At 40.2% G+C, this 71,811-nt stretch overlaps 4 protein-coding genes and 1 long non-coding RNA gene across 12 annotated transcripts in view; 3 read left to right on the forward strand and 2 right to left on the reverse strand.

The window, feature by feature from the left end:
* The first annotated feature begins 7,517 nt into the window (after window positions 1–7,517).
* LOC137491297 (uncharacterized) lies at window positions 7,518–12,672 on the forward strand. 3 transcript variants are annotated; one of them, XR_012402297.1, is made up of 5 exons: window positions 7,518–8,008; window positions 9,001–9,081; window positions 9,437–9,500; window positions 9,778–9,904; window positions 10,863–12,672. It is a non-coding gene; the product is annotated as an uncharacterized lncRNA (long non-coding RNA). The 3 variants fall into 3 exon arrangements; XR_011011256.2 differs by having other exon boundaries at window positions 7,978–8,718; XR_012402298.1 differs by lacking the exon at window positions 7,518–8,008 and adding an exon at window positions 9,210–9,247 and having other exon boundaries at window positions 9,019–9,081.
* Window positions 12,673–16,605: 3,933 nt separating this feature from the next.
* On the reverse strand, window positions 16,606–35,075 carry LOC137491203 (uncharacterized). The gene is made up of 3 exons (XM_068220316.2): window positions 35,016–35,075; window positions 34,467–34,616; window positions 16,606–20,794 (listed from the first exon to the last, which is right to left on the reverse strand). Exons 2-3 carry the CDS (start codon window positions 34,549–34,551, stop codon window positions 19,578–19,580), a joined length of 1,302 nt encoding a protein of 433 aa, XP_068076417.1. The 5' UTR covers window positions 34,552–34,616; window positions 35,016–35,075; the 3' UTR covers window positions 16,606–19,577.
* Window positions 35,076–35,637: 562 nt separating this feature from the next.
* On the forward strand, window positions 35,638–53,555 carry LOC110439610 (uncharacterized). Of its 4 annotated transcripts, none has more exons than XM_073947846.1 (4): window positions 35,638–35,677; window positions 35,965–36,146; window positions 48,618–48,674; window positions 51,578–53,555. In XM_073947846.1, exons 2-4 carry the CDS (start codon window positions 36,062–36,064, stop codon window positions 52,483–52,485), a joined length of 1,050 nt encoding a protein of 349 aa, XP_073803947.1. In that variant the 5' UTR covers window positions 35,638–35,677; window positions 35,965–36,061; the 3' UTR covers window positions 52,486–53,555. The 4 variants fall into 4 exon arrangements, with proteins under 4 accessions (XP_073803947.1, XP_073803946.1, XP_073803949.1 ...); XM_073947845.1 differs by having other exon boundaries at window positions 35,988–36,146; XM_073947848.1 differs by lacking the exon at window positions 48,618–48,674.
* Window positions 41,132–43,560, reverse strand: LOC137491197 (uncharacterized). Of its 2 annotated transcripts, XM_068220303.2 has the most exons (6): window positions 43,121–43,560; window positions 42,564–43,034; window positions 41,999–42,168; window positions 41,658–41,912; window positions 41,338–41,577; window positions 41,132–41,258 (listed from the first exon to the last, which is right to left on the reverse strand). In XM_068220303.2, the coding sequence occupies exons 1-6, from the start codon at window positions 43,551–43,553 to the stop codon at window positions 41,160–41,162; spliced, it is 1,668 nt and encodes a 555-aa protein (XP_068076404.1). In that variant the 5' UTR covers window positions 43,554–43,560; the 3' UTR covers window positions 41,132–41,159. The 2 variants fall into 2 exon arrangements, with proteins under 2 accessions (XP_068076404.1, XP_073803631.1); XM_073947530.1 differs by having other exon boundaries at window positions 41,132–41,577.
* An 11,421-nt stretch (window positions 53,556–64,976) lies between the features above and the next one.
* The window catches only part of LOC137489470 (uncharacterized), an 11,414-nt gene continuing 4,579 nt past the window's right edge, over window positions 64,977–71,811 (forward strand). For both annotated transcript variants that reach the window (XR_012402244.1, XM_073947844.1), the window contains exons 1-2: window positions 64,977–65,032; window positions 65,472–65,621. Coding sequence is in view for 1 of the 2 variants with exons in the window: in XM_073947844.1 (XP_073803945.1) it covers window positions 65,537–65,621 (85 nt within the window). In the remaining variant the exon portion in view is untranslated. The remainder of the gene's footprint in view (window positions 65,033–65,471; window positions 65,622–71,811) is intronic.

A 71,811-nucleotide genomic window follows, 5' to 3' on the forward strand; every position in this document is an offset into this window, starting at 1 on the left:
AAGTTTTACTAAAGTAATGTGCAAAGTCTAACAAAAGATTTTGAAAAATGACTAGTAAAAAAAATGTTATTTTGTAAATACGTTATCGGATTTTCTTGAATTTTGGAATTTCATGACCCAAATTTGTTGCATTTGGCACTTACAGGACATAGCAGGGGATTACTTATTCACACAAGAACAGAAAAAGCTGAAAATAGACTAATTTTGTTGCGAAGAACCTAAGGTAAAGGATGATGTAGCTTGTTTGGCTATCTGGAGCAGCGCACAGAGCAAGTAAACAATAATTGCCCTTGTATGTTTATAAAATAAGAGTTCATACCTTATGATTTAATTAAAGACTGTTGGACAAGTGATTGTAAATTGTCGGGGAAAAAATATTCTGGTCTGCTAAATATTCAACGCGTAGCGGTGCATTTAAAGGCTGATTTATACTTCTGCTTCAAACGCCGGCGTATGCTTCGGTGCTGACGCATAGCCCTTCGCCGTGGCCGTCGGCGTCACTGACGTGCGATGTGTAGCGCAAGCTTTGTGATTGGTCGGTTTGGTAGCGTTGACGAGTTTGGGCGGGACCGAGAGCCGCGCGAATGGCGCGAGCGATTGTTTACAAGTGTGGAGTCCCGTGAAGGAGCTCCGGATGGAAAGTTTTGTTTTGTGTTTACCTCATAGTTAAAGTTGTTGCACGTCTGTCAGTTCCCGCCTCAAAATAAGCGAGTTTAAGTCACTTGTACAACCAGGAAGTGTTAAGTGACCGGCGCATGCAACGCGCGTGGCTGTGCATTTATACCTTTGCACGCTGTGTCTGTTGGTCTGCATTAACACTTCCGAAAAACTAGTTGGCAGTGAGGTGTAAATCTACCTCTGTGTCGAGTTTCTTTGCTGCAATTTTGCTTTTCCTGAACACTTCCGGGATGTACAAGTGGCTCAAACTCGCGAGGGACGTGCAGCAACTTTAAATATGAGGTAAACACAAAACAAAACTTTCCATCCGGAGCTTCTTCACGGGACTCCACACTTGTAAACAATCGCTTCATTGGGTTCACGCCATTCGCACGGCTATCGGTCCCGCCCCGACTCGTCAGTGATACCAAGCCGACCAATTACAGAACTTGCGCTACGCGTCGTTGCGACGTGTAGTTACATTTTTTGAGAGGTGCACGTAAGTGACAGCGACGGCCACGGCGAAGGGCTATGCATCAGCGCCGTAGCATACGCCGGTGTTTGACGCAGAAGTATAAATCAGCCTTTATACTTCTGCGCGCTGTCTCTGTTGGTCTGCATTAACACTTCCAAAATGCTAGTTGGCAGTGAGGTGTAAATGTTCCTCTGTGTCGAGTTTCTTCGCTGGTGCTTTGTTTTTCCTGAACACTTCCTGAATGTACAAGTGACTCAAACTCGCTCTTTTTGAAGCAGAAACCGGTGGACGTGCAACAACTTTACTATGAGGTAAACACAAAACAAAACTTTTTTCTGGAGCTCCCTCAAGGTCCCTCAACTTGTAAACAATCGCTCTATTGGGCTCGCACGGCTCTCAGTCCCGACCAGACTGGTCAGCGCCACCAAGCCGACCAATCACAGAGCTTGCGCTACGCGTCGTTGCGACATGTAGTTACATTTTTTGAGTGGTGCACGTCAGCGACATCGACGGCCACGGCGTAGGGCTATGCGTCAGCGGCGTAGCATACACGTGGGCTTGACGCAGAAGTATAAATCAGTATAAATTAGAGGGACTATATCAGAAGAAAGTCTCTTTCCTAACCCTCAACCGGAATGCAGCATAAGGTACCAACATATCAGTACAATTAACCTCACTAATGCAACAAAAAGTTGCCTTTCACAGTCTTTACCAAATGTCAACATCCCTATGTTGCACTCCAGGGGAGAGGCGGTACCAAACATCTCCCCCTTTATTTGACTAGAAAGGAGTAAACGATACTGTCTCCTGGTCTTAAGATGATTGATCCCACGTTGCCAGGGGTACTACTAAGTACTGTCTGGTGTTGGAGCGAGCAGCAGGCTTTTAAACCACCAGTAGAGCCTTCTCTTACAGCATTCGCCAACTTTGAGATGACCGTTGATTCCATTAAGCACTCAGTTCAAGTCGTCTTTCCCTGTGAGTGTGTGATCCCTGCAGCTTCGATAAATGTCCATTTCATACCCAGAAACATATCCAATATAGTATTAAAAGATAATATTGTAGATTATAGGGTTAATATCCTTAATTTCAGGTCCTTCTGTTTGCACTTCTGTCTCGTAGCACAGATAATGACCTGCTTGAAACCCTCTTTTCATTCGTGTCATTCTGATAACAAAGAACAAGAGAGGAAAAATAGAACAAGAAAATAGAAAACGACATAAGATTACTTGCATTGTATAGGAATAATTTTGCCATTTATATGTAAAAGAGTCTTAAGTGCCAAAATAAAAAACAAAATACCCTCTAACTACCTGCCTACACTATTCATTATTCCAATGGTCTGTCTACGCTTGAAAAGCAAAGAAAATAAAATACATGTCATAGACTATCTCTTTTCCACAAAACAGGAATAACATAAAAACAAGAATTACGGCACACTCAAAAACAAAAGAAAAAAATGGTTTGATACTCATCTAACCAAAGTTTGGGGTAACGTTCTCATAAACAGACCAATCTGAGGATTTTGGAAGCATATTTTTATAGCCATAGTCACTGTTGAGGTGGGCTTGCACAGTAACCATGTGTGTGGCAGCAGCACTGGCTAGCATTGATCTGATGAATGACACAACACAGCAAAAAAGTTAAGCAAAAACAAGTATGGTATCCTCCAAATACGCCAACTTTGACAACCATTGTCCCCAAGATCCAAATATGGAGGCAAACCAGTTACTCAAAATTTTGTCTTGTCCAGCATTTTCCTTGACTACTATCCACCTCTGGAGGTTAATTTTAGTAATATTAATGCAGCAGTAGTCCCCTTCAGCTTATCGGTCAGCTTTTCCCTTTTCCAGTAAGGCTGAGAAGTCGATTGTTTATAGGTCTCATTCCATTCTATTATCCGATTGTCCTTCATCTGGGGAAAGATTAACTCTTTACTCATGTTCACATATGTATGATCATTAACAGTAGCATGATTTCCTTCCATAGTAGGGTCCTCCTGTTGTTCCCCAGAGGCCAGCGATTTTACATAAACCGACAGGTCCACAGTTTCTCCTCCAACCAGTTCATGTTGTCCATGATGAAATCCAAGAGAGTCATTACTTGTTTTATGCTGCTCATGTACTTCCTGTGCTAGATTGCTAAAAAAAAAAATTTTTGACTGTTTCTTAGCTTAGGAACTCTGGTACAATGGTTTAAACGGTAGTAGGTGTTGTTGTTGTTTTGAACTTGTAATGCAGTTGATGTTGCTCTCTTTACTGTATAGTAGAGCTGGGTGATATGGCAAAAAAAAATATCAATAGTTTTTTTCATATCAGTCGATATCGATATTTATCACGATAAACGTAAAATCTTTATATCTATCAATTTTACAAGACTTTCAGTATGCCAATCGCTTTGTGCAGCTGATTTAACACATATAGTGAATTTTTTTAGCTGTCTGACAATATGAATAATAAAATAATAAACAAAAGAATAATCTTAATTCAGCATTTACTGTTCAAGTTTTCAACAACCAAAGACATTACAAGTTATTGGATATTATTGTTCAACATCAGAAAAAAAACCCTGTTTAAACAAGTAAAGGTGAGTTAATGGTCAAAGAATTTTCGGTTTTCACATTATTGTACAGTCAGGATACCTGAGTAAACATCAACAATTAAATAAATACCTCCAATATAGACTAATCAGAAAAAAACTATTATCTTTAGTGCAGATATCTTAACTAAGTAAAATAAAGTTAAATAAATAACTGCAATGTAGACTAGTGAAAGATAAACCGACTTGTCCTCTCTAAGGACATTTAGAATATTTAATTAAGTTTTAAGTTCTTCTTCAAGAACAGCATAATGTCCACATTCTCGATGAGAAGCTTAATCTCTGTGAAGACACAGATGATGCTCATTTTTGTTTAAGGTTTCATTTAGATAGGTTTCCGTTTAAATAATGAAAAAAATATACATATACTGTGTTTGTAATGTGTTTTTGCATGACATATTCACCAGTAAAATACATTGCAGTTTTGTCTGAAACTATGGTTGTAGCCGTAAAGGTTATATTTTTGCCTCCCGTTAGTGATGCGTTATGGCGGTTGTATCTGCGGGCGCTGCGGATAAACCACAGGTCGGGTAATAAAAAATACATATAATTAGCTAATTGCAGGTCGGTTGCGGGTGTATAGCGGGCAGTGTTGGGAAGGTTACTTTGAAAATGTAATAGATTACAGATTACAAATTACCCTAGTTAAAATGTAATAAGTTACTGTAATTTTCGATTACTTTATAAAAGTAAAGTAACTAATTACATTTGATTACTTTTTGATTACTTTTAAGTTTCTAATAAACATTTTCAACTAAATAATTTTCAAGCATTTATACAGAGCAGGAGTGAGCTTACAGTAGCTCTGTTTACTGTTAGAATCTCAAAAGCTTTCATCACTTAAATAAAATTAATTAAATTTATTTAAATTTAAAGTAGAGCCACCACAAAACCAGACCTTATCACAAAAACATATTTACTGTTGTTACAAAATCAAAATTTTATTTAGTTGTGCAGGTGATTTATGTGGCATTTGCAATAAAAAAATACATCTAATTTTTGCACATTTTTAAAATCGAAGCCACTTAAATCCAAATCAATCGCATCTTAGTGATCAATAAAACTGCCAATGATACATATGAGGCAGAACTGTTCATTTAAATTATTTACTGTAAATAATATGCTGTACCATACAGGAATAAATTATAGTACATAACAGCAAAAACAAAAAAATCCAATAAAACCAGGTGTTACACATTTTAAACAATATTGATCAATGATCGGTACATGTAGCTTGTGTGGACACTACTGCGCTACTTCACTAATAAAATAGCTTCGCCACTGTGAAAAGCTATTTGATTTTTTAGCGACGCTACCATCACACTACTGAGAAATGTAGTTAAGCTAGCTACACTGTTAATGTGATAACATCACTTTGGCCAGAGGAGTCTGCTGGTGCCCTGAAATTCACAAATCGATAACTTTGTAGGTCATAATATATCATGAGGAATGAAAGAGTGTGTTTTTATTTCTGTACACTCACGATAACGACAAAAACATCTGCTTTTATAAAACAAATAAACGCTAGCTTACATACCTGCAGATGCTTCCTCATGCTTTTCAATGGCAAAGAGGATTAGACATGGTGCGCCCATGACCATTAATTTGATTTAACAGTAGGACAATAAATATAAAATTTCTTATGAGCAATTTTAAAAGATTTTTTGAAGGGGACACAAATAATACAGCTGAATTGTACTTATAAAGATATGTCCCCACAGTTAAAAATGGTTTTATTGTTCATATTACAGCATTATGACTAAATTGGTTATTTTCAAAGTTTTTCTCAGGTTCAACGACAAAGCAATTTTTTCTGTAAAACTATTTATTGCATTGTTTGTTGTGTTGTTTACAGTCAACAGACTGACTCCTGAAGCAGAATAAATAAACATTACACTTGTTAAATTGAGAGATCATATTGTAAATTGGTGAGCCCGTGAGGTTCATCTGCTAAACAGCCACAACTCAGAAAACATTTTTAAAAATTGTTCACCCCTAAAAGAACTGTCATTATCCCTTCAGTAAAGCACAACACCCTTACCTGACACTGTACATCTGACTGACCCTGCTCTGCCTGATCCTCAATCAGTTCTTTCTCCTCTGCCTGTGATTGATAATGTGACATTAGTATTTTCATAAGCACTCATTCTGAAAGCCAAATTGCTTAATATGTGAACTTTTTGTACTTGTCGTTTAGGTGCACTGAAAATAATCTTATGTCCATTTTCCTTTTCTCTGTCATTTTATCATTGAGGTAAAGTTGGTTTTATTTTCACACATCCAGTCTCTCATTAATAATATAACCTCATAAGAGTATTCATTAGAAATTCTAAATAGTAAAATTATATTAGCAGCCAACAACCATCAAAGTACAGCATTTTTCACTGTCAATTAATAGTGCTAATATTATATTTGTTAACCTAAAGGTTCTATAAAGACGTTGCAATTGATACAGCAGCGAGAGATTTAATTAAATTGAAGACACGAGTACATATCACAACAGCCTTAATAGAATAAATTTTAGGATTTTTTTATTAGTTTATAAGGCACTACACAACATGACACCTTCTTACTTTTCTGACTGCTTACCAAAATATAATCCAAACCGTTTGCTACGCTCTTCTAGCGCACGACTTTTAGAATTTCACTCTTATGCTATCTGGTGGCACTTGTTTTACTCACTATGCTGCAAAATCTTGGAAATCTTCCCAAATGAAGTGAAAGAATCCCCCAGAATTTATGTTTTTAAAATGCTTGTTAAGACGCACCTTTTTAAAATTCCATGTATGTAGGAAAAGTGCTATACAAATAAAATGTATTAATATTATTAATGTTGTTTTGAAGTCATACTTACATGAGATTTCAGTTTGAATATTCAAAGTACCATGGTAAACAATGTATGGAACGGTCACTGAATGAATGTGCGAATATAAAACCACCTCAATCATTTTATCTAGTAGTCCATGTTACTGCAATGCATCATCATAAAATCATCACAACAATAAAAACAAGGACATTTTATATTTTAAATTACTTTAGTCACTTAAGAACAGAATTGAACTTGATTATACAAAAAATACAGTGGGGCTAGTTTGGACGTAGCATAGTGCTCATTTAGCAAATCCACAGCTAAACAATATGCTAATTATAGCCGTTAATTTAAAGTTAACATTATGCCAAGTCGTCACAAATGAAACAATGCATGATAAACGGCTTTGGTGTATTATTCCTAGTCAGTGCACTAACGTATGCAACAAGCTAACGTAAACAAGCATACGTTAAGTACATGAGTCATTTTAACCGCTAATACAGCAGATTAATGGACATCGGTAATCTGCATTTTTGCCGCAATTAATTTATAAATGATTCTGCATTAACTAAATTGAAGAGAATCGCTTTATTTAATGTGATTTATATACCATACTTACTCAAATTCAACATTGACCTGTAGCCACACACCTAACGTCTGTCTGTGTATGGGCTGCGTGAGAAGTAGGTGAGACTCTGCCGGCAGTGGATCAAACCACTATGAGGAAGCGGGGTTGAAGCTCTTTCTAAATGCATTTTAAATAATAAATTCAGGGGTTTTTTTCCCTACTAAGACAATTATTTTAGGTATACACACATATATTTTTCACAATAGAGAGTGCGTTTTTATATATATTTATATATTTTATTTGGTGAGGAGGACAATGAACATGTTCCCCCCGGGATTTACTTCCGTGGTTGCGCCGCAAATCAAAAGCATCAGCGCTTGAATAAATGGCCTTAGCAGAAGCCATCGTGCAATGTCAAAAACAGGCAAAGCAATAGATTAATATTATTCAACATATCACAGAGTTTTAAAGAAAAATATTATATGTAACCCCATTTGTAATCTTTAACATTTTTAAAAGTAACTGTAATTTAATTACATATTTTTCTTAGTAACTGTAACTACTGTTACTTTTATTTTGTAATTAAATTACGTAACGGTGTTACATGTAACTAGTTACTCCCCAACACTGATAGCGGGACATGGCAGTGGATCAGCGAAAAAGCAGAGAGTGGGCTTTGCAGAATGGGAAGATATAAGATGCCCAATAATGAAGGAAGTTTAAGAGTGTCACTGTTTAAAGTTTCAGCTAGAGGAGTCAGAGAAAAATCTGCCATCGTCCTGGGAGAAACAAGATCGCCTATTTTCATGACTGCAGCGCCCTGCAAGGAGAATCATTCCAACAGCACGCGGTGCAAGCGAATGCTCATTCACTGCAGTCTGCAGCTGGCCGTGTTTCGGAGGCAAGGCGGAGATCTCGTTTTTGGTGTATTTTGCCCACATGATGATGATTTTCGTTGTTTTTGCTTAACTTTCGTTTGGGTAAAATTATTTTGCTTTACTTTTGCCCACTTTGAGAAATTTAGCGAGTTTTGTTTATTTTTATTTAGATTGATGTTATTTTTTGGCTTGCTCTTTCCCGACAATATTGAGCTATCCTATATCTCAAGTTTACTCTTTTCTCAGAGTTAGGTGGATAGGGAAGATGTCAACCGACTTACATTTTGCAAACACTAAAGAAAATGTATTGTTAAAAGCTTAAGTGAAAGTTTAACAAATTTTGTTTGATACTTAGTTTGAATTTGCTACTTTATTATAATATTTTTATTAGTGTAAATGTTGTAGTGTAAATATCCTTAATGCAGCCTGTAGAGCAAGCTTCAAGTGTTCATTGGGATGTGATTGAGATTGTGTGGTCAGACATATCTTTCGTCTTTTTTCGGGGTTTTTTTCTCGTAAGGCACGGCTTTCGAAAATGATGACATGAGACTCTGCTGGGTAGTTGCCCTGGTTTTCCAGCACTTGTTTAGGTCTGTAATTTCTTAGCATCTTCATAGGTGTGGTGTTGTTGGCTGTAAACTTATATATATATATTCAGGGCTTATTAACCTAATATAACTATACCCAGCCGGCACACGACCGACCTTCAACATTGAAATATGGTTGAAATAAGGTCAGTTGTGTTTTGAACGTTGAAATAATGTTGATAGAACGTTTAATGTTGAATGGTTGAAAAACAGCCTGCACATGACAAGGCTTCAACGTTGAAATGTGGTTGAAAATATGTCAGTTGTTGCTTTAATGTTGAAACAATGTTGAATGATAAATGGTTGAAAAAAGTTACAGAAATCCTTGTACAAATCAAAGTTGACATTTTTTTATCATGATCTGTATGTTGAATTAACGTCATGGCTTCACCCAACATTCAACATGTTTGGTTACCATGGTATTGGAGGACTCCGCGCACGCGGCCACGCGCAGCGCTTCACTTCACTTAATTACGAACACCTGACCTGCAGTGCAGCAGAATTCCGAGGTAAGCGTGTTTTTAGATGCTTTAACGTTTTATTTACCCCCCGATTTTGTCAGTGTATCTTAAACGTGACTTTTGAGGTGTAGTGTTTCGAATTTTGAAGCATTTAAAACTTTCCAATTTGTTTTTAGTCTTGTTTGCGCTCCGGTGACGCGCAGCTAACCTCGAGGTAATGTCACATGTTTAACGTTAGTCTAAATGAGCGTTTTTATGGCAAATTCAAAGCGATAAACTCCAAACGCAGTTTAAAGTTACTGAGCAACGTTATAAAACAATATCCATTTTAAACGCTGTATTATTAGTGTTATTATTACAAAGTTAACTGCTGTCGTTTCACTGTTGTTGTTTTTGCTTTTAGACATGTAACTTACTCCAGAGACGCACTAACTTGCACAGCATTGAATGGAAAAGGCTTTGTCCATGTAAGTTTACTTTACCTTTAACTATCTGTTAAATCTTCTTGGTGCTTTGGTTGGTGATATTCTCTTTCTAATCTGTTTGTTTATTGATTGTTAGGCTATGTTGTGATATTATATTGTTATATTGATATTATTATTGTGAAATCATGTTGTGATGTTATATATGTGACAGTATTGGGGAACAAATATGTATTTAGTGAGAAATTAATGCTTAAATTATACTTTGTATAGTAGCAGATAAAAGGTGTAATGGGTTTTAACTTTCTGAGTTTTCTGGAAGGTCCAGTTGAGGGCATCAAGAACACGCAGATGGCCTAAACCTGTGTCAGCCTGGACAGACTGCAGTTCTGCTACTCCACGCCAAGGCTTTTGTATGGATGTCTTGACTGCTACTGTGTTCTCTAAAGGTATTACTGGAGCAAAACAACAGCACCCGTTACAGTGAAATTTGTATTCAAAAAAATAGTGATACATGTGTAGCAGGTCCAGTACATGTGATGTCATTGAGAAGTTGTTTTATTAAATGTCATTAAAACAAATAAATAAACATGCTATTTAAATAAATCTAAATATTAAAAACTTGAGGATTAAGATGACAAATGAAATGCATCATCTGTCTTGCGAAAAGGGTCTACTTAAGAATTCTGGTGTTTTCCAACTGAAAGGGATAGTTCACCCAAGAATGAAAATTTACTCACATTTTACTCCCCAAATGGTTTAAAACCATTATGAGTTTATTTTGTTGAACACAAAAGAGGCTATTCTGAAAAAAACTAAAAACCTGTAAACATTGACCTCCATAGTAGAAAAAAATACTATAGAAGTCAATGGTTAAATAGATTTGCAGCTTTCTTCAAAATATCTTCTTTTGTGTTCAACGTGGTCAGTAAATGACGACAGAATACAAATTTTTAACTATCCCTTTTATTCTCTGTCCTACATGCAGACTTTTACAGAAGTGCTACTCCTTCTAGAGTTTTTCTCAACCATGTCTAAAAAGCTTTAAACAGCTTTTACAGTACATGTAATGGTTTACAACAACTTGTAATTATTAGATGTGTTGAATGTTTCATGATTCTTTACTGCAGCCTTTGTTAAAAAAAAGAAAAAAAAAAAAATTTTTCGAGAATCTGAAATTTGAATTCTGGAAATGCTGGCACCGGTGGTGGCGAAGGGCTTCCTGACGACATCACACCTAATTCTTCACTTCTCTTAGTTAGGAATATTCAGATGTATGAGTCAAAATTATTGAGTGTGGCGATATTATAGGACAAATTTGGATTCAATAAAAATAAATATTTGAATTTCACTTTGTATAATAGCTGATACCAACTTAGTTGTAACCTCGTATTTCATTTATTGCAGGTTTTCTGGAAGCTCCATTTGAGGGCATCAAGGACATACTGATGGCCTAAACCAGTGTCAGCCTAGACAGACAGACAGACATCTATTGCAGTTCTGCTACACAAGACCAAACTCTCTGCTTTTGTATGGATGTCTGACTAGTATGGTGTTCTCTAAAGGTGTAACTGGAGCAAAACAACAGCACCCGTTACAGTGAAATTTGTGTTCATAAAAGATAGTGATATATCAGGTATAGTAACAGGTCCAGTACATTTGTCATAAAGGTTAAATCACAGTAAGTACTGTAAAAATAACTTGTTTGCCTTTGCCACAACAGGTCATGGTGTGTGCATACTACTCGTAGTAAACACACACGCTGATCTGATGGGGGAGAGATATACGCAAACACATTTGTATTTACTGTTTTGTTTTGCCTCACTAAAGTGTTGTTGGAGCTTGGTATGTTCACAGTTGAAATCACTGAAGTCACATGGAACGTTTTGACAATGTGTTTTGTGCCTTATCTTGACAATGACCATCTTGGGACCATTGCTGTCTGTAGAGGATGAGGAGCATTTAATCTAAAATATTTTAGTTTGTGTTCTGAAGATTAACAAGTCTCTGGGATGACACAAGTAATTAATAACAGAACCTATATGAACACTTAATGTGACATGTAATAGTGAAATAGTGGTCCTACATTCACAAATGTGAGCCATTATTATAAGACCCATGTGAACATGCAATTTTTATGATACTAATAATAATAATGGAATAACAAATTGCTTTTACTGTTGTGTTTGTGAGAGAGAATCAAACCATATATTCTACACATTTTCTTGATGATTTACTGAAATATTTGTCTATGTTCCACTGTCACAGGTGCTCAGTTTTGCTGCAGTAATGCTAAACACAATAGATTTACTTTATACAAAAAAAATAAATAAATAAATATTTAGCATGCAGACCTGCAAAGTGAAGCAGTAATGTCAGGTTTAGATTATAGCATGAGTTTTCACTATTGTGAAAGTGAAGCCATTCATTTACAATGAATTGGAATAGCAAACCTCATCATTGATTTTGTAGGAAACTCACCTGGTGTTTGAGAAATAAATATGTATTTAAGTGCTAGACTGATATAGATGTTTTAGTGTTTTACACTTGATTTTTTTGTCCCCAGTGCCATCTTTTACCTCAAGTGTTTCTCTCAACCTATAAAACCTCAAACAGATGTAATGTATTTCACTTGTGATTCTTAGTTGTGAGTGATGTTTTTTATTTTATTTTTTTACTGCAGCCACTTTAAAAATGGGTATTTTGTAAACTTTGTAAACAGAATTGTATTTTGGAGACTGTGATGGTTGAAGCGTAGTTTAGTTACTTAGTTTAATTTAGTTAGTATCTGTCTTTCTGAAGACGGTAACACTTTACAATAAGGTTGTATTAGTAAGTGTTAATGTATTTACTAACATGAACAAAGAGCAATGAAGCATCTTTCATATAAAGAAAGTACAGTTCATGTCAGCTCAGTGCATTAATGTTAACAAGCATACATTTTGATTTTAATAGCATCGGGACATATTTCAATTAATTAAATGATTAATAAATGCTGTACAAGTATTTGTTCTTTGTTCATGTTAGTAAACATTAACTTTAATTCATGAAACCTAATTAAAAAGTGACTATTTAATTGTATGCCTTTTTTCTGTATTTGAGTGTACAGCATGTATAGTAACCTGCATGGTTTTAATGAACTATGTATGCTGTAAATGTTGCTGTATATTTAGAATAAATGAAATGAGGTGTGTATTAAATAAATTGATACACAGACTAAGTTGTGTATTTGTGTCGTGTATTTTTTGTTAGTAAAAATTTGTTTGCTATATTTATGGACTTTGCGTTGTATGTAATTTCTATTTAACTTACGTTGAAATGTATGACGGTGAAACAACGTCACGGTATCAACGTTGATCCAATTTGCAAAATCGAAAGGTAATTCAACCTTCATTCAACGTCTACAAAACGACCACAATTCACCCATGAAGAAGGTAAGAGTGAAACAACGTTGTGATTTCAACGGTGAATCACCGGTGGTGGTCCGACGGTGAAACAACGTCACTATATAAACGTTGATCCAATTTGCAAAATCGAAAGGTAATTCAACGTTGATCCAACCATAGACCTGACGTTGATTCAACGTTGAATCACCGTTGAAATGCCGGCTGGGTAGCTTCATATAACTTTTTAGATCACTGTGGCTGGCAGATTTCCAACATTACTAGTCACTTGCCATTTTAACTAGCCACAATTTTGCTGTTTGGAAAATATATTTTAATAAATGTGACTTTGACATGCTAAAATTACTTGATTTAGATCTTTTGTTGTCCGCATGCCTCATTATTTATTTCACTGTTTGTGCATGTTGTGTATGAGCTTGCTCACTGTGCATGAGCGAATTGTGTCGCATTGCAATTGGTTTTTATTTCACATGACTTTTTGTAGGGCTCAACATTTGGGATTTGCCAAATTAATCTCTGACCACACCAAAAAATAAAAAATTAATTCTTAGCCACACATTTTAAATGTGTCAAAACAAGCAAACAGCTGTATACATGCACTTTTTAATCGACAAAACTTTTTTTTTTAAATTGACATTTAAAAAGATCTATTGTATCTAAAATATCCATATATCTGTCCTGGCTAACGGTCCAGCGGTTCCTACACATAAATGGGAAGTTAATCTCATATTAAAGCAATGTTATTGCACAGGATGATGATTAAACTATATTAACAAAATAAGCAGGTGAAGCATACCACGAGTGATAATGAAAGGATGATCACGTTCCCGAGAATAATTCAAACGAAAGCAGTGACTGCTGCTGCTTACAAAAGGTTTGATGCTTGCACGAGCATCGCTTTTTTCTAGGCTATTTCAAATAGAATCGCACCATGTGCATTCCTCTACACACGGCTGTTTCGCGCAAGTAAACGGGAGCGCTTGCGCACTTTTTAACAGTTGCGCGCATCACATCACCTGCGCGCGCGAGTAATCATCCTCTCATAAGGTATTCATCTGCTTTTGCTCGTGCAAACAGTTATTTTTGTCAGTTGTGCTGCTTCTCGGTTCTAAGATCAAATTTGCACGCATTTTGGGCCATCCTTGTTGTCGGACCCTGCTTTAAGAAACTGCAATGTAAAAATTATTTCCAACCTGCCAAAGTGGCAAGTGGAAGCGGCTGTCTATCCCGCCAAAGCTGAAATCTACCCGCATTTGGCGGGTTGGCAGGTGTTAATGTAAAGCCTTATATGTATATATATATATATATATATATATATATATATATATATATATATATATATATATATATATATATATATATATATATATATATCACATCAACAAAGATGCTCCACAAAAACAAGACAAATGGGCCATGCACAATTAAATAGTATATTTTACAATTGTTGCAATTAAAATAAAACTGAAAATTTATAAAAATTTACAATTATAGTGTTGAACTTTCTTACCAAGCACACGTTTTGTTACTATTATAAATTAAACAAATCTGAAGCATTTGGATCATTTAGTGGTGGAGGAAATGTGTGCATACATGTTCACTCTTTCTTTTCTTTTTCCTATATTGATTTTAACAATAAAAAAAAATGTAAGGGATCAACAGAAATATAAAAATAGAGACAAACATAGATATAATTACAAACCTTAAAAATATGAAAATAGAGTACTATAAAATTGTAAACAAATTTGGATGTACAATGTTAAATCATCAAATATGTCTTCTATTAAATCAATATTAATTTTACAATATCAACAGCAACAAATTAATGACAATGACTTTAATATTTAAGCAGAATAGGCCTACATACTTGTATTAGTTTCTTTATCAATTAATATACAGCTTTAAAAACAGTATGTTGCTAAATGTAAGTTTAACGTGTTCTGATTGAATTTCAAACAATCAGAACACGTTAAACTGTTACATTTAGCAACATACTGTTTAAATTCTAGCATTTTACATTATATGATATAGGTGGAATTACTAAATTGTTTTTTTGAAATTGGATTTAAAAAATGTACAAAATTGGCCTAGATAATTAATTTAAGTGGCACATTTTCCATTCAAATGGAAAAGTCAATTTCTGACCCTGGTAAAGAACACTGATCTAGACTACATGGTAAAATAATCTAAAGTTGTGAAGCTGTGTCTCATATAATGTTGTAATTAGAACCATACAGGAAAATCGAAAAGTATCTACATGACACAGAAAGGGAAACTTTCAAGAATCACTCCAGTGATGTAAGTCCAAATAAGAAAATTAAACAGACACTTACAAAGGAAAAAAGCGGCTATGTTGTAAAATATTTTGGGATGTTGTAAACTGATGTAACATAGATTGTTTTATTACATTGAATGATTTATATTGAATGATTTCTCAGCTTTTAAAAAGCAAATAATTTTTATCTACCTTTAAATTGACTATGTTTGTTTTTTCCCTGTCTTAGAATAATGCTCGTCACTCACCAAATGTAGAATCCACCCTAACAGAAACAGTCCTTGAGGTAGACCTTTTGGAATAAATTATATGAATCTATTGATATAGGCTTGTTTTGTTTTTGTTTGTTTTTCTCTCACTGAATAATGCTATCCCATCTTTTAGAATATACTGTTACAACCAGAGTTTACAAGAGAGTCACTATCCACACAAAAACAGGTAAAAATATATATTTAAATGTCTTTCAACTCTTAGTAAGAAATGTCTACTAATGATCACCACAGACTGTTCTTCTGATTTTTATGAACTGATGTATTACCTTGTTTTAGGATTTGTCACACCTCCCCAAAAGGAAAGAACAGTCACAATCACCAAACTATGATGTGAGATCACTTCCTTTAAGAACAAATCCTCAATACTTCATTCTATACGTTTTAAGTAACATTCTCACTCATACTGTATTTACATTTAGTTAATTTTATACCCTCTTTCAGTTTAATCTATCAATTATATCTATCTTATCAGTTTTAATCTAAATTCAGTTTAATCTAGGGAAGTCTATATCCAAAGAAATACAGGTAAACATGACACATTTTATATGTTATTATCTTTTAGCATATTTTAATTACTATGTTTCGCTGTTGACAACTCAATGTATATATATATATATATATATATATATATATATATATATATATATATATATATATATATATATATATACACACACACTGAAAAGTCTGGATCATTTTAGGATTACACCCCTATGTCACAGTCAACAGAGACTGCAGAAGAGGGGACTTAATCAGAAGTGAAGGTAAATAAAAAATGTACACATTTGTACAGTGGTTTTGGCTTACATTATACTATGTGCATTGTCTCTAAATGTGTAGAAATTATGAAATTATGATTTATTTTTTTTGTTACAGAGTACCAACAATGCCACTTCAGGTTCCTTTAATGATCATGTCACAGATATTAGCTAGCTGAACATCCTCGCATTTTCCCTGAAGCACAATGTAACGGGGTCTTTAATAGAGGACATTTTGAAGCTGTTAAGGTTATATAGTGGGGATGCCTCAACCATCCCACGTAGCAAGTACATGTTAGAGAAGGCATTTAAAGAGTTTGTAGACAAATCACGATACCACCATTACTGTGGTGTTTGCAGCTTTTACATTGGCCTTTGAGAGTCTAAGGACAGTGAATTAAAATATCAGATTTGCTCCACAACACAAACTGTGAGACAAAGTTTAGAGCATGGACAGTTTTTTATTTGTATACCTTTAAAGGATCAGCTTAAAGCTCTTTTTGAGGATAAACCTATAACAAATATTTACAATGAACAAAACTCAGATACTATAACAGATATCTCTGGAGGAGAGCTGTACAAACATCTAAAATCATTTAATGATTCTTTCTTTTCCCTCTCATTTAATTGTGATGGAGTGCCTGTGTTCCAGTCATCTAAATTCAGCATTTGGCTCTTACTATGTTCTGTTAATGAATTGCCCCCAGAGGAAAGAGATAAAAATATGCTACTTTGTGCATTGTGGTTTGGCTCATCTAAGCCCCTGATGACTAGCTTCCTCAAACCTTTTGTAGAGGAATGCAAAAGTCTTGGACAAACCGGACTTCAGTGGCAGGACCCAGAAAATCACTCAGTCAAAACCACAAAGGTCTATGCATTATGAGCTATTCGTGATGCTGTTGCACGTCCTTTACTGCAAAATTTCAAACAGTTTAATGGAGAGTATGGGTGTGGGTCTTCATCCGGATATTCAGGTAAGAAAAGGTAATGGGTCTGTGAGAGTGTATCCTTGTTTGGAAGAGGTGCCAGACCTTAGAGATCACAACACAACTGTGCAAATAGGTGAAATTGCCAAAACGAACACAGCATTTTAGGCATAAAAGGACCATCTCCAATTGTGGACTTGCGAAATTTTGACCTGATCAATGGCATGGTCCCTGATTACATGCACTTTGTGTTGCTAGGGGGTTTGCAGACAAATGTCTACTTTATGGTTTGATTCCAAAAGCTACTATATTGGTTTGAATACTGAAAGAGTGGATAAAAATCTTTTAGCAATTAAGCCTCTAAGCAGTTTTCCACGAATCCCACGTTCTATTGTTCAGCGACATTTTTGGAAAGCTCATGAATGGCAGAACTCATACACTGACTGTTATAGGGATGGTTGACAAACCAGAGGGCCCCTGGTTTTCCAATCTTCCAATAACAGGAATAAGTGCTAAAATGATTAAAATTAAACCTGAAGTGTGGACACTTCTAATAATCAACTAGGAATTTTTAAATTTGACAAATACCATCGGTTGTGGCCAAGCCTACACACACACAGAGACTCAGAGACACACACACACACAAACGCCAAACACACACATTATTATAGATATACTTTCATAATTATGGTTAAATAATGTGATTACTATCATGTATGACAAATATCTTCATGTTTTTTTCATTTTGAATATGAATGTCATTTATTTGAATATATTGTCATGATGATATGTTATATGATGAATACTGCCGGTTATACTGTTTTAATAAGTTGCACTGACCTTTTGATAATTTGTATTGACCGAATGAGCTGTGCATTCGAGTCAGGCTCATCAAAAGAGGTGAAAACGAACCCGGACCTGTTTAGCTACCTGCTGATTAAGAATTACAACTGAAAAATGCTGCAGAGACTGTCTTGAATTGCCCCTGAACGACCTCAACAAAGATACATCAGTGACCCCATGGACACAATATCTGACCCACTGGGTCAAATGAGGGTTAACTGTTAGAATTGAGATATTACAAATATTTTGATGTCTTTGACAATTCAAACATGAGCCGAAAACAGAGACAATTGACTCCACAACCCAGACCCACAAAGCCAGCTTCCCCTACATTTACATTTAAATCCCATGAATCTCGACTACAACCACCCCAAATCACACTATGGTCATTTCAAAGTCTAAATGTTCTAAATTAACCCAAGTGACTTTATCTATCATGTTTGATATCATTTGAAATGTTTCAGTGCGATTGGTACAATGGTCTCTTTCTCTCAGAAATAGACAATCAAAACAATAAATATATAATTTCAGGCATCTTTTGAACCACTGTGAAGGGTGTGACTTTCCCATGTTTACTTACGCTCCATGTTATGTATATTTTGAAGTCAGGTATGCATCTTTTCATCTTGGATTTATCTTTGATAATTTGATGTTTTGTATTGATCATGTTTTAATTGACTGATTGAGTTGGCATAATATATTTACCTGACTAATAAATTGTAATGTTTGACCATATTTTGCTCACTCTGTAATTATTAATTCAAGTAGATTACGCTGTATCCTTGTTTCCGCTTGTCTTGCGTCAGGTCAGTAGACGGACTAAAATCCAGTTGAGATGGAGCATTGGGCACACTAATTGTGTTTTAGGGATCCGACTGACTCTTGATATTGATTCAAGTGTACTTAGGTGGAAAGGGCGTTAACTTCCGTCTAGGACAACAAGGAGTTGCACGACTAACCTAGATGGGGTACCCGACCTTTGTTTGAAGGTAATATTATTTTAAATTAAGTTCATATGGGAAACCATGGGCTTGGTAAAAACCAAAGTTACTAATGAGTCCAGTAGTCGGGCACATTCATAATAATGCCCTAACCTCTAATTAGAAATGATGATTGTCTTAACTCAAGGGTGGACATCTAACAGTACTAACTAAAAGTACTTTAGAACGAGCGCGCTGGTAGCGGCCATCTAAAAGTATTAGTCAATTACCTCTGTTTAATATTCAAGACTGACTGGAGTGTGACTGGAGGGACGCCTTCGGCCGGGGCGATTTCTCTGAGAGACATGAGCACCCGAATGAACGGATGTGATAGTTACTAGTGAAGACAAACGGTTCAAACTTTTATCTAAATTACATATTGATATAATCTTCTTAATGTTTTATGATTGGAGTGAGATAAAACTAAAGATAAATATATTAATATTCTAAACCACCTCATACTAAAATTGGAGTCAGATATGAGTTAAATTTAAGGTAAATCAACATTGTGCACTGGAAAGACCGAACAGGCATTGAACCTTCATCCACCAGTGGACACCGGCATTGGGCCAACTGGGTGGACCTTACACATGCCATCCCATATTACTCTCTTACGTGCCTATGAATGGAAGTTTAGGGGAGAAAAGTCCAGTGTAACCCCAGCTTAAGTGCATGTGAATGGTTTCTTTCCAGTGTGGATCCTTATGTGTAGATTAAGGTGTGATGAGCTGATAAAACTCTTCCCACACTGAGTGCATACGAATGGTTTTTCTCCAGTGTGGATCCTCATGTGTTTACTAAGGTTTGATGAGCAGTTAAAACTCTTTTCACACTGAGTGCATGTGAATGGTTTCTCTCCAGTGTGGATCCTCATGTGCTGATTAAGAGATGATGATTTGCTAAAACTCTTTTCACACTGAGGGCATGTGAATGGTTTCTCTCCAGTGTGGATCCTTATGTGGTGATTAAGGTGTGATGAGCAGCTGAAACTCTTCCCACACTGAGTGCATGTGAATGGTTTCTCTCCAGTGTGGATCCTTATGTGGTGATTAAGGTGTGATGAGCAGCTGAAACTCTTCCCACACTGAGTGCATGTGAAGGGTCTATCTCCAGTGTGAATACCGATGTGGTGATTAAGGGATGATGATTTGATGAAATTCTTTCCACATTGAGTGCACGTGAATGGTTTCTCTCCAGTGTGAATCCTCATGTGGTGATTAAGGGATGATGATTGACTAAAACTCTTCCCACACTGAGTACATGTGAATGGTTTATCTCCAGTGTGGATCCTCATGTGTAGTTTAAGGGATGATGATTTGATGAAACTCTTGCCACACTGAGTGCATGTGAATGGTTTCTCTCCAGTGTGGATCCTCATGTGTAGTTTAAGGGATGATGAGCGGATAAAACTCTTCCCACACTGAGTGCATGTGAATGGTTTCTCTCCAGTGTGGATCATCATGTGTTGATTAAGGCTTGATGAGCAGCTGAAACTATTCCCACACTGAGTGCATGTAAATGGTTTCTTTCCAGTGTGGATCCTCGTGTGTTTATTAAGGTTTGATAAGCAGTTAAAACTCTTCCCACACTGAATGCATGTGAATGGTTTCTCTCCGGTGTGGATCCTCATGTGGTCATTAAGGTGTTCTGATCGGTTGAAACTCTTCCCACACTGAGTGCATGTGAATGGTTTCTCTCCAGTGTGGATCCTCATGTGATTCTCAAGAATGTATTTTCTTCCAAAACTCTTTCCACACTGAGTGCAGGTGAAACGATTCTTGTCTTTCCTTTTCAAAATTTCATCAGTCTGTAAATGAGTGTTTTCCTCAATTTTGACATGATGTTGCTCCTCTTTACTCCTCTCATTCTCTTCAATTAAGTCTGAAATAAATAAATAAAACATTAGTTTTCATTAAGTCTTAAAAAACTCATCAAAAGCTGAAAAGTGAAAAGACACAGGAAACATTGGCTACACACACTGTAATTTTGATGCACATTAAATATAAAATAAATCAGATCATATTTTGTTCGGTCTATTAACGTGTACACATTGAGATTTAATTCATCTTTATTTATCTAGTGCTTTTACAATGTAAAAGTCGTTTAACAGAAGTTCTAGTGAATTGAACCTGTCAGTCCAGTTTTCAGAGTTTCTCATAAAAGTCATTTTGGTCATATTGATAAGACAGAGATTAAGGGTGCTTTCACACTAGGGGCTCTATTTTGACGCTCCATGCGCAGAGCGCAAAACGCAGGGCGCAAACGCTTTCAGGGCATGTCAGAACGCATTTTTGCTATTTTAAGGATAGGAAAATCCGCTTTGCGCCGTGGCGCATGGTCTAAAAGGGTTGAGTTTATTTTCTTAATGAGTTATAGGTGTGTTTTGAGAATAAACCAATCAGAGTCTTATCTCCCATTCCCTTTAAAAGCCAGTTGCTTATGCGCATTTGCTATTTACATGATGTAAAAACTGAGCATTTCATTAGTAAGAAAACAGTTAAACAGAGCATCTACTGCACGAGAATGAGAGATAAATGATCTACTTTCACTTTCGCTCTTGGATAGGGAAACCTTTACGCACAGACATCAATTAGCCTATTAATAATTCATTTTGTTTGTTAAGCGCAAAGATTTGTTTCAAAACTATTTATAAATTCAGTTCTAATTTCCAGCAAACGAATAAATGAACAATAATAACAACAAGGTGTGGTCAAAATACTGAGTTATTTCCAAATACACCTGCTGTGCCCCATATGGTCTTAAACCTGACAGGTGGACAAATCTAAGCTTGTTTTGAATAAAACAAATATAAATATGGATATAATAAATAATACTGCTATAAAATAATAACATTACACAAAAGCAAATTGAATGAACTAAAAAGCCTCCCGAGATGAAGAAAGTATGGAAGCAGTGGTTTTTAAATTCATGTAGGCTAGAAATTAATATGTTTTGTAATATTTTAATTATTTATATTTATATCCTATATATATCCTTAATATATTATATCTTTTTCATATGTAAAGATATTTGTGTATCGCTCTACATCTTGTTTGTATTAAGCAGTGTGTAAGCCAGGCGCACTTTGCACCAGACAATAGACCGACTTTGTTCTGGTCTAAAGAACAGACTATTCACAGTTTCTGAAAATAGCAACGTGCCAAAACACGCCTGCTTTTTTAGACCAGAAAGCCTATGGGCGCAACATAGACTGTAAAATATATGGACGTAGTATCTGTGACATCACCCATAGATTTCTAAAGAGCGCAAAAGAAGCCACAAGTAGGCGCGGCCAACCGTCGCCATTTTGTTCGCGCATCATCACACCCACGGCGGGATACCAAACAAGGGCAAAGAGGTGGAGAGTGAGCGGAGCAACAGACGCATGCTGGCATTTAGCTTGGACCTAGTTCAGACACACTTTACTTTGGGAGAACGCTTAATACTTTATTACCTGTGACTCGTTTGTATTCTGACCACTTGTGCTTGGTTGTAAACTATATCAATAAAGTGTTTAGACTTTTAAAAACACTGCTGTAATACATTGAGCCACTAAACATTGTTCTTATGACATTTTTCAACAGGAGGAAAACGTGAATTACTTCCAAACACTTCAGATATAGTTTGTGTTAAAGTAAGACTATTGATGAAATCCAGCATAACACTGTATGACAGCGCTTCAGATGACTGTTCTAGAGCCTACAGCTAATCAATCTGACATATTCTGCAGTGCATTACAGCTCTAAATATAAATATAAACAATAAATGATCTTAAATAAAACAAATACATGTATAGAGATGGTATATAAGTATTAAAGGATTCGGATTTCTGCTTTCCAATTCGTCTCATCATGGACCAACGTTTATCCTTTTCATCATCCTGTTTCTCAGTATTTAACTGTGAATTGATTTTAACTAATAAATAAGTTAAAACTGCTTACTGCAAGAATGTTCTATGTCCTTGTTTCTCTTTTTGCCTGTCTAGTTTAACTTTGTTTTCAGGAAACACACAAACCAGGTCATAGGTCATGGAGATCTCTCTCTCTCTCCCCATCTGTTCCTATGACTGGAGATCCAATACAGAGGAGAAGACACCTGTTCTAGTTGTCCTGATATTGTCTATAATATTATAGCTGTTTGATTGATCTGTTTTTGAGTATAATTAATTTTAATGTAATTCCTTTTTGTGTGGAGATAGACTGTGTGTAGTAAAGATATTGCAGCAGACTGTTGATGGAAACAGTCTCGAACCAGCCTGATAACACAGCTGAACGTACAAGAAACATCCTTGAGTCTTTAACACAGATGGTCATTTGTGTCTATTGTTTTCCTGGTTTAGCTTTTTACAGGTCGCAGATCAGCTCCTAATAACTTAGGGCGACCTCACCTCTAGGCATCAGGTCGCCATCCATATCTGGAGACAGATACAATGCTTTCTTTGACGCACAAATTAATGCCATCCATATCTGGAAGTAAATACTATGTTTCTTTGACGCATGATAAATAAAGGGGCTAAGTGAACAGAGAAATGAATTAATGAAAATGCTTTTGTTAAAGCATCTTGAAAAACACTAATATACCCGCTGAGCTATAGAGATAATTAATTTGAACAGTTGTTATTACCGTTTGGAAATTTCTTGTCTTGTCTTCAGCGGTTTATTACTGTTTGTAACTTTTGTCTTATCCTTAGTCTTCACCATCACATACAGAGCCTGATGGCTATACTGAGGTAGCAGACCCTGACACTGAATAGATCAGGGTGATATCTAAACTCCCTGTATAATCTCAGCTTGATATTCAGTTGATTTAAGTGTTTGATTAACCTGTCTCAATGTTTAAATTCTAGTAGGTAGTCTCAATGGCTTTCATGGTTCTTGACTGCGCTTTCCCAAGTTTGCAGAAAATTCTGAATCAAGGAGGAAGCCTGCACAGGAGCTTGCAGTGTGAGTGGCAGTTGACCGGTGGGCACGAAGGGGGGTTCCCTAAGACGGGTAAGATTTTCCCTTGGCCAAAGCAAAAAACAACCTAAGGCATGGGACCCCTCGTAAACCCCGGGGCATCTACCCGAAAAGGGGGATGTTTAATGTGAAAGATGGTGCTGGACTGGGGTGATGCTCTATCGGCCTAAAGCATCCTTAGAGGGGAACTGTTTGAAGTTAAAGTAATCTGCCTCAGTGGCCCCGTCCAGACCTGATCACGAGAATCCTGCCTTTATTGAGGACATGTCTGTCCTTGTGACAAGCATCAACAGACTATGCCAGGGTATGATACCCTGAAGGAGATGATTGGTAAAAAGATTATGGCAATGGGCTGTCAAGAACCATTGGAGACAGTAAAGTTTCTTAAAATTTTACCAATATCAATGTGGTTGGCTGCTTTAACAGCACTGGATATTTTATATATCCAGAATCGTTACAATTAGTTGTCAATCTATCAAACCAGCTTTCAGTTACTATTATTGTCACTTACAAGCCCCCAAATGTCAGTGCGGCTACATACTTAATGCAGCTTGCTGACATGATAAAATGTGTTAAAAATAAGGAGCTTGTAATTCTAGGTGACATTAATATGAACTGGATTGACAACTCATCCAAATCTTTGAAAGCCTTAGCTATAAAATTGGGCTTACATCAATTAATTAAGACTCCAACTAGATTTGGTAAAACCCGTAATTCTATTTTGGATCTTATATTTACAAACCAGCCAACTAAGTATGGTATATCTGGAGTAATTCACACCTCTGTTTCCGACCATTCACTCATATATGTCATAAGGAAAACTTTTAAACACCCAAGAACCCATAAAAACAATTATACATCAAAAATACCAAACTCCAAATTTAATGCTGAATTTGGAGATACTGATTGGAGTAATGAGATGTTATTGTCAAATCCTGACTACATCCTGGCAAATTTTTATAGCAAAGTGGAGGAAATACGGCAAAAGTATACAACTACTTGCAAAATGTATGTCAGACACAACAAAGTACCTTGGGTAAATTCTGAAATTTTACAACTTTTAAAGAAAAAAAGCATCCTCTCTGAAGGCATACAGATTTTCTAAAACACATGAAAATAGGCTTATTTTTAGTCAATACAGAAATAAATGTTACTCTGAATTGCGTAAAGCTAAACAACTCTATTTTCAAAATCAAGTTAATCAAGCTGCTACCAACCCAAGAGTACTATGGCACACTATTAAATCTATAACTGGTGAAAATAGTTTAAAAAATAACAATAACTTACAAATATCTATAAATTGTACTCTTCTCACTGATCATGAAAAAATTGCTAACTCATTCAATGAGTATTTTATTTCATCTGTACAAGAGCTGTCTTCTAAATTTTTAGCTTCTCCAGTGCTTCAAGTACCACCAAATACATGTCAACAGTTTTCTTTTTCTGAGATTTCGCAAAGTGAGTTATCTGATATTTTGAACTCTTTTAGAATTTCTCATGCCTGTGATGTAAACAACTTAAACATGCATTTTATGAAAACTCATGCTAGTACTCTTGTACCACTTTTCCATCATTTAGTTAATTTGTGTATTAGGCTCCATAAATTCCCTGACACCTGGAAAACTGCTCAGATTATTCCAATATTCAAATCTGAGGACCCAACTAGTGTCTCTAATTGCCGGCCAATCTCAATTCTCCCTACATTTTCTAAGTTACTTGAAAAGGCATTGTATAATCAGTTAATTGTTTATCTTGAAGACAATAAGTTGCTTAGTGATAGCCAGCATGGCTTTAGACCATTGCGCTCAACCATGTCAGCATTGCTTTTATTTACTGAACATATACGTATGGCACTAAATAAAGGACATGTCACTGGAGCTTTATACATAGACTTTAGAAAGGCCTTTATTACAGTTAATCATAATATTCTTTTAAACAAATTGATCTCATTTATATGTTTTCATCATATTTATCCAATAGATCTCAGGTTGTTAAAATTGGTACAACAATTTCCCAGGCATTAGGTTGTTCTATGAGGGTTCCTCAGGGAAGTATTTTGGGACCTTTACTTTTCCTGATGTATATCAATGACCTCCCTCAGGTAATTAAACATTCAGATTCTTTATTGTATGCAGATGACACTGTACTTTTTGTGTCTGGATCGAGTACAGACACAATTAACAATAAATTAAATACAGATCTTCAGCATTTACATGAGTGGCTGCAAGACAATCATTTGACTATTAATGTTAAGAAAACAGAGTGTATGTACTTTTATTCACCTAGGAAAAAAATATCCATATCCCATCCCCTCACTTTCTCAAATCAAAAACTTTCCATTGTATCCACATATCAATATTTGGGAATCAGTCTGGACTCTCACCTCACTTATTGTAACCATGTTCAAAATGTTTATAAAAAGCTGAAACAAAAGCTATTTGTTTATGGCAAAATTAGGACAAATTTGTCTTTTTCTGTTTCAGAAACTTATCTGCATGCCATAATCTTGTCTACCTTGTCTTACTGTCTGCCTATTTGGTCTCTCACAACAAATGATATCTTGGAGCCAATAGCTAGACTATACAATAAGGCCTATAAGATACACAACAGACTTTCTGGAAGGACACATCACTGTTTTGCTCTATCACTTTCTAAAGCTTTAACATTTCAAAACTACATTATGAACACAGGTATCAAACTGTACTATCAAATTTTAAATAGCTCTACCTCAGCAGCCCTTTGTGCATTGGTACCTAAACTCAACACAAGGACTGATCGTTCCACCAGATCTGTAACAAATGGATGTTTGCCAGTACCGGCTTTTAAAAACTGTTATGGACAGAGATCTTTCTTTTATGTATTCACAAGAGTCCGGAATGAGATCCCACAACATCTCAAAACAATACCAACACTGAGACTTTTTAAGAAATCCCATGCTCGTCATCTGATGGTCAACTATTGCTGTAGCCACTAAGATAGTAGCCTGCTTTTTTTCTTTATCTTAAATGTTTGGTGATTGTTTGTACTGTGTTGATGGATGAGATGTTTGTCTGTTTTTATGTTCTGCAGAGCAGGAACCTGCTGAAAAACAGCATTCATGCTGAGTCAGGCCCGATTATCTTTTAATCTTTTCCTGTTTAAAAATTAAAAATAAATAAATAAATAAATATGTCTGAATTTTAAGAATGCTGAATTCCTGAATGTGAAGCTGAGATGATTTTTAACTGATGTGTCTGATTTTTCATAGTATTTTACTGATGCAGGTCCTTATTCATGGCAAAGGACATTTTCGAGATGGTGTTGGCTAAAGATAAAGATTTGCTGTGAGATGGTTTGGATAACACAGCTGAATAGAATTAAGCAGTTAAGGTAAAATAATTACAAGAAATTCTCTTAGTCTTTAAATAGTTCCAGAGTTTTGAGAGATAAAAACTTTTGACATTTGGAACGTTGGTGAATGATTAAAGATTCTGAATTGTAATAATTTTAATGTTATAGTCTAAGACTATTGAAAATTTATGTGCATGAAACAGAGAGACAGAGACTGTTTGAGTGAAGCCATGAGTTGTTTTTTTTCTGTTATCGACTTGCTTAGCAACGATATTAAGAAAACAAAATGCACCAGCTGATTGTCTCAGAAAAGACATTGATTATGAACGGAAACTTTAAAACTTGATAAAAGATCATGTAAATTTAGTTGAAACTGGACAGAGAATTTTAAGAATAAATTTGTGCGAGTTTAACACCTAAAGCAAACTTAGTTATGAGCTGTCACAGTATTCATATCTATGGTACAATAATGCTTATTGTCCTGAGGGAATGATTCGTCCCTGCTGTATGAATATTGTCACTAACCTCTGGAATGTGTTATATTATTACAGATTGTATAAGCGAAATGCCAGACATTGCAGAAGTCAATAATGCTGAGTGAATCTGATGAAAAGATGATGCAGACCATGAGATGAGCGTTAAATGGATGGGTTATCCGGCTCTGTTTGCAATCATTAATAATGACTTCTTTTCCTGATTCAGATTACTCTCTGGAATAATAATAATTTTAAAACAAGTTTTATTAGCTTATAGCTGTGAAATTGAAGACTGCCATCCATATCAGGTTACAAACCCATGTCTAAATTGGCTGAGAAGTTCAAAGGTTAATTACAGTTAATTTTTTGCTATCTGAATATTAATGTTAAATATTTTAGACTTGATGGCATTTAAACAGTGACATTGGCTAAGTCACTAACCACAATAGTCCAGAAAGCATCTTCACTCTAGCATAGGAAAAATAAGCAGAGAATTGAGTCGAAGTCATTTGTGTTAAAGGCAAATGCAGAACAGAGAGATAAAGTTGAATGAAAGTGTTTGCATCTGATGGTTGAATTCAGTAAGAAGTATTTATACTGCTGCAGCGAAAATTAACATTTTAGGAAACAAAAATGCAGCATGAACTTTAACAGCATTTTTAAGCATTCAAGTCAACTCAAGTCAATATTATTATTGTGAATACTGACAAGTTTTACAGAAACTTAGACTGTCTTTAAATGAAAATTTAGTAGTCCATATCCAAGCAAGAGTCTTGATTATATGTGGTAAAAGAGTTGTTAAATCAGTCTGTTCTGGTTCAGTATGTAATGCTTTCAAACAGGTTTCACTGTCAAATGACATGTATGAAAGATTTTCAAATAATCAAAAGTTTGAGCAAATAGCTAACCTGTGAGCATTTCTAATTGACCAGACAGTAAGAATCAAATGAATTTAATACAAGATCATACTGTTTGCTTCTGATTATGTTGAATGGTTTAGTCAGAGTAAAGTAAATGGTACAAATGACAAGTTGAGAAGATAATTATAAGGTTTAGTCTTATTTCTGTTAAAAGATGCTTGAGTTTGAATTACTCAGGTTTGATCTTTGTTGAATTTGACTAAGATTTTGTTAAACCTCTAAAACATGGGAACAAAAGAAATGGATTCACAATCCCTCTTATTGCATGTTAATGAATTGGATTAATAGTTTGTAAAAACCATTACATCTTTCTTGGTCTTTAGGTAACAGGTAATATCTATATCTAGTCGCTTTGAGGTGACTGAGGGTCTGGCTCAATGCCAGGAGTGCAATAACAGTGTATATTCATTTAGCCCAGCTTCCAGAGAGTGGATTTGATATTAGTTTGTTAACTGTGAAGGTGATTTTGGCTCATTTATGGCCAGGACAAGGGTGCTTGTACACTTCCTATCAATGATACAGAGGAATGTGTTGCATCACTACAATCACATCAATATTTGAATGAAAAGATATTTTAAGTGGACTTGACTGACATGGAGTTCAGCAAGGTGATAATTAAACATGGTAATAGTGCTGAATTGGACTACTGTGCTGTTGGCATGTTTAATGTGTGTTAATGTAAAAATGCTTCATTATTCTAATTTGTAGAATAATGAATAAGTTAAAGTTTTGTAACTAATGAATAAGTTAAAACTGCTTACTGTAAGAATGTTCTGTGTCCTTGTTTCTCTTTTTGCCTGTCTATTTTAACTTTGTTTTCAGGAGACACACAAACCAGGTCATAGGTCATGGAGATCTCTCTCTCTCTCCCCATCTGTTCCTATGACTGGAGATCCAATACAGAGGAGAAGAAGACACCTGTTCTAGGTGTCCTGATATTGTCTATAATATTACAGCTGTTTGATTGATCTGTTTTTGAGTATAATTAATTTTAATGTAATTCCTTTTTGTGTGGAGATAGACTGTTTGTAGTAAAGATATTGCAGCAGACTGTTGATGGAAACAGTCTTGAACCAGCCTGATAACACAGCTGAACGTACAAGAAACATCCTTGAGTCTTTAACACAGATGGTCGTTTGTGTCTATTGTTTTCCTGGTTTAGCTTTTTACAGGTCGGAGATCAGCTCCTAATAACTTAGGGCGACCTCACCTCTAGGCATCAGGTCGCCATCCATATCTGGAGACAGATACAATGCTTTCTTTGACGCACACACTAAGGCCATCTATATCTGGAAGTAAATACTACGTTTCTTTGAGGCATGTATTTAGAATTGTCTATTTCTGTTGTAACCAATGAGAACTGTTTACCTGGATCCCACCCTTTCTGGACTTGTGTAAAGAGTATAATTGTTTGATTGTTGAAACTGTAAGCAAAGCGGCCTAGTAACTCATTGAGAGTGTTGAAGCTGGCTTCTGCGAATGAAACTGCAAACTATCTTCAGTAAACTTAATTTATTTTTTTAAATCTCTGACTCCGGCTCTTCTTCATCAACCAGACTGGTCATTCTTTGGGTTAAACTGTAAACCATCCCTACAGTATGTAACTTTACTCACATGGGAAACGGAGGCCACGTGAATGGTTTGTGAGCACAATTAAGTGCACTCAGCATGCCATGCCGTCTAATAATTGTAGGAAACAAGTCCAAAAGGCAGTTGACTGTGTAAGGCCACATAAAACAACACAGAAATATGATAAATATGCCGAGATCAGTGGCTAATCTGCAGCATTCAGCTGAGGTGACGTGACGGCGACCAACAAGACCTAGCTGTCACTCAAGTGGCCACTCCCTTAATTATGCAAACTTGATATAACTTAATACAAAGGAAACGGATGAGTTATAAAAAAAATTCACCCCCTCACAGTTGTCATGAAGGGTAATATTAGCTGTATTAACCAAAATCTTTTTTTGTACCAGGCTGTAAACACCTTTTTTCTGCTGTAAAGTTGGCCATTCTTAACAGTGGGCTCAATTAAAATTTGCTCTATTTTGGAGCCAGGAGTGGCCAGGACTAGCGGAATTTCGGATGAATTGCAGTTTTAGTTACTTCCGTATTGGCTTCCTAAGAGAGAGCGGGAGGTTGCCGCTTGAGGCGCACATATGAGCGCAAATGCATTTGCCATTTAAACAATGTGGCGCAATGCCTCAAAATGACCCTTGCGCCGAGCTGAAAGTAGCAAATAACAATTGAGTTGCACCTTGCGCCACATTGCGCCAGGTGTATGATAGGGCCATAGCCCTTTTGGTCCGCACCCAGGTTCGTTTGGCGTCATAGTATGGTACGTTTAGCTAGTGTGAACATGTCTTCTGATCTCGGGTGCACACCCATGAACGCTGTAAATGGCCTCTTTTTATTTGTATATTCATAATTACAACAAAAAGTTTTTCTTAAATTGGTAAAGCAGACAGGGAATACTTGTTCATTCTGTGCCTGACTGGTAAACACATCAGAAAAAAGTTCTGGGGTAACAGCTGAATATTTGCCTCACAGACATGAGACATACTCGTACAGCATCTGCATAAAGGCTGGAAAGTGTACCTTTCCCCTTGTGTGTGCTTTTGGGTCAATTTCATCCATTCTGGGGTGATTTTGAGGCTTAATTTGGCTAAAACATTCTCTATTTATCTACTTATCTATTTATTTACAGCGCGTAAAAAAAATTGTTTTGACCCTGGATTCTGTTCCTGGGTTAAAATTTTATATCCCAGGCCTCAAGCATCCATTTAAACAAATAACATTATTTCTAAAGGCTTTCCACTCTATAGGAAAACGAGACAGGGCTCTGTCCACTCTGCTCTTTGACATTGCCATCATACCTCTTTCACCCATATTAATGAACTCAGATGGCTTGCAAGGAATTTTCAGTGATGGACATGAACATAAGCTCCTGTTATGTGCGGATGATCATCTTTTTTTCCTGTCAAATCTAGATACATGTTTTCCAAAAGCTCTTACAATAGTTTTAGAATTTGGAAATGTTTCTGGATACAAAGTTAATCTAGCAAAGAGTTTCCCTATCAATAAAAGAGCACAGCAAATGTTCTTCTAATCCTTTCCATTTTCAGTAAGTCCTAATAAATTTGTATATATGGGTGCGAGTGTGACACGCAAATATAAGGATTTGTTCAATAATAATTTCAAAACGACATTAGACAAAGCCAAACGAGACATGACGTGGTGGTCAACCCTTCCTTTATCTTTGGCTGGGAAGATCAATTCCATTAAAATGACAACACTACCAATATTTCTGTTTCTATTTTAGACCGTGCCTGTTTTTATTCTCAAGTCATTATTTCAAGGAGTTAAATAATTTTATTTCTACATTTCTCTGGGATAAGAAAATTCCTTGCATAAGAAAGGAATTCTTGCATATTATTATGCAGCCAATTTACACGAACTGATATTCTGGTTTTCCACATCTGTAATGATGAGGCCCCACTTTGGTTACTGATGGAACAGCACACGTCTAATCCAGCATCTTTACACTTACTACTTTGTGCTTCGATTCAAGTGAGTAAACAATATTCTATGAATAACCCAGTTATTAATGGATCACTCAGAATATGGTCACAATTCAGACTTCACTTTAATAATAAACAAGCATTGCCTACTGCTCCCATTTTGTTAAATCTGTTTTTCCCTCCCACTCTTATAGATTCAGCAGTCCAATGATGGTCTAGGAAGGGAGCAGTGGCGTAGCGGACGGGCCCGCAGGGCACGCACCGCGGGGGGGCCCCGCGTGATTAGGGGGCCCCACGTCGTCGCGATTTTCAATGATTGAAAATCCAGGAACCGCAATAATCAAACTCTTGGGAACAACTGTGGTCGGAACAAAAGTTCACTGAACTCCTCTCAAGGTGGACTACTTCATTCTGATTGCTTGTCGCCGAACCGCGTCATAGCCAATGAAGACGCGCCGCTGTTTCTTGCCGCCGGTTCTCGTTAAAAATGAATGACTTCTGGCTACTTTGACGCTTTCGGTTTGTGGTCGCTCCTCAGTTTGTGAAGGATTCCCCGCGTTGTCGCTCCACCCCGCCTCATTTCCCCACTCCTCAATTTGTGACATAGATATATACACTAGATATCGCATAGGGACCCTGAGCAAGCGTCTATAGCGTCGCCACATTGGTACAGTGCTCCCAGGACAAATGTCATTCAACCGCACTAGTCAAGACAGTATTATTACGTAAAGATGCGGGACTTTAGCGCTGTCTACGAGTGTAGTAACGAGCAAACAAAGAAAACAAAGCACAAAGGCAGAACATTTCATTGGTAAGATTACATTTTTTATGTTTTTGGGCCTCCGCATTTTGCGCTACGCCACTGGAAAGGAGTTAACTGTGTTAAGGACCTGTTTAAAGATGGCATATTTATCTCATTTCAACAGTTAACAGACATTGAGATTCCCCAGTCAAATTTTTTTAGGTACTTTTAAGTCTGTAGTTTTGTTAAAAAAACACCTCTCTCCTTTACTGAACCAACCAGAAACATGTTGGATAGATGAATTGGTAAATATGGACCCATATCAAAGGGGTATGATGTCCATGTTATATGAAGTGATCCAAAGAACTGTCTCCCCTTCCCTAAATTGTATAAAGCAAAAATGGGATAAACAAACTGGGACTAGAAATATCAGATACAGGCTGGCAATATGCCATAGAACTTGTACACTCGTCTTCTGTATGTATTAGACATGGTCTTCTTCAGTTTAAAGTGCTTCATATGCTTCACATCTAAAAGCAAGCTGGCAAAAATGTATCCAGGCCGGGTCAGATTCATCTTGCCCCAGATGTGGTTTGGAGCCAGCAGATCTGACAATCTGCGGATGCCCTAGATTACATACATTTTGGGCCAATATTTTTAGATAATTTTCATCTATATGTAATAAAGATCATTGCCTTTTCTTCTTTATTGGCCAGACGTCAGTTGGAAAAAAACAAACCCGCCATTCCACAAACATTGGATATTAGAAGTGTTATCACATCTTAAACTCGAGCACCTTAAGTACATCATCTGAGGCTCTACAAAAGAGTTTTATGAGGTTTGACAGCCTTTCCTATCCTACATTGAATGCTCAGGGGTTATTATATCCAAGGTAAGTGTTTATCCCTAATTTCCTAATTTGTTTTATCTACTTAATTTTTTACACATTTTTTTTCTATCTTTTTCTTTATTGGGTGTGAGTATGTCTGTAGCTATGTACCATGTTAATTTGTTGTTCAATGTGTGAAAAAAATTGAAGACTTGAAAAATCATTAAAAATATTTGGTAACACTTTATAAAAACTACACACTATGAATCATTTACTACGCATTAGCATCTATTGAATTCATTACTTGTTAAGCATTAACTCTACATTAATAAACGTTAGAAAGCAGTTTATATTTGCAGCTACAAATGCTGTACTCTTGACTTACAACCACATTTATAATGTGCCTAATAATGGTATTTTCATACTTTGTTAATGATTTATTTTTCATTACTAAATGAAGTATTGCATTATTTACAAACCAATTGAATTCAAGAGCAGTTGGTGGTTATTAAGATTTTTCAGAATGAGTTAGTAAATGATTAATAAACTATTGAAATCAATGCTTATGTATCATATTAATTAGGCATATATTAATGGTTACTATACATGTTAATGAATGCTTTATTAACTCAACTTCATGCGGTTTTGTGACCTAATCTAAAGTGAGGACTGTTAATGCTTTATAAATGACAATTAAAGGCTAAGTATCAAATAAACAATCATTTTTGCAATCTTATCTAAAAAATAAAATGACTGCAAAGTTCATTAAACATTAACCTGTTTGTTCCTGTGGATCTTCCTGTTTGACTGTGAATGTTTCTTCAATCTTCACATCTTCACTCTCCTCTTTAATAAACGCCATCTTTATAACAGTGTGGAGATCAGTCGCTTCAGCAGGAGTTTTTCTCTGCGTTTGGACACTTTATCCTGTTTAAAATAAACAAAACAATAAAAATGTTCTGTTTAAATTTTTAAAAAAACAAAGAACAGAAACAAAATAACTTCTCTTCAACACTTGCTTCAACAGTTTTATATGAGAGTAATCAACAAAAAGAAATCAGGTTAGTCCAAGCAAGAAACAATGAGCTGATTAAATAGTACTCCATTTCTTATATATAGTGATGTATACTTCGAATGGAATGACAATATGCTATTTAATAAATTAAACCTTCATTAAAACACAGCCCTCATTACTATGAGTAAAATAGTACTTCGTTGTATAAAAGATGAAAATAATGTCAACAGCAGGTACATAGCATCGGATAAAAAAAACTGAAACTTTAAATCAATCGCTTTATATTTAGATAAACGTTTTAAAACACAAACCTTTCGCCAGCTGAATCCAGCGCAAGAGCGGCGTAGCCTTATGACGTCACACGCCACGCCAAAATAAAAGTCTTTTCTTTTGTTTAGCTCATGGCTTATTGATACATTTCTCTCCCTCGTTTTCTACTTTACACTTGCTCTCTCTCTCTCTCTCACACACACACACACACACACACACACACACACACGCACCACATAGATATTCAGTATTTGAAGTTGATCAAAACCTTTAATCTAAACATTTAAAGACAACTTTGAAAAACATTTTTAGGGTCATTATCACTATAAAGTGCATTTGAGATAGCTGCTGTTATATATAGGCCTGTGAAGTTGTAGAAATAGAAAAAAAAGTGGCCATAATTATGAGGATGAGATTTGGTCTCAGATATTAGAAAGTAATGTGTTGTAGACATGCAAGTCATCATGAACAGGATTAAAAATATTCTTAAAATTGTCTTAAAATGTATAGATTAAAGGTTTGTGAGAGAGAGCGCGCGAGAAATAGTGTAAAGTAAAAAACATGGGAGAAATCAATAAGTCATGACTGCAACAGTAAATGGAAAAAAGCTAAACAAAAAGCTTTTAAAAAGACTTTTATTTTGGCGCGGCGTTTGACGTCATCAGGCGGCGCTGCTTCAGCGTTGTGATTCAACTAGAGAAAGGTTTGTGCTTTAAAACGTTTACAGGTATAAACGGATTTAAAATGCTAAAGTTTTAGGTTTTTTATACGATGCTAAATTATGTTCCTGCTGTTGGAAATATTATTTTAACCCTTTATACAATCTAGTACTATTTTATTCTCAGTATTTACAGGCTATTGACAGAAAAGTGTGTAATAAGTGTTTTAATGAGACCTTTTACCTAATTTATTTTTGGTAATTACTCATATAAAGAAACTGTTGAAGCAAGTGTTGGAGTTATTTTGTTTCTGTTCTTTTTTTTTAAACAGAACATTTTTATTGTTTTGTTCAGTTTAAACAGGATAAAGTGTCCAAACGCAGAGAAAAACTCCTGCTGAAGCGACTGATCTCCACACTGTTATAAAGATGGCGTTTATTAAAGAGGAGAGTGAAGATGTGAAGATTGAAGAAGCATTCACAGTCAAACAGGAAGATCTGCAGGAACAAACAGGTTGGTTTTCATTCTCAAAGACCAACTCAGTCATTTGATCATCATTTAGATATATTTTAATTATAAGAATACTAAATTAAATCCATCTTGCAGCCCTGAGTGTGCTGCCTAGTTCTCCTAACATAAGCACTCTTTAAAAGACAGTAATGAGTTTCTTTCTTGTTACTTGTCCCCAGGTCTTTTGTCATCATTTTATGTAGTATTAGTCTTCTACCTTCTTAATTAGTAGTTATTGCTTTTCTTGTACCCCCACTGTTTGTAAAGAGTTCTTGAGCACTGGCACTAAAATATATAAAAAACATTAAATTAAAAAGTATTCTCATAGAAGATATCTGCTATTACAGTGATAGTGTTGGCTTAGTACTTTTCATTGTTACTAGTTCTCACAGATAGTATCCGAGTTAGAATTACATCATTATTATAATAACTAATTACCAGGGTTAGTGTATAAACAAGGATTTCCGCGAGTTAAAAAATGTTGTAAATTCCAAAATCTAAATTTTAGGCTTTAAAACGTCTTAAATTTACTGAAATATTGTGTTGTAGGTCTTGAATCTTTTTTTTTAAACAAATCTTCATTTTCCTTTGTTCATGTTTTTCGACTTAATCTGGCCAAAACCCAAACAATCACCAACAATCCATCTCAATAAAACTTTTCAACTTAATTCAAAAAGGTCATTTTAACTCTATTCATCATAATGGTTTCATTATTTTCCTTACAATAACATTTGTTTAAACGTGCTCCATGTATTTACTGCTGAGGACATCTACCTGGACAGTTTGTTGTGCATAGATTTAGTTTATTATAGTTTTTAAAACGTTTAAAATATTTGTTCATTTTTTTATTATTTTTTCAAAGTTTATGTTGGAAAAAAGTGTATGGATACAAGTAAGGCTTGCTTGTATTTACACAATATTTAAAATATTTTGCTAAGAAATTTCTAAAATATTCAAAAAATTTTAATATTCGTTTATTATTAAATGTATTAAATTATAATGTTTTTTGATAGGACAAATACAAATATTTTTCATCTGGGCCATTTGAAAAATTCCATAGCCTTTAGCCCTTCACAAGTCTAAAATTTCATTCATAATGGTTTAAAAAATGTCTTTAAAGTCTTAAAAATAACTTGGTGACACCTGTAGAAACCCTGGTTTAAAGTATGTCAGAAAATGTCATTGCCCCCAATTTTAAACATGCAGAATGAAATGGACACTAAAGTGAATAATTATTATAAAACATTGTACAGTATTATAAACTATATAATGTTGTTGTGGGACGAAGTGAGTAAAAAACAAATTATAGAGGAACAATAACGTTTAGCATTGCACTGACTACAACTGGCCAACAAACTAGTCTAAAAATGACTTTTGCTGATTAAGAAATGGATTACAGCGTGCTGATGACATGCAAACATTTGAGTGTAAAGTTCATCAAAATATTGACCATATTCTTTGTGTACCTGCAGACATTGAAATCTTTTAGCTTGGGACTTAAAGAAGATTTAAATAATTCATTTTTAGATCCTAAAAACCGTGTTATGCTGCTTAGGCATGGGACGATATCTGTTTTCAAGGTATAAAACCGCCAAAATGTTCTGCTAATTCATTCCTACTGTATATGTAGGGTTTTTATGTTTTAAGTTTTTCAGGACAACAGTATCTCCAGCAGAAAATATCCATAGATGCCGTTTTAAATCGTAAAGAAATCTGTGTTTCTGAAACTAATGAAGACAGCAGAAGTCAATGATTAATCAGAATAATCTTGCCTGACATGTTTACTGCTCCAAAATACTTTAAAAGGTTCTCAAATAAAAATTTGAGTTCAAAAGGGAATTTTTTGTTTTGTTTTGGTTTTTTACCTCGACATTTAAAATATTTGTGGCGCGCAGGGGGATAAGGCTTTTTGTTGGTCGCAAGACCAATACAATAACCGGCACACTAAAGCCAAATTAACACAAACTATTGCAATTAGAGCTCTACTAAGCCACCCAGTACATTACCTGGGACATAAAATACAGGTTCATACTTCTGACAAAGACAATTAGACGTGGATATAGAAGAAAAGGGTTTCTTTTATTACAATTCAATTATTTTTGGAACACAAATATTAAAAAGACAGGCACATGAACTCTTTTTAAAGAGGCACTAGAGGAGGCAATTACAAAAAAAAAAAATCCTCATCCAACCAGAGGCTTACCACAGTCGGGCAGGCTAGGCACTGGGCCAAAAATGACCCACAGATTCACACGTGCACACTTTTAGATTCAAAACAACTTCAATGCACACAAGTGGGCAAAAGACTAAATAATAGTAAAGAGTCACGCCACACAGCGGCCCGACAGCCCGTACTAGACACCCCCAGGCCCTAGGGAAAGAAGAAAAACCACAATTAGAAAAATGGCAAAACATTAAGGATATAAAACAAGCACATATATTAAATGGGCTCACAGAGGCATCAAAATGAGAGACTACCTGATAGCAGCTACCAGCCACTCAGGGGGGCACGGAGGTGACAGACCCCTGCTAATCAAACAGTGTAAAGCACAAGGTCGCAATGTTAGAACAGGACAAAGCACCACAAATGCAGCGATTGTAGCAAAGCAAAGCAGTCCTTGAGACCACACACTTATTTTATGTTTCCTATTTTTGTAAAAATGCAAAAGAAACAAAGATCAAAGAGGACAAATATGCAAAAAAGCAAAACACTGATACAAAAGCAGCAAAACAAAAATCAAAGAAACAACTCAAAAACACAAATAGAACAAAAAACTAGAAACATAACAACTGAAAACAAAACAAAACTAGAAACAAAACAGCAGCATCCAGCATATCAAGAGCAGGAGACGCTCAAGCCGCAGTGCAATCTATGATAAAACAGAGCACAATCAATCGACATACCTTCCAAATACAGTGGATTACAGGGGTTTCACATACCACTACACAAGATGCCAGTCATCCCTCCGGTAGAGCAAGGTGTCCGTACTAATAACTAATTAAAAGATATAAAAATTAGTTTCTATTTCTAGTTGTTCGATATGCACAAACTGTATGAGTGGTAGCGCTCTACTTACCGACCAGGAAGACAGCAGTCACGGGAGCGCAGAAATGTCAACAAACATCACGAGGGAAAGTTCAGCAACATGAAACTCAATTTCATAAAGCTCACGATGCCCCACAGCAGCCACTCTACAGTGCAACAACAGCCGAACAGACACCAGCCTTCCAGAGGAAAAAAACTAAATTAAAACCAAAACACACTTTAAAACGAAAGCAAAAAGGGCTTAAACAGCTGCTACATACTAGACGCACGGCAGCGACACACCCACCACAGCGAGTCAGCTGGACGATGGTACAACTTCCACTATTCTCAGATGGGCTTTCATACACCTCTTAACAACGCCCAGTTATTGATGGGCGTACACAAATGCTTAATGCATAACATCTGCTACATATATATATATATATATATATATATATATATATATATATATATATATATATATATATATATATATATATCAGGGCAGTAATCGCAATACAGTGAAACTGTGATATTTTTAATTTAAGGTTATTATACTGTCAGAATCTTATACTGGCCCATGCCTAATGCTGCTTGATGTTGCAAAGTCATATTTTCTCATTTTATTAATTTTCTTTGTATGTATAGTCATGAACACACTTGTTTGTAGACCAAATAGCCGTTTATTATTCCTGGTATTTCTCTAATAGGCAACTGAAGTTCTAAAACAAGAGCAAATGAGATCAGGGGCCTGTTTCAGTAAGGTGGTTCAACCAACTCAGAGTTTAAACTTTAACTCAGAGTTGATTTACCAAGAGATTAAAAACTCAAGAGTTTTCGGTTTCAGTATAGCTGATCTGAGTTGGGTCAATCAACTTTGTGTAGCCCAGCTCAGAGTTAAGCGCGCACACCATGAATATAAAAATGCAATAACAATTGAGCGCAGATATTACGAGTGACCATGGCAACATCTGAAAAAAGACATCAGCATTTCTTTCTCCAGCTGAACTTGATGTGCTCATGCAAAATAATAGCAAATATGACCATATATTTTATATTTACATACTTACAAATGAGGACAAGGAAACAATTTACTCAACTATAAGAGCAACAATGAATAAGTGCTGTAGGCAAGTTTCAGGTGTGTAAAGTCTAAGAAGGAAAGCATTAGTAATATATATATATATATATATATATATATATATATATATATATATATGGGCGTAAATCCCGGGGGGGACGGGGGGACATGTCCCCTCCCATCTGAGGGTCGTCTCAATATAAATATTAATATTAAAAATCAAACCTCAATTGTGAAAAATGTATGTATATATAGCTAAAATAATTGAAAGAAAGAAAACCGCATTTATCATTTAAAATGCATTCAGAAACAGTTGAGTTCCCCCTCCCCTTCCTTTGATGGGGGTTTTTAACCCACCTTAAAGCGATTCTCCTCCATAAAGTTAACCTCCACTCCACAGCTGCCCTGTCCTGACCTATTCATGCATCTCTAAGGACCGAGCTGTCCCGGGAGAAGCTTGCTAATATACAGAATTGGACTCAAGGCCTTCTGGGCGTTCAAAGCATTTGCAGACCTGGACAGATTTGTCCAGCCCATCACCCCCTTGTGCTGCAAAAGGGATTCATTCTCCCTATGAGCTATCAACCAAGGCTGAACCTGGACGGGGGCGTCCCGCGAGTCACTTTTAACACTCAAGGCAGGGATAGTTTGTCCCAATTGGAACGTAGCCAAGGCAGAACCTGGACGAGGGCATCCCACGTGTCACTTTTAACACACAAGTTAGGGCTAATCTGTCCCAATCGGAACGTAGCCAAGGCAGGACCTGGACGCAGCAGGCATACAGCGTTGAACTAAGAAGACAGGGCTCATTTTTGTCCCCACTGAATTTACTTTTACCACACAGATAATAAATAAAAGGAATAATGAAGACACTGAACACCATTTGACCGTTAAGTTGTACAATATTTATTCAGGACGATTCAGAGTCTTCTGTTTGTTCGAGCGGGCGAGCGCCCTGGCTTTTCCCCCTGGCAGGGCGCCATGGCAGCGTCCTCCTGCTGGTTCCCTCCTGGAAAAGAGACACATAAAGGGCAGTTAGCCAATGCCACACGTTCTGCTGTCCACGCCAAAGAGAATGTGATTTTTACCAGGGGAGAGACGGAAGTCTCTGTCCTCTTGCGCCCTTTCCGCGGGGGGCTTTCAGTGCCCGCTGCCTCCCCATCCTCCTCCTCCTCCTCCTCCACCAGGGCCCTTTCAAAGAGTCTGCGGCGCTCGCGTGCTTGGAGAGGTCCGAGGTGAAGTGCGTAGAACTTATCTGAGGTTGAAGTGTCATGGCACATGAATTGCGCCACCTTGCGGCGATCCTCTGAAGAGTGTGCATTCTTTGCCTGCGTCGGAGAGAGACAGAAGCTTGATTAGGATCGAAGCCGCCGCTGGTAGTTACAGGGGCGTCACAATGCCTACTCACATGGGTCGCGATCGCAGTGCGTACGTCAGTAAAGGTGGGTTTGCCTGGAAGGCCCATACTGAGCCAAGCAGACTGAAAGTACTTGTTCAGGGTCCGACAAGGACTGGCTCTGGAAGTGAAAAAGAAATAGGTAGCCTGGCTCCCTCCGGGGAGACCAGCCCGCAGCGCCAAAAACCTGCGGAACCAGCTGTATTCCTCCCTGTTTAGGGACAGCTGAGCCGCCCCAAAGGCTCTGTTTGTTTTGTGAGTGGTAATCTGCCATCAGAGAACAAGCAGTGAGTGAGTGAGTGAGTGAGAGAGCATGCTACTGGTGACCCCCACCTTACTTGCGCCATACTCACGTTAATGACATAAGCAGACTCGTCGGGGCTTCTGGAGGCCTCTTCAACCTCCTGGATTGTGAGATTCTGGAAGACTCCACAGCGGTGCCCAGAGATGGAGGTTAGGTAGCCAGTCAGAAAGCCATAGAAGCGCCACTGTTGCCTAGTGCTTGGGTTGGATTCGAGGCTATCTGGTGAAGGACATTAGACAGATTAGACCACCGACGGTTCTATTTCCTTTCTGGGTCACCAACAGCTCTTGGCTGCTGGTGACTTGTTCTCCGGGGCGCCAGCAGCTCAAACAACAGCTGCTGGTGGCCCGGAGAGGAATTGTGCGTTTCTTCTTCAGGGGCACCAGCAGTTCATGGACTGCTGGTGCCCCTGAAGAAGAAACGCACAATTCCTCTCCGGGCCACCAGCAGCTGTTGGTTCATCCAGCCACGTCGGTCTGCCCCCCTCCCCCCCCGAATGAGTCCCATTCGCGGGGGAGAGGGGCAGACAGACGTGGCTGGATGAACCAAGGGCTGTTGGTGCCCCGGAAGAACGAAATGGGGGAATCGCTGGAACGGCGGAAGGGCTTGCTTACCTAGCAGGGCGGGAATTTTCCTCCCAGCGGTCCGGTGACAGCGCACCAGGCTGGCCTTGGGGATCAGTCGGCTTTCCTTCGCCTGCTTGGTCCTTACCTCGTGCACGACGACACGCCGGCGTATGCCGCGGATGAGGGCTCTGACCTCCCTTCGAATCAGAACCAGAGCCGTGCTGGAGAGCTGACAGGCGGCCGGCGGCGTCTCCGAGAGGTAGTCTAGGAACTGAGCCACGTTCTTCAGGTAGTGCTGCCTGGTGGGCTCGGCCATGCGCGTCTGACCTAGCCGGGCGGCCCACGCTCGGATTCGGGCTGGTTGGTTGAGGAAAAGGAAGTCCCCTGGCTCCGCGGTGCCCCTGGCCATGTAACCAAGGAAGGCTTTGATTCTCCCCAGCTTCGAAGTGACGTTGTTCCGCAGGCGGGGGGTGGGCTCGCTGCCCAGTTGGTACCCTTCGAACTCCCCCAAGAGAAGGTCTGTGGAACGAGCACAACCAAGAGTCAACTTCCCCGAAGCCACACACCCAGCAGAGCGACAGTGACGTGCCTGAAATATACTCAACTCAGCGCGGGGACGTGGTCCGGGAACGGGTAGGCAGTGGGTTCCAAAGCCTCCGGAGGCTCGGGGGGCGTCGGACCTCCGGCTGCCCCTCGCCCGGGAGGCGGTGGTGCAGGAGGCGACCTGGTTCTCCTGGCCCTCTTCCTCCTCCTTCTCCCCCCTTCTCCCTTCCTTAGCTCCCGGTAGAGGCGTGTGATTTGGAGCAGGGTGGACCGCATCTTGGTAACCTGTTTCCCCAGGTCCGTGAGCTGAGCCTGTATGCGCTCGGTGGCGCGCCTGCAGCCGCGGTCGGCGCACGGGCGGCCGGCCTCTGGGTCCTCCGAGTCCCGCTCCCCCTCGGAGGACGATGCTAGCTGGGACACGACGGGGATTGCAGGCTGGGTGGACCGCAGCCACTGCAACTCCCGAGCTACTTTCCGGCGTTTCGCCCTCCCCATAGCCTTTTCAAAGGAACCAGAGGGGGTGTCCCGTTAAACAATTCACCCCACCGCCCCTTCATCGTTGCCCCGGTCAGCGGTTCGACACCTCTCTCTCTTGTCACGACTCGAGTTGGGGAAGGGGTGTCCCACCTCACTCCCTATCCCCCCTTCATTTTGCTGTTCTGGCCAGCGGGAGCTTTTCCACAGCCATTCACGTTCACTTTTTCCACCCCAAAAAGGGGATTGATTGTTTGAGCCCCATCGGGGGGGGGACAGCTCCACACGCGCCAGCCGCGGGAGCTTTTGTGACCTGCTACAACCAACATGGGATACGCACCAACCATCGAAAGGGGGGTCCAGACAGCCCGTAACCCCGGCACCACTGACCCTGGCACGTTTCACCTCGCCGGAGTCCACTAGCTTCCCCTCCCAACCAACCACCCTCACTCCCCCCGGGAGCAGGGTAGGCGGGGTGGGGGTCAGCTGGGAGCCAGCAAGGATAAACCCAGGGGGTGGGCGGCGTTGCGGGCGGACGGACGGGATGCAGACGCACACACTCGGGCGGGGGGTAGAATCGAAGCCCACACCAGCTCGTTCCCTACGCTGCCCCTGGGGCCTCGATTCACCACGCCGGGTGACTCGACCGAACCCACCGAACATCCCCCAGCCCTCGCAGGGCGAGGGGCGTGGGGCGTGGGCACGGGCCGAGTATCGGCGCGGGGGAAACGGAGTCCAGGGGGGCGGGCTGGCGGGCGGGCTGAGCAGCAGACAAGCTCTGGGTCATTTAGCCAGACGGGCCATCTGGGTCCTTTACCCACAGATCGGGGCGGGAAGGGGGGGCGCTGTGTGCGGAGGGACACCCCCACGCCTCCCTGATAGAGCGCCCAGGACGGGGAGGATCTGCCACACCCATAGAGGCCGACCCCATTGGTGCTTTGGGGGGCCTGGGTGGGGGCCTAGCCCCTGGGGCGCCACACTAGCTCCTATCGATCAGTCACCGTGGGGTCTGGCGACTGGACTGTCAGAGACTAAGTCCATATTTCTTCGCCTTCCCCGAAAACCTGATGGCAGGTCAGAGATTGTGGGTGTCCGGCAAAAACCTCCAGGCGCGGGACGTCCCGACAAGCAGGCCGGGAAGGGTGGTCTCCCGTCGGGCATGGTTTGGTGGGCTCGGGCCTGGGTCTAACCAACGCCCCGGTGAGCGCTAGGCATAACGTATTCCTGTTGGACCTTTGATGCTAGATGCGTAAAGATGTGCCGCTGGTGAACCATTGATGGAGCCGCTGGTGAACCATTGATGGGGCCTCTGAGATCCAGCGGTGGGGGGGGCCTGTGCCCTGCGCGCTCTGCCCGAGGTACACACACCCTTCTTGGGGAGCGAGCCCAGCCCCTCTCCCTGGCCTGGGGCCTCTGAGATCCAGCGGTGGGGGGGCCTGTGCCCTGCGCGCTCTGCCCGAGGTACACACACCCTTCTTGGGGAGCGAGCCCAGCCCCTCTCCCTGGCCTGGGGCCTCTGAGATCCAGCGGTGGGGGGGGCCTGTGCCCTGCGCGCTCTGCCCGAGGTACACACACCCTTCTTGGGGAGCGAGCCCAGCCCCTCTCCCTGGCCTGGGGCCTCTGAGATCCAGCGGTGGGGGGGCCTGTGCCCTGCGCGCTCTGCCCGAGGTACACACACCCTTCTTGGGGAGCGAGCCCAGCCCCTCTCCCTGGCCTGGGGCCTCAGATCCAGCGGTGGGGGGGGCCTGTGCCCTGCGCGCTCTGCCCGAGGTACACACACCCTTCTTGGGGAGCGAGCCCAGCCCCTCTCCCTGGCCTGGGGCCTCTGAGATCCAGCGGTGGGGGGGCCTGTGCCCTGCGCGCTCTGCGCGAGGTACACACACCCTTCTTGGGGAGCGAGCCCAGCCCCTCTCCCTGGCCTGGGGCCTCTGAGATCCAGCGGTGGGGGGGCCTGTGCCCTGCGCGCTCTGCCCGAGGTACACACACCCTTCTTGGGGAGCGAGCCCAGCCCCTCTCCCTGGCCTGGGGCCTCTGAGATCCAGCGGTGGGGGGGGCCTGTGCCCTGCGCGCTCTGCCCGAGGTACACACACCCTTCTTGGGGAGCGAGCCCAGCCCCTCTCTCTGGCCTGGGGCCCTCTGAGATCCAGCGGTGGGGGGGCCTGTGCCCTGCGCGCTCTGCCCGAGGTACACACACCCTTCTTGGGGAGCGAGCCCAGCCCCTCTCCCTGGCCTGGGGCCTCTGAGATCCAGCGGTGGGGGGGGCCTGTGCCCTGCGCGCTCTGCCCGAGGTACACACACCCTTCTTGGGGAGCGAGCCCAGCCCCTCTCCCTGGCCTGGGGCCTCTGAGATCCAGCGGTGGGGGGGGCCTGTGCCCTGCGCGCTCTGCCCGAGGTACACACACCCTTCTTGGGGAGCGAGCCCAGCCCCTCTCCCTGGCCTGGGGCCTCTGAGATCCAGCGGTGGGGGGGCCTGTGCCCTGCGCGCTCTGCCCGAGGTACACACACCCTTCTTGGGGAGCGAGCCCAGCCCCTCTCCCTGGCCTGGGGCCTCTGAGATCCAGCGGTGGGGGGGGCCTGTGCCCTGCGCGCTCTGCCCGAGGTACACACACCCTTCTTGGGGAGCGAGCCCAGCCCCTCTCCCTGGCCTGGGGCCTCTGAGATCCAGCGGTGGGGGGGGCCTGTGCCCTGCGCGCTCTGCCCGAGGTACACACACCCTTCTTGGGGAGCGAGCCCAGCCCCTCTCCCTGGCCTGGGGCCTCTGAGATCCAGCGGTGGGGGGGGCCTGTGCCCTGCGCGCTCTGCCCGAGGTACACACACCCTCCGGCGGCAAGCGCTGGTTCCAAAGGACCCTCCAGATTTGCACCTAATCACCAGCCGTGCCCGGGCACCCCACTATTAAGCCCGGGGACACTAACTCCTCCAAACCGCATGGATCAGACAGACGTGCTGCTGGTGACCCAACTGGCCAAGACGTACCGCTGGTGACCCAATCGGTCTTTGGGTTTTTGAATGGGTCACCACCGGCCCTGGGCTCGTGTATGGGGCACCAGCCGCACGTCGTTCTAGCCTCCGTCAGCGATGGGGTCTTATGTTTGCTGCGGGGTGACGGACGCTGGGAGACGGGTTAGCAGCTCAGACATGGACCCTTGACTCCCGTGGACCCCCTGACTCCCATGGTGTTCAGACCACTGGCCTTGCCCGGGTTTGAACGCTTGTTTTGGGTTAGCTTTGCTGGCCAAGAGGCCTGGATCCTTGGAAGGACCAGGGCAGCAGTGCGCACTTGGTTTGCCCGGATTTGAACGCTTGTTTTGGGTTAGCTTTGCTGGCCAAGAGGCCTGGATCCTTGGAAGGACCAGGGCAGCACCGCCCACCTGGTTTGCCCGGGTTTGAACGCTTGTTTTGGGTTAGCTTTGCTGGCCAAGAGGCCTGGATCCTTGGAAGGACCAGGGCAGCAGTGCGCACTTGGTTTGCCCGGATTTGAACGATTGTTTTAGGTTAGCTTTGCTGGCCAACGAGGCCTGGATCCTTGGAAGGACCAGGGCAGCAGTGCGCACTTGGTTTGCCTGGATTTGAACGCTTGTTTTGGGTTAGCTTTGCTGGCCAAGAGGCCTGGATCCTTGGAAGGACCAGGGCAGCAGTGCGCACTTGGTTTGCCCGGATTTGAACGCTTGTTTTGGGTTAGCTTTGCTGGCCAAGAGGCCTGGATCCTTGGAAGGACCAGGGCAGCAGTGCGCACTTGGTTTGCCCGGATTTGAACGCTTGTTTTGGGTTAGCTTTGCTGGCCAAGAGGCCTGGATCCTTGGAAGGACCAGGGCAGCAGTGCGCACTTGGTTTGCCCGGATTTGAACGCTTGTTTTGGGTTAGCTTTGCTGGCCAACGAGGCCTGGGTCCTTGGAAGGACCAGGGCAGCAGTGCGCACTTGGTTTGCCCGGATTTGAACGCTTGTTTTGGGTTAGCTTTGCTGGCCAAGAGGCCTGGATCCTTGGAAGGACCAGGGCAGCAGTGCGCACTTGGTTTGCCCGGATTTGAACGCTTGTTTTGGGTTAGCTTTGCTGGCCAAGAGGCCTGGGTCCTTGGTAGGACCAGGGCAGCAGCGCCCACCTGGTTTGCCCGGGTTTGAACGCTTGTTTTGGGGCAACGGGGCCCTCGTTAGACCCCTGGTTCGTTCAACCGCGAAATCGAAAATTGCACTAAGTCCTTCATTTGAGTCTGTTATCGAAAACTCGACGGCAGGTCAGCGAAACCCAGGGACGCGCTACCCCCCCTCCAGGCGCGGGTCATGCCGGAGAGAGTGGTCTCTATCCGGGCATGGCTTGGTGGGCTCTCCCCCTGGTCCAACCAACGCCCCCGGTGAGCTCATCCATAGCGTTTGCCAGCGGTCGTTCCAAAGACCCCCCCCGCTAGAGACCTACCATCCCCCAAATGAGTGTTAGTTGTTTCAAACAGCAAAAAAATAAAATCAATGCATTTCGTTTTCAAAATGATTTTTTTTTACTTTCTCAATGTAGTTAATACAGACTCTTTCATAAATTAGTTGCGACAAAAAAAAGCTGATTAAGGATGTAACTGTCCATGAATCTGCTGAATTAGCGTTTAAAATTACTTATCTACTTAGCGTTAGCTTTTTGCTAATGCTAAAGCCGTTTCCCATGCATTGTTTCATTTGTGACGACTTAGCATAATGTTAACCTAACATTAACAACCACAATTTGCATATTATTAGTTGTGTATTTGCCAAATGAGCACTGCTACACTGTGCACACTAACCCCACTGTATTTTTGTATAATCAGTTTCTATTCTGTTCTCTCTGTTTTAATTCTTTGTTTTTGTTGTTGTGATTATTTTTATGATAGTTTTGCATTCTTTATGTAAAGCACTTTGAATTGCTATTGTGTCTAAAATGTGCTACAGCATAAATAAACTTGCCTGGCAGTGTCATGTATTGGATAAAATGACAGAGAAAATGGACATTATATTTTTTTTTTGTGCAGCTAAACGCAAAGTACAAAAACTTCACATATTAAGCAATTTGGCTTTAAGAATGAGTGTTTATGAAAATACTAATGTCACATTATAAATCACAGACAAAGGAAAAAAAAATATTGAGGAACAGGCAGGGTCAGTCAGATGTACAGTGTCAGGTAAGGGTGTTGTGCTTTATTGAAGGGATAATGACAATTCTTTTGGGGGGTGAAAATTATTTATTTTTTTTGTTAATGTTTTCTGAGTTGTGGCTGTTAAGCAGATTTCAAAGGCTCACTGATTTACAATATGATTGGGTTATTTTAACGTTTTAAAATTAAATTAGTTAATATGAGTATGGAAAATGTCTTTTCCTGCATTTATTCTGCTTCAGGAGCCATTCTATTGATTGTAAAAAACACAACAAACAATGCAATAAATAGTTATAAAGAAAAATTTGGTGTCATTGAACCTGAGAAAAACTTAAGACAATATTCATAACGATGAAGTCTCCATGCTATAATAATAATTATAATTAAACCATTTTTAACTGCAGGGACATATCTTTATTAGTAAAATTCGGCTTTATTATTTGTGTCCCCTTCAAAAAAATGCTCGGAAGAAATTTTATATTTATTGTCCCCCCCTACTGTTTAATCAGATTTACGCCCATGTGTATGTGTGTGTGTGTGTGTATATATATATATATATATATATATATATATATATATATATATATATATATATATATATATATATTTTTTTTTTTTTTTGTAGTTAGTGGAGGAGTCAGAGAGGGAGTTGCATTTAGTAAGGAAAGTGGAGACTAAATAGTTGAGTTTTATTCACTTTTTAAAGACTCTGCCGTTCTGATGCAGTTAAGGAGTTCATTCCACCAACTGGGCAGATTGAGCGCGAGCGTTCGGGAAAGCGTTTTCTTCCCTCTTTGGGATGGAACCACGAGGCAACGTTCATTCACAGAGCAAGTTTCTGGAGGGCACATAGATCTGCAGAAGTGAGAGCAGATAAGATGGGGCGAAGCCAGAAATCGCTTTGTAAGCAAACATCAGAGCTTTGAATTTGATGCGAGCAGCAACTGGCAGCCAGTGCAAACGGATGAGTGGCAGAGTGACATGTGCTCTTTTAGGTTCATGAAAAAACACTCGTGCTGCTGCGTTCTGAAGCATCTGAAAAGGTTTTATAAAGTTAGCTGGAAGCCCCGCTAGGAGAGAGTTGCTATAGTCCAGTCTGGAAAGAACAAGAGCTTGAACTAGGACTTGAGCTGCATGTTCAGATAGGAAGGGTCGGATCTTTCTGATGTTGTAGAGTGCGAATCTGCACGATCGAGCAGTTCTAGAGCAGTTCTAAACTTCTCTAGGTCAGAGAAGTTTAGTTGGTCATCAATCGATACTCCAAGGCTTTTCACCATTTTGGATGCATTAATAGTTGCCTCATCCATCTGGATTGAAAAGTTGTGATGTGGAGTCGGGTTGGCAGAAACTTCATGCATTTCTGTTTTTGTGAGGTTAAGCTTAAGATGATGATCTTTCATCCAGTGTGAAATGTCTGACAGGCAGGCTGAAATACGAGCCGGAACCGAGGGATCATCAGCGTGAAAAGAGAAGTATAGCTGGGTATCATCAGCATAGCAGTGGTAGTAGAATCTATGTTTCTGGATGACTAATCCCAAAGATGTCATGTAGATGGAGAAGAGAAGTGGCCCAAGAACAGAGCCTTGTGGTACCCCAGTGTTTAGATGCTGTAGGTTGGACACCTCTCCTCCCCAAGACACCCTGAATGACCTGTTAGAGGTAAGATCTGAACCACTGAATAACCGTGCCTGCAACACCTAGTGACTCAAGCGTAGATAGCAGGATTGGGTGGTTTACAGTGTCAAAAGCAGCTGACAAATCCAGCAAGTTGAGGACTGATTACCATGGTAACTGACTCTGAGTTAAAGTTACCTCTCTTTAGAGTCTGCTTTAGCCAGCCTGAGATCCTCCATGACCGAGAGCAGGGCAGTCTCAGTTAAATGGCCTTTCTTAAAGCCAGATTGCTTGTTGTCATGAGGTTGTTTTGAGTGAGAAAGTCTAGAGCTGCGTCCCAAATGGCACACTATACACTATGCACTCATGCACTATGTACTTATGCACTTACACACTCAACAGGATAGTACATGTATGTAGTGTTGTCCCAAATGGCACACTAATGTATTTTTACTAAACGGAAATTCAAACCGTTTCCCTGATGACGTTTGACAGTTGCCAAATCAGTGAAATAAACGACCGAATTATCAAATAATACCTATCGTGAGTATTGCCGCATTCACCATCGGGAGGCGATATAATCACTCTCGTAGGAGAATTTTGCTTTCTCCATCCAAAATAAATAAAGTTATCCAACATGTGCGTCCGATAGCTCCGCCCCTTCCGCTACGTAAGCAAACCTGCGGTCGTTGAGTGTGTGAAGTGTCCATCATTCCACACTTCATTTTAGCGACTGAATGAGTGCATCATCCGGGTAATTAAAGTGCACTTATTATTTTAAGAGTTTTCAGTGTGAACACACTACTTACACTATTTATACTACAAAATGGCGTAGAATAGTGCATAAGTATGCGATTTGGGACGCAGCTTAGGACTTGATTGAACACGACTTTTTCCAGAATTTTAACCATGAATGGAAGCAGGGAAACTTGATAAGTTTTAAAAAGCAACACAGCTGCATCAGGAAACAAAAACAGTTAGCGTGGGAAAACATAGCTGCTTAAGTTAATGCGTAATTATACATCTAAAGCAGGGGTCCCCAATCCTGGTCCTGGAGGGCCAGTGTCACTGCAGGGTTTAGCTCCATCTTGCCTTAACACACCTGTCTGGATGTTTCAAGTATACCTCGTAAGACCTTGATTAGCTTGTTCAGGTGTGTTTGATTAGGGTTGGAGCTAAAATCTGTAGGACACCAGCCCTCCGGGAACAAGTTTGGTGACCACTGGGTTAGGTCATTTTAATTTTTGGGTGAAACATCAATTTCATGCTTGTTGCTTTGTGCCTTCATACTAAAGTTCACTTTTCTTTTTTTTCAGACCTGACGGTGCTGAAAGAAGAAACTCGTCAATGGAATAAAATGGAAGAGCAACACCAAGAAATAACGGCTGATGAAAAACGCACACTGACTGAAAAGACTTCATGCAGAAGACCTCAGAAATCCAAATCTAAGTGTAATTTCAGCAGTAAACAGTGTAGAAAGAGTTCCAGTCAAAAGCCAAACTTTGATGTTTACATGAGAGTTCACACTAGGGAGAAACCTTACACTTGCGAACAGTGTGGAAAGAGTTTTGGTCATAAACAAAGCTTCAAAACCCACATGAGAATTCACACTGGAGAGAAGCCGTACACATGCCAACAGTGTGAACAAAGCTTTTATCATGCAGGAAACTTTGCAGTGCACAAAAGAATTCACACTGGAGAGAGGCCTTACACATGCCAACAGTGTGGAAAGAGTTTTAAGCAAAGTGGCAACCTTAAAGACCACATTAGAACTCACAATGGAGGAAAAATATTTACTTGCACACAGTGTGGGAAAAGTTTGGCTCGAAAACAAGACCTTTACATCCACATGAGGATTCACACTGGAGAGAAACCTTACACATGCACAGAGTGTGGTAAAAGTTTCCCATATAAAAGCACACTCAAACACCACATGATAAGTCACAGCGGAGAGAAACCGTTTGCATGTTCTCAGTGTGGAAAGAGCTTCACAACCAAAGCTAGTCTCATGAACCACATAGATGGTCACACTGGAACCATAATGTTCACATGTGATCAGTGTGGAAAGAGTCTCACACGCAAAGACGCTATAAAGCAACACATGAAGACTCACTCAGGAGAGAATCGTTTTATATGCGGTGAATGTGGAAAGAGCTTAACAAGTAAAAGAAACCTCAACACTCACATGAAGCTTCACAATGGAGAGCAGAGTCCTCAAAAATGAGGCCTTGTCCACAGAAACGCGGGTATATCCAAAACGGCAGCTTTTTCATGTAGTCTGGCTATTCATTCAAGTGAAGTTTATTTATAAACTACTTTTGAGAGGATCACATGCTTATTATTGTTCACGACTGGTCTAGCATTAGCTAACACGATTCACAAATCAGATGATTCCTGACTCCCTATAAATAACAAGAGATTCTTACCTCTGTTATCTTCGTCTGGAGAATTTTCCCCACTCCCCCTCCTTTCTAGATTGGGCAACATTGTGGCCCCGTCGTTAGCACTGTTGCTTAAAAGCAAGAATGCCACAGGTTAAAGTCCCCACTGAAACAGTTGACATTTGTGTGGAGTTTTGCTCATTCACCGAGCGTGTGGGTTTCTCCCGGGTTCTCCCCACAATCCCAAAACACATGACCTTGGTAAACTGAACATTCTAAATTGGCACCACGGTCGAGCTCTTAGAAGCCATATATCTCCCTTTAGCCATCCCTATATCTGTCATTAGAACAGAAACAAGTCGGGGAAGTTCATCGAGATCTTCCTGAGTTCAAACTCCCCTCTCGCCCTGTTTACAGAAGGGAGCCCAGGGCTCGAGGATCCAAAGAGCTTAGAGCTCTCTCGCGGAACAAGTGTGAACTCTTGAATACATATCAAGTTACTGAAAATTAAACTCTTTGAACACCTTAAGATTTAAACACAATTATTGAAAAGGGGTGAAGATTTTGACAGCTGTTTTATAGTTCAGGGGTCAGATCAGATTGTAGTGTAGATCTGAGTTGCTGCCGCACTGCAAGAATTGCAAAATAACTATATGTTGATAGATTGTGTGGCTTGTTTCATATGCAAACAAGTATCTGGATCTGAAAAGGTGTGAATCAAATGACCTACAGGAACTCAAGAGTTGTGACCCAACCAAAGCAGTTGGGTATTCTCCGGGGGGTTACATCCTTTGATATTAAGTATTCTCTCAAAGACAGTACTTTGGGTTAAGTTACTTTAAGACGGACGAGTTAACATCACTGCCGAGGAACTGCACTATTCATTGTCTTCAATAAAGTCTTCTCCATGAAAGAACTTTGGTCAGCTTACTTATTTGATGTATTAGAGTCATCTATACAGTGGTGAGTCACCCAAGAATTGCTTAGCCAAATACAGCAAAATCTGACAATGTGTTTCAACTTGAACCGATAACAATATTTATGCACATTGCACACTTTAATCAAATGGTCTGCACTGAAATGAAAATTAGAAGAATAGTGAGGAGAAAATGTTTGGGGAGATGCAGGGAACACTGTCCTACACCTCTAGATTGTGTTTTTGATCATTCACATTGTTTGTCACTCGCATGAACAAACAGCCATTTGCCTCCAATTTTAGGCTTTTGTCTGCAATTTCATAAAACTTGCTGCTGAATGAAAGTCCGGCTAAACTTGTGTGGTGTGAACCTGCCATAAGGCAATGACATTGACTGACTGATGCAGACTCCCTGTAGTCCTGTTCAGACTACACAATGCCATTTGTCAGTTACGACAGATCAGAATTGGTTCAGATTGTGACATTTTGACTTGATAAACTCTAATATGAGAAAAGAAACAAGTTTTCTTAATGAAGACAATTCAACTCTCTGTAGACAACTAGTTGCCTTTAAAGATATGTTCATGTGAAAACTCCCACATTACTACAAATAAATCGGTGTATGGGAAACCCAGTGTCACTATTTTGAATGAGAAAATGAGTAACTTGTTAGCTTACATGCTAATTCCAGTACTCAACAGACTACTGAAGGACTTCAGTTATCTGTTGATTCAAATTATTATTTATATGCATTACATATTGTACTGCTCATGTGCACTGATAGATTATATTGTGTGCTGTCTGTAAAAAAAAAAAAAAAAATATATATATATATATATATATATATATATATATATATATATATATATATATATATAATTGTTTAAATAAAAAAGTTTTGAAACCTAATATGAGTTTATTAATCTCAAAGTCACACTTTAAAAGAAACTCTATACCACCAACATTTTCAAACATAAGATTTGGGATTATATACTATATCTCATTTTTATGTTTTTATTTTTCTATATGGGCCTGGCCCACCCAATCAGAAGCTTGGCCCACCCTGATCCCACATCAGATAACAATTTTTTGCAATGCGTTTCATAAATGAGAAAGCAGCCTACAATGTGATTGTGAGCTTTAAAAATATGTTTTGGCAAGCAAGGCTAGTTTACAATCTTGATTAAATTATTCCGATTTAATTATTTTAAACCATTCAATCTGCATTAAGCCTGGTTTATACTTCTACGTCAAGTGACCGGCACAACTCACGGCGCAGGCAACGCGCGCCGCTGTGCATTTATACTTCTGCGCGCTGTCTCTGTTGGTCTGCATTAACACTTCCGAAACGCTAGTGGGCAGTGAGGTGTAAATGTTCCTCTGTGTCGAATTTCTTCGCTTCCGTTTTGCTATTCTGAACACTTCCTGGATGTACAAGTGACTCAAACTCGCTCATTTTGTGGCAGGAACCGGCGGACGTGCAACAACTTTAACCATGAGGTAAACACAAAACAAAACTTTCCATCCGGAGCTCCTTCACGGGACTCCACACTTATAAACAATCGCTCGCGCGATTCGTCTGCGCTAGCAAGCCGACCAATCGCAGAGCTTGCGCTACACGTTGTTGCGACGTGTAGTTACAGTTTTTGAGAGGTGCATGTCAGTGATGGCCACGGCGAAGGGCTATGCGTCAGCGCCGTAGCCTACGCCGGTGTTTGAAGCAGAAGTATAAACAGCCTTTAGATGAAAGAGAACGTTCAAGGTTACTAAAGTAACCCTTCGTTCCCCGAGGAGGGGAACGGAAACACTATAAGTGGATTTGATGTTCTAAATCCACGTATGGGAGATTCGGTTCAGAAGCTACTCGTCTGAAAGAGTATTGAACGGGCCAATGAAGCAATGAATTGGCAGCGTAAGCCTGCGCAGGTGTGCTGCATCGCCAATTAACTGAGCATATAAGCACACCTGGCGCCAGCAGACGCTATCCTTTTTAAGCTGAAGAGACTTTTAACAGTTAAGGGACAGTCATTATGGCGACGGAGTATAGTGCTTCCGTTCCCCTCCTCGGGGAACGAAGGGTTACTTTAGTAACCTCGAACGTTCCCCTTCGGGGGGAACTCCAGCACTATAAGTGGATTTGATGTTCTTAATCCACGTATGGGAGCCCATTGAAAGCGCCATAATGACTGCACCTTACCAACACCCACCATGAGAGGGCAGTCAGGCAAGCGTGACACACCCAAATCATGGGAGGCGCGGTCCTCCAACGTGCCCTTGGCCCTAACTTATCCCCACTTCAAAGAAGCTTTACGGAATAGGTATATTTTTTTGGGAGTCGCTAGCGTCTAGATAATTCTAGGAATATACGACAGTACGTTGGGAAGAGTGCCATCCCAGTAGGGAGGACGCTGCGGAGACCATCCGCACCTAATATCGAGACAAATGGAATTACATATGGACTAACCCTGAAAAGGGGGAGTGCGCATAAGAAGGTGGTTAGCGGATAGGGAAAGCACGGGTCCACCCAGGGGGGGGGGAACTTGACCGTGGCGGAAAAGCATATGGGGATCACCAGCGGGGATCGGCCATAGCAGGCACCTGTACCCAAAAACGCGGGCTGACCAGCGGGCAGACCTAACGTAGTGGGCCAGCGAGTGACTCCTCCGCTGAGTCAGTGCTGGGGGCCTCGGAGAAATCTGCAGGGCTCACCGAATGGGGAACTTTACTGACAGACAGGAGGGTGCACATCTTTCCGTGTTAGGGAAAAAAGGCACCGCAAGCGTGCTACAATACCCACCGAGTTGTTTCCTCAATCACCAAAGGTCCCTAACACCCTTGAGGAAACCGGCTCCACTCGCAGATTATAAAACCTTGCAAATGTGTTGGATGTCGCCCAGCCCGCAGCTCTACAAATGTCTGTTAAAGAAGCGCCGCGCGCACACGCCCAAGAGGATGCAACGCTCCGAGTGGAGTGCGCACGCACTCCCGGGGGGCGCGGCTGACCTCACATGAAATGGCCTCCACAATCCAGTGGGATAAACGTTGTTTAGACACGGCACTTCCCTGCTGCCGTCCGCCATAACAGACAAAGAGCTGCTCAGAAGATCTAAAGTTCTGAGTACGGTCCACATAAATGCGCAGAGCGCGAACTGGACAAAGTAAGGACAGGGCTGGGTCTGCCTCCTCCGGGGGCAGCGCTTGCAGGGTTACCACCTGATCTCTAAAGGGAATTGGTAGGAACTTTGGGCACATAACCCGGGCGGGGTCTCAGGATAACATGAGAAAATTCCGGCCCGAATTCCAGGCACGAGTCACTGACCGAAAATGCCTCCAGGTCCCCGACCCTCTTAATAGAGGCCAACACGACCAGCAGAGCTGTCTTCAGGGACAGAAATCTTAAAGATACTGTATCGAGTGGCTCGAAGGGATCAAATCGCAGGCTAGTGAGAACGAGGGCGAGATCCCAAGAGGGCCTGAGAGGGGGGCGAGTTGGATTAATTCGCCTAGCGCCTCTGAGGAACCGGATGATGAGGTTATGCTTTCCCACGGTGCCGCCAGCCACCGCGTCATGGTGAGCGGAGATGGCGGCAACGTAAACCTTAAGAGTGGAGGGCGACAGCCTACTGTCCAGCTTCTCTTGAAGGAAAGAGAGCACAACACTGATCTGGCAAGATCGGGGGTCTTCTCTGCGAGAGACACACCACTCAGTGAATAGACTCCACTTCAGGGCGTAGGTGCGCCTCGTAGAGGGGGCTCTAGCCTGAGTGATGGTATCAACCACCGCGGGCGGCAGGTTACCTAAGTCTTCCTCGCATCTATGGACCACACGTGGAGGTTCCAGAGATCGGGACGAGGGTGCCAGACGGTGCCTTGTCCCTGAGAAAGTAGGTCCTCTCTCAAAGGGATCTGCCATGGGAGGGCCGTCGCGAGGAGGGAGAGCTCTGATATCCAGGTCCGGTTGGGCCAGAGGGGCGCAACTAACAGAACCTGTTCCTCGTCCTCCCTGACCTTGCACATTAACTGCGCGATCAGGCTCACTGGGGGAAATGCATACTTGCGTATGCCCCGAGGCCAGCTGTGGGCCAGTGCATCCGTGCCGAGAGAGCCCTCGGTCAGGGAGTAAAACAACTGGCAATGAGCGTTCTCGGGGGAAGCAAACAGATCAATCGGGGCCTCCCCGAATCGCGCCCATATCAGCTGGACAGACTCGGGGTGGAGACTCCATTCTCCAGAGTGAATCTGCTGCCGTGAGAGCACATCGGCTGCACGGTTGAGCATACCTGGGATGTGAATGGCGCGCAGCGACTCCAGAGGAGCAGACGGCGGGCGAGCTGAGACATGCGGCGAGAGCGCATACCCCCCATGCGGTTGATATACACCGCCGCCGCCGTACTGTCCGTCCTGACCAGCACGTGTTGCTGCTCCAGCACCGGAGAAAAACGGCAGAGAGCAAGGAACACTGCCAACAGCTCTAGGCGATTGATATGGCAATGCAGCTGGGCACCTACCCACAGGCCCGCAGCTGCATGCCCGCGACACACGGCTCCTCAGCCTGTGCTGGAAGCATTTGTCGAAACAACAACATGACTGGACGCCTGTCCCAGAGGCACACCGGCCTGCAGGAACGAGGGGTCGTTCCAGGGGCTGAGGGTGCGGCGACACAGCGCAGTAACAGAGACTCGGTGTGTGCCCGCATGCCATGCGCGTCTCAGAACTCGATCTTGAAGCCAGTGCTGAAGTGGTCTCATATGGAGCAATCCGAGCGGCGTGACAGCCGCAGCGGAAGCCATATGCCCCAGGAGCCTCTGAAAATATTTCAGTGGGACCACTAACTTGCTGTCGAGCTCCCTCAGACAGTTCAGCAGCAGGCGAGCACGCTCTCTGGAGAGGCGCGCTACCATGGTGACCGAGTCCAGCTCCATCCCGAGAAAAGAGATCCTTTGCACCGGGGCGAGTTTGCTCTTTTCCCAGTTGACCTGCAACCCCAATAGGCGGAGATGCCGGAGCACCTCGTCTCTGTGCGCAGTCAATTGCTCCCGAGAGTGGGCTAAAATCAGCCAGTCGTCAAGATAATTGAGTATGCGGATACCCGCAAGCCGCAGAGGCGCTAGGGCACCCTCCGCGAGTTTGGTGAAGACCCGCGGAGACAGAGAGAGCCCGAAGGGGAGGACCTTGTACTGCCATGCTCGACCTTCGAACGCAAACCGCAGAAACTGACGGTGGCGTGGAAGAATGGAGACATGAAAATACGTGTCCTTCAGGTCTATGGCTGCAAACCAATCCTGAGGACGAACGCATCGGAGGATGTGCCTCTGTGTAAGCATTCTGAACAACAGCTTGTGAAGGCAGCGATTCAAAACGCGCAGATCTAGGATTGGCCGTGACCCACCGCTCTTTTTGGGTACGATGAAGTACGGGCTGTAAAACCCGCTCTCCATCTCGGCTGGAGGTACCGGCTCGATTGCACCCTTCGCCAGGAGGGCAGCAATCTCCTCTCGCAAGACAGGGGCGGACAGGGGATTGACCCTGGTGAAATACACGCCCGTGAACCTGGGAGGCCGTTTGAAGAACTGTAGTTCGTAGCCGAGTCTAATCGTGCGTATGAGCCACCGCGAGGGGCTGGTCCGCGCTAACCAGGCAGGCAGAGCCCTCGCTAATGACTTCATCGCAGCAATCGTTGACCTACCCGCGGAGAGGCAGCGCGGAGCGGGTGTGCTGATCCGGGGAGCGCGAGGGTCCCGCAGAAGAGCTGGAGGAGAGCGATTCGCTCTGGCTCCGCACCCTGACTCCTGAGAGGGGGCTTGGGGGCTGGGAGAAAGGAGACCATCCCCCCAGCGCCCGAGAGCCGCTGGCGTAGCATGCAACCCTGCGAGCTGAGAGGCAGCGCGTCCCAGACTGGCAGGGCTTGAGCTGTCACATCCGGGGAAGGGAGAAAATGCTCTTTGATCGAAACTTTGGTGGCACTGAAAAGTACCGTTGGAATATGGGCCCCGCCCTCCAGCGGGGAAAGAGCAAGTCTCCTCTTCTCCGGATGGCCTGTCTCAGGGACGCTTCGCGGTCCGTTTACCGGACTTAGCGGCGCCCTGGGCAGGAGGGGCTACCGGCTTTCGGCGTGCTCAACGTGCCCGCTTCGCCGGAGCCGGGGGTGGGGCCCTCGGCGAGGAGCAGCGGAGGTGGATGGCTCGGCCGGGGATGGAGCGGGCTTACGGCCCCGCCGATAGATGACATTGCCCATCGCATCCGACTGCTCCTTCACCGCCTTGAACTCCTGGGTGAATTCACCGACGGTGTCGCCGAACAGGCCAGCCTGGGATATGGGCGCGTCAAGAAAGCGAACTTTGTCAACATCGCGCATATCTGCCAGGGTTAGCCAGAGGTGGCGTTCCTGGACCACAAGTGTGGACATCGTCTTCCCCAGTGCGCACGCGGCGGACTTAGTGGTCCGGAGAGCATAGTCGGTCGCCGTGTGCAGCTCGTGTAACAAGCCTGGGTTAGACCCACCCTTGTGCAGCTCAGCCAGCGCCTGCGCTTGGTAGCGCTGGTAGGTGGCCATCGCGTGCAAGGGGGAAGCTGCCTGGCCCGCAGCCTTGTAAGCTCTAGCTCCGAGGGAGGCAGATAACCTACAGGCTTTGGACGGGAGACGGGGCGGACCGCGCAAAGCGGGGGCGTCACGCGGACAAAGATTGACCGCAATGGCGCGCTCCACCTGCGGGATCGCCTCATACCCCCTGGCAGCTTCACTATCCAGGGTGGTAAGGGCGGAGGCGGACGCAGCGCGGGCAGAGAAAGGTGCCCTCCAGGACTGCGTGAGCCTACTGTGCACTTCCGGGAAGAAGGGGACGAGAGGCTTCGAAGGCTTCGCCTTTTGATCCTCTACGTAACACCCATCTAGTCGGTCCGGCCGCGGGGCTGGGGGATAAACCATTTCCAACCCGACGGCCGAAGCAGCCCGAGAAAGCACAGCCAACATGTCCGCTTCAGGATCCGTTTTGACGGCGCTCGCTTGCCCAGAGGGGGCGAGCGGGTCCGGATCATCGTCGGACAATGAAAGCCCACCCTCCGATGCCGCGGAGGACATCTGATCTCCGGTGTCAGCGAGCGTGAGAGCTACCATCTGATTAGACGGATCACTCCCAGTACCCGAAGCTTGGATGGAGCGCTTGGAGGAGCGAGAGGTCCGCGAGCCCTTGGGCGGCGGATTATCTCTCGCTGGAGCCCTCAGATCTGCCCGAGCGCCCGCTGCAGAGCAGGGGGCGACTGGGGTGGCTTGCTCTCTTACGAAAGCTAACCGCGATCTCAACTGCGCAACGGTCATGGCATCGCAGTGACGACATGAACCGCCCCCGAGCACCACATTAACATGCTGGACCCCCAAACATGTAATGCAGTGATCGTGCCCATCATCCAGAGCCAGGAAACCCCCGCAACCAGAAACGCACAGTCGGAGCGCCATCCTGAAAAGGACGTGCTGCACGACTGTGTTGCTCTTTTAGGATGCTTTGCAGCAATACGCACCGCTCTTGGAGGACCGGACCCAAAGGGACGCCAGGCAAGGGAGAAACCCAGCTCGACCGTCTGCCGCTGCGTGGACTCGCTCTGGACCGGGAGACACTCGTTCGCTCGAAGTGGCTGTAGACAGCAGGAGGAACCCTCATGAAGCTCGATCAAAAAAAGTCTCTGAAGCGAAAAGGATAGTGTCTGCTGGCGCCAGGTGTGCTTATATGCTCAGTTAATTAAGCCTATGCAGTACACCTGCGCAGGCTTGCGCTGCCAATTCATTTTTAATTGGCCCGTTCAATACTCTTTCAGACGAGTAGCTTCTGAACCGAATCTCCCATTTGTTGATTTAGAACATCAAATCCACTTATAGTGCTGGAGTTCCCCCCGAAGGGGAACCAGAGTTTCTTAACCCATTTATCTTCGTTTTGAATAATCCCTCTTCCACCCCTACTCCCCCTCTCTAGATTAGGCGACACAGCGGCCCAGTGGTTAGCACTGTTGCCTCACAGCAAGAATGTCACAGGTTAACGTCCCTACTGAACCATTGACATTTGTGTGGAGTTTACTCATTCTCCCTGTGCTCGTGTGAGTTTTTCTCAGTTTCCTCCAACAGTACAAAAACACATGACCTATGTAAAATGAACCTTCTAAATTGGCACCATAGTCAAGCTCTTAGTAAGCCTTATATCTCCCTTTAGCCAACCCTATATCTGTCATTAGAACAGAAACAAGTTGGGGGAGTTAATCGAGATCTACCTTAGCTCAAACTCCCCTCTCGCCCTGTTTACAGAAGGGAGTCCAGGCCTTGAGGATCTTATGAGCTTAGGGCTCTCTCCCGTGACAACATGCCAAACAAGTGTGAACTCTTGAATACATATCAAGTTACTACAAATTAATACTTTCATGAAATTATATTATTAAGGGGAAAGTCTGAATGTGTGAATATAAAACTAACTTTACCTCTATTAACTCTATGTGGTTTCACATACCAAGGGCTGTTTTTTGGGAACCTTGGTGGTTTGGATTTTTTACTCTGATGAGACTTTGATATTAAGAAAATTCCACTTTTATTGTCTAAATTCCATAGTCAACTACTCTTCTGGAAAATTATATTCACACGCAACTTTTGTCCACATTGCTCGGTTCTGTGGACTAATAGAACAATACTGATAAACAGGAAATCAATATTTAAAACTGAATGGTTTGTAAAGGAAATTCTCTTTGTTACTGACATGGATTGTAAAAGTATTTTATTGGATCATTCAAGATTTGTTGAACACTAATGTAAACTGTACTTAAAGAAAGTAATTAAAAATCTGTAGAGCTTTTCCTATAACCTTGATTTACCTAATTCAAAGTACTTAGACTTATTCTGATGTTACTCCGTTATTGCCAAATTAATCAATTAAGTAATCACAAATTACTAGACAAAAATTTCAAGAATAAGGTAGCTACAGATGCTTTAAAAGCTAAATTGTTCCATGATTATGATAAACACAATGTGCAGGTAAACCTTTCTGGTATGATGGAAAAAGTCTTCTCTAAATACATTCACTGGCCAATTACACTTAAAGTCAAAGAAAGACATTTCAAAATTTGTCACAGGATTCATCCTGTTTCTAATTTTCTACAAAAGTGATTTAAATTCGATAAGGCAGAATGTACCTTCTGTGGATTTACTGAGGCAAACTTTAAAACATCTATTTTGTACTTGCCCCATTTCATGCAAATTGTGGAGTGATGTTTAGAGAATGGCTGGCATTAAACATGTCAAACATCTCTGTTTTTAACATCCACTGTATTCTCTTGTATTATGATGGGTTTAATAAGTCAATATCAGACATTGTGAATATTGTTTTTTCTACTTGCTAAATCCCATATAAGTAAGAATGTTCCCCATGCTTTGAACATTTCCAAAACAAACTTAAACTCTTTTAGTTCTCACTGAAATTACTTAAAAAATGTTGTGCCCAAAAATTATCATCAGCCATTAATAGTTTTTTTGTTTTGAGTTTTATTTATCCATTTTTTGTATTGCCTTACCTGTAATATAAACCCCCTAGGTTTAATGCTAAATGATTTGTACTTGTTTTGCTACTATGTTGTTACCTCTATGAGATTTTTTATTCTATGTTTATTAAAACCAAAACAAAAAAAACATTCTTACTCTATGTGATCTGCTCTTTACATAGGCGGTTGCCTAACATGGCGCCCTGCGGTGGTCGGTAGCAGTAAAATGTGTCTCCCAACAGTTTCAACAGAAAGAAGCAGTCAGTGAAATAACAAATAAATCAGAAATTAAAAATAGAAACATTTTCAAGTGTGATCGCATGTTCGTGTGGAATAAATGTTTTTTTAAAATGAACATAAGTGTAACATCTGCTGTTGTACAGAGATATGACCAGCTCAAAATTGCAACATAGGAGAGACAATGGGTTTATTAACAAATAACATAATTAACAAAGACTATTTAAAGCAAACTTAGTCAATATGTGGAGATCAGTGGTGAATGGTGTCAACTGAGCTCGTCATCTAAACTTTAACCAAATGAACAAACCGACTGACAGGAAGAAGGTCTGGATTATAGAGCTATCTTCAAACATCAGATGTTGAGCTCTTTCTAGAAGAACAGATCATGAGTCTGAGATCACACATCCACAAATCACCAACCAGTCTCTGCAGACCACAAAATCACACACACACAAAAAACAAGCAGATCCAAGTACAACAAGAAATATTAAACGGTTTATATAAAAGTGTTGTAAAAGTTTTCAAGAATTAAATTTCTGTTTTCACTAATACTGCAAACAACTGAGCCACTACTGAGTCTCTTCTGTTATCAATTAGTTTTTTTTATCAATATGCAAATTAATGGTTTTATTTTTCAGAATAAGGTAAATAATTAGATCAGATGTTCACATAAATGTACAAATACTCAAGGCTGAAGTTTTATTTCAAACAGTCAATGAGCTTCATTATATGGATGTTTAAAGGATATCCTTTATAATACTGAGACAGATATTGTCAAAAGGTTGTGTGTGTGTATGTGTTGTAACATAAAAAACATGAACTAATAAACAATAAAATAGTAAAAAAAAATTAAATAAGAATGCATATGTTCACCCTGTCAAGGATGGATTTGTGACCGGGTGGACATAACAGGGAGGACATTTTTGGCTAAAGATATCATTTATTCAACACAGGTTGTAACTGCTGCTAAAGTTTAAAAGCTACATTTTAATATCTGAATTAAAAAAAATAAAAAAATAAATTTCATGAATATTTCACTCTGACAGGGTGGACATGTTAAGCTTGACAACATTCATTTTCAAACACAATATGAGGAAAAATTGGAAACATAAGTGTATTTACTGATATTTACTGTGTGCACAGCAGATGTTTTCACCTCCTCTGAAGAAAAGCAAATTGGGCATGAGAATGCCAATGAGTACATCAGAGGATTTCTTAAAGGGGCATTTACCACATCAGGACATGGTGGACAGCAATTTTAAGGACATGTGCAAAATGATTAATGATATTATTAAAACAAAATAAAAGTTATTAAATGACTTTTTTTATCAAATAACTTGTTAAAAAATAAGAATATTTTAAAAATCTTTTTAATTTAATCTAATTTACCTACTTTTTAGAAGTTGTCTGAGCAGTGTGTGGGACATGACAAAATCACATCCATTAAATGAAAGAAACGGCAAAAATTGACAAAATTTTCTGCTTTAAACTCTTAGTGGATTAAAAACGTTTTTTTTTAAAAAATGTCTTAGAAATGTTTAGAGTAAAGGTTTTGATCAACTCCAAATACTGAACATATGTGTGTCTGTGTAGAAATGTATAAACAAGTCATGACTGCGCCAGTAAGTAACAATAAAAAGCTAAACAAAAAGACTTTTATTTTGGCGTGGCGTGTGACGTCATAAGGCTGCGCCGCTCCTGCGCTGTGATTCCACTGGAAAGAGGTTTGTTTTAAAGCTTTTACATGAATATAAAGCGATTGATTAAAGTGTCACGTTTTTACCCAAAAGTAAATTATGTACCTGCCATTAACAATATCATTTTAACTCTTTATACAACGTAGTACTCATTTACTCACAATAATGAGGGCTAATGTTTAAATAAAGCAACAGAAAAGTCTGTAAGTGTTTTAATGAAGGTTAAATTTATTAAATAGCATAATGGCATTTCATTCTAAGTATACATCACTATAAGAAATAAAGTACTAGTTTTGTTTGGGTCATTTGTGGCATTTTGTTTCTTGCTCAGACTTACTCTTTTACCTGATTTCTGTTTGTTAATTACTCTCATATAAAGAAACTGTTGAAGAGAAGTTATTTTGTTTCTGTTCATTGTTTTATTTATTTAAACAGGGCATTTTAATGTTTTGTTCATTTTAAACAGAATAAAGTGTCCAAACACAGAGAAAAACTCCTGCTGAAGCGACTGATCTCCACACTGTTATAAAGATGGCGTTTATTAAAGAGGAGAGTGAAGATGTGAAGATTGAAGAAACGTTCAGAGTCAAACAGGAAGATCTGCAGGAACAAACAGGTTGGTTTTCATTCTCAAAGACCAACTCAGTCATTTGATCCTCATTCAGATATATTTTAATAATAAGAATACTAAATTAAATCCATCTTGCAGCCCTGAGTGTGCTGCCTAGTTCTCCTAAATGCACATAAACTCTCATTGAAAGACAGGAATGACTTTCTTGTTCTTATCTCTTTTTGTAATTTTTTTATGTATTATTAGTCTCTTATTTTATCTACCTTCTTGAGTTTATTGCTTTTCTTTTTCTTCTACTGTTTGTAAAGCGTCCTGGAGCACTGGCACTATATAAAATAAATAAAAACTATAAATTAAAAAAAAAAGTTTAACTAAGCTGACGATATTTGACCTACAGTATTCTCATAGAAGATATCTGCTATTATGGTTATAGTGTTGGCTTACCACTTTTCATTTGCATATGTCATGTTGATCACAATTTCCCTTTTTCATCAACTTCTTTATGGGTTTAAACTTGTTTATAGTAGTTGTTGCTAGTTCTCACAGATATTATCTGAGTTAGAATTACATCTTTATTATAATAACTAATTTCCAGGGCTATTGTGTTTAAACAGGGCTTCTGCAGGGTCTTAAAATGTCTTAAATTCCAAAGTCTTAAATCTTGTTTTAAAATAATCTTTATTTTCATTTGTTCATGTTTTGCTACCCAATCTGGCCAAAACCCATACAATCACCAACAATCCATCTCAATAAAACTTCAAAAAGGTCATTTTTACTCTATTTATCATAATGGTTTAATTATTTTCCTTACAATAACATTTGTTTAAATGTGCTCCATGTATTTACTGCTGAGGACATTGACCTGGACATATTGTTGTGCAGAGAGTTAGTTTATTATAGTTTTTTAAACTTTTAAAACATTTGATCATTTTTTATTATTTTTTCAAAGAAAGTTCATGTTTGGAAAAGTGTATGGATATAAGTAAAGCTTGCTTGTTTTTACACAATAATTTTCTAATAATCTTTTGCTAATAAATATATAAAATATTGTGTTTTTATTATTCATTTATTATTGTGTTATTAAATGTATAAAATTATAATATTTTTTGATAGGGCAAATAAAAATCTTTTCCATCTGGGCCATTTGAAAAATTCCTTTGCCTTTAGCCCTTTATGAGTCTAAAATTTCATTCATAATGGTCTTAAAAATGTCATAAAAGTCTTGCTTTTTACTTGGCGAAATGTACAGAAACCCTGGTTTAAATTATATTGTTTATAATAACTTATATTATTTCATTTTTAACAATCAATTAAATTACACAGCGGTTTTATATCAAAAGTTTATAATGATATGAAATATACTACAGTTTGATGGTAAAATATAACCCTTTAAGCGATGGCTGTTATTTGTTTCAGTATTCAAACATTAAATAACGAATGCAGCAAGTGAAATAAAAAATGAATATGAAACAACACGTATATAGAAGGATTTAAACCATAAAAAGGACTATTATGTTTAGCATAATGCTGCTCTTTTATTTTTTGTATTTCATTTTATTAAGATAACGAACAAGCTGTAGGCAAATTATTGCTTGACGATTTAGAAAATATTTGCGTAACTATATTAAAGATCCCAGAGAACAAAAAACAAAAACACAGAAACATGTTACATGCATAAATGTCAAGCGTGTGTATAACTGAATCATATAATGGCCTATAGCTGAAATGATGAAAATTGCTCATTTGATTTTTATAAAACATTTGTCAAAACCTAGTAATATTTTTGAGTAAAAGCAATACCGACATTTAAGAATGCATATTAATTTAATTCATTCATTTATTTGACTTGTTTATGGGTGCATATATAGGCTATAATATAAATCACACAACAGTACTTTGGACAGTTACAGTGCCACTCCGTAAAGCTTTCAAGCAAAGTCCTAAAATATTATGAAGAGTTGACTTTGTAGCGTAGACTTTTTGACGGCCGACACTACAACACGTCGTAACTATCCTTCAGGTGGTCTCGCTGGTATCAAATTAACAAGCCGTCTGGGCTTTGAATTAAAAAGTGCAGTTATTTCCTCGTTGTCAAAAGAGTTAGCATGTTTGTGTTCCATGGATATAGTGATGGTGTTGTGGAATTTGAACATCGATGATGTTAAGCGTGTCTTTATTCGCTTTACTTGATGTGCAGCAAAAAATGTCTTTCAGCAACAAATGCAGTCGTTGGTAAAGTTGTCTCCCGAATCAGAGTGAGTTTTGTGCTGTCAAATGCAGCGCTGAGTGCAATAAACTTACATTCAGTCAGGCAAATTAAAAGTCTCATTGCCTTGCAATCAAATTAATCAAGTTCTAGCCATGAATAAAACAATAGGCTATTTTATTATTTCTAAGATTTTAGATGACTGGTTAGTTATTATGTCACACATTATTGTATTCACGTCAATGAAATAATAACTATAATAAATAAAATATCTTCGTAGGAATGTGATGAGTTATTCACTTCTCTGCCAGAATGGCAGGGGAGAGTCATGAAATTTCTAAGCCAGTGGTGCTCAACCCTGTTCCTGGAGATTGACCTTCCTGCAAAGTTCAGCTCCAACCCTGATCAAACACACCTGAACCAATTAATTTTGACTTGAACAGCCCTTGATAATTACAGGCAGGTGTATTTGATATGGGTTGCAACTGAAATCTGCAGGGAGGTCGATCTCCAGGAACAGGGTTGGTCACACCTGTTCTAAGCTAATACCCTAATGCTAGCATTCTGGCAGATCGCCTACTGCACCTTTAACAGCAGCTCAGATTAGAGACTAGAGGGTATTCCAGAAAGCTGGGTTACCTTCCCATCTGCTAAATCCTGAACTCTCGGTTGAGTAACCCAAAACCTGCTTACCGTGAGTTATGTCGGTTCTAAAACGGCTGATAAGAGTTAGTTAAATCAAACTCCTGATGATAACAGTGGGTTAATGCATGCGCACGGCGCATACCTGAAGGCATTCTCAGCAGATCGCCAAATTCACAAGTTACCATAGAAAGTCAAGGTGAGTAAAAAAGACCAGCGCACTTTACAGAGGTGGAGGTTTTAATCACAGATTACACATCTGCATCAATGAAAGAAATATAATATGAGAAATAGATAAGAAAAGAAAAAATAAATAATAAGAACATTTGTTACTTCATTAAATTACACATGCCACCCTCCCTTTTATTGTAATGAAAAATTTAACTTCTCTTTAACAACCTTTTTTAATATGTTGTGTAACCATTCATGCATTTAATTTTCCTGCTATTAATTTCTTTAGACCACAATACAAATGTGTATTGACTAATAAGGCTTACAGAAATTGTAATCCTTCTGGAGCTAGAAGAACTCTATCCAAGAACATAATTAAACACAGAAACATTCTCTGAAAAAATATTATTTGATTAATTGAGCTGTATTAAACACTCTAGAATATTCTTTCTGTCATGCAGTTGATAGAAAGAAGGCTGAGGCATGTCTAACTGCTGTGGGCCACCAGGTGGAGGAGCTGCTCTGTCCCATAAAAAAGGCTCATCAGTGGTTGAGTTCTTTGACTTAAACCACACAATCTGTCACTGTTGTAAGTGATTGTTGTCTGGTAGTTTTAGGTTATTTTTTGCTTTTTGTTTTGCATGCAGACAAAGTTATTTCTGCCTCAACTAACAAGCAGTGTAAGAATTTGTCTGCACTTTTCCATATTTGAATTTGACTATTGTATCACAAAACAATCAATCCATCTCTTTGGTCTGCTTGAGTTACTGAGGTTTCCTCTGGATCAGGCTGCAGGTAGGGTGTCATCATATAAGGCAGAAAAGGGTATCCTCTGTCCTCCAGCAAGTAACAATGTAGTGCCCAGTAATGATTCAATTTTATAATACAAATTTAGTTAAAAGGAACATTGTGTAAAGCAAAATTAGTTTTTTTTTTACTATATTTGTATTATACACTTGAATCATTTGCTCACTGAGATCAGCCATTTAGCCTCAACATAGTGATGAGGTGGGGTCATCACTCAAAACAGTTCAGTGCCAGGCATACTGTACAGATGGTCCTACACACTTTTGCCACATTGTACAGTTGCCTAAAATGCCCTGACGTGAAAACAAAGAGCTGCACTGTATGTTTTCTATGGTAAGCGCAGACCCGCAGTTTGTCACGTTTGATTTCATAAGGTTTGTTAAATGCATTAACGATTCTTTTGAAAAACTACAATGTTCATTCAAATATACAGTTGGCTATGAAAAGAACTATGCACTTATAACTAGGGTTGGGTATTATTTGGTTTTTTTTTCCGATACCGGTGCTAAATTGATACTTTTAAAACAGTACTGGTGCCAAAACAGTGCTTAAACCGATACTTTTTAGCCACAAAATCAATCGACCAAAAAAAAAAAAATTATATATATATATATATATATATATATATATATATATATATATATATATATATATAATCATTATAACTGAACAATATAAATATATATTTATAATACGTTTAAAGAAAATATCAATTCATATTTTATATATTTGAATTGCATTCATATATTTATTTTGATCATTTGTTTGTTAGCATAAATGCAAGATTTGCATTATGCTATTAACGTTACATTAGCTTACTACTAACCTGTGGAAAAGGCTGTCATCAAAATCAGGGAACATCTTTTTTTCTGGGTTTAGGGCTTGTGACTACTTTGACATGGACATCAGTGATCTAATGATTTGCCCTAATCTGAATAAGACAATAATATGATTCAGATGTTTACATGAGTTGCTTTTTAAATGTTACATTCATGATTCCCAGTTACATGTTATAGCACATTCCCCAGTAACATCATTGTGTCACCAGCCTAATGTTTACTCCGCAGTTTGTGTCTGTGGTCCTTTAAGATAATCAAAAATCACTGTTTACATATAAGAGTATTGTCTTAATCATATTAAAATCAGAGTATTGGTGTCCATGTAAACGTACTCAAATAATGTGCCAGATGATGCCACAAGCTGTCCAAGACAGTCCATTCCTCATCTTTAAGGTGATTCCATGAGCCCTTACATTTCATAAGTTTGACGTGTTTCTCTCTTACACACAACTTTTGTAAAGCATCTGTTGCATGTTGGTGTGTTAGAATCCTTGCTTGTAAAATAAAGCCATACTGTAGAATGCTTAGTTTAAGCAAAGTAGATGAACGCAATCATGCGTATTGATGAAGTGAGTTGCTTGCCGCATGCGCCGTACTGCACGCTTTGCCTTCTATAAGCTACAATAACAAGCATCTGACATCCGTATCCCTCAAAGCTGTTTAGAATTAAACATTTAGAGGTAGTATGACACAACGCTTACTTATGAGTGCCTTTAATGCACCCCTTTGTGCTTCTTAAGGGTGTCACACAGTAGATGCGCCACTCAGAGCGAGGCATGGCGTGCACATGACAGTTGATAGTATCACACACCAGACGTGCACATTCGCATGTTATTAAACCCTCCTGTCGTGTTCGCATCCTACCCCTTACTTTAGTGTTCCCGGTCAAAATTGACCGGTCTGTTTTAACTGCTCTTATATTAGCACAAAGATAATTTTTCTCCACCAGATTTTTATTCAACATTCTTCAGCTGTAAACAATGTCTCAAAGTAGTGTTTACATAAATTTACAGAATTAGACATAAAATAACTGATGAAAATAAAAATAGGCGCTGAAAATATATTACAAAATGAACAATAGATGACTGGAATCAAAATACTTTGTTTCATTACTAATAGACAGCTAACTAAGAAAACTATCACAGGGTCTGACCAAAGAAATTTTAATTTTAATCCATCTGAATGATTTATCAACCAGCAAAGCACGAATAAAATGCTGTCCTTTTCTGTGTTCTGAGAGATCAAATTTTCAGTCCTTCAAGTATAACAATATAGGGAATAGTGACTGAGGCTATATATGGTAAGCATGACCCAACAACTAGCTCTAGTTATACTTTAGCCATTTTTGAGCGAGATAATAATGGTCTAATATAATAAAATAATTGTTGCTAAACTAAAAGTGCTCCTGCTAGACTGAGAGATTGGCTAAACGAAAGAAAGAAAGGAAACAAGATTCCTTCTGTGTTTTTTCCAGAGAGAAAAATAAATAAATAAACAAAAAAAATAAAATAAGAAATATAGAAAGAGACACACAGATGGATTCGCATAACAGACACCTGTTTAGTCTGTG

Source organism: Danio rerio, chromosome 4, assembly GCF_049306965.1.
Source record: "Danio rerio strain Tuebingen ecotype United States chromosome 4, GRCz12tu, whole genome shotgun sequence".
NCBI classification, from domain to species: Eukaryota; Metazoa; Chordata; class Actinopteri; order Cypriniformes; family Danionidae; genus Danio; species Danio rerio.

Bases quoted from the DNA above. Each gene is read 5' to 3' on its own strand.
- LOC137491203 (XM_068220316.2), bottom strand. From the start codon at position 34,551: ATGGCGTTTATTAAAGAGGAGAGTGAAGATGTGAAGATTGAAGAAACA. The intron at 20,795-34,466 runs GTTAATGTTTAA...TATTTATTTCAG, and splicing joins AGATCCACAGGAACAAACAG to ACTTAATTGAAGAGAATGAG.
- LOC137491197 (XM_073947530.1), bottom strand. From the start codon at position 43,553: ATGGGGAGGGCGAAACGCCGGAAAGTAGCTCGGGAGTTGCAGTGGCTG. The intron at 43,035-43,120 runs GTTGAGTATATT...CTCGTTCCACAG, and splicing joins GGACCACGTCCCCGCGCTGA to ACCTTCTCTTGGGGGAGTTC. The intron at 41,578-41,657 runs GTGAGTAGGCAT...TCTCCGACGCAG, and splicing joins GCACTGCGATCGCGACCCAT to GCAAAGAATGCACACTCTTC.
- LOC110439610 (XM_073947846.1), top strand. From the start codon at position 36,062: ATGGCGTTTATTAAAGAGGAGAGTGAAGATGTGAAGATTGAAGAAGCA. The intron at 36,147-48,617 runs GTTGGTTTTCAT...TATAAATCACAG, and splicing joins AGATCTGCAGGAACAAACAG to ACAAAGGAAAAAAAAATATT. The intron at 48,675-51,577 runs GTAAGGGTGTTG...CTTTTTTTTCAG, and splicing joins AGTCAGATGTACAGTGTCAG to ACCTGACGGTGCTGAAAGAA.